General features: G+C 36.3%; 3 protein-coding genes across 3 annotated transcripts in view; 1 reads left to right on the plus strand and 2 right to left on the minus strand.

Annotated features, from left to right (window-relative positions):
• LOC104896338 (hypothetical protein) overlaps positions 1 to 80 on the plus strand; it is an 803-nt gene extending 723 nt beyond the window's left edge. The window contains exon 1 of the mRNA XM_010683085.3: positions 1 to 80. This exon is cut by the window's left edge and continues 723 nt beyond it. The gene's annotated coding sequence lies outside the window, so the exon portion shown is untranslated.
• Positions 81 to 5,194: 5,114 nt separating this feature from the next.
• LOC104896329 (LRR receptor-like serine/threonine-protein kinase RGI5) lies at positions 5,195 to 10,114 on the minus strand. Its single transcript, XM_010683073.4, has 2 exons — positions 6,530 to 10,114; positions 5,195 to 5,813 (listed from the first exon to the last, which is right to left on the minus strand). The coding sequence occupies exons 1-2, from the start codon at positions 9,384 to 9,386 to the stop codon at positions 5,428 to 5,430; spliced, it is 3,243 nt and encodes a 1,080-aa protein (XP_010681375.1). The 5' UTR covers positions 9,387 to 10,114; the 3' UTR covers positions 5,195 to 5,427.
• A 26,076-nt stretch (positions 10,115 to 36,190) lies between these two features.
• On the minus strand, positions 36,191 to 37,613 carry LOC130590660 (embryogenesis-like protein). The gene has a single exon (XM_057393174.1). It carries the CDS (start codon positions 37,433 to 37,435, stop codon positions 36,926 to 36,928), a length of 510 nt encoding a protein of 169 aa, XP_057249157.1. The 5' UTR covers positions 37,436 to 37,613; the 3' UTR covers positions 36,191 to 36,925.
• Positions 37,614 to 72,089: the final 34,476 nt, after the last annotated feature.

Raw genomic sequence — 72,089 nt, forward strand, 5'->3', positions numbered from 1 at the left:
GCTGATGAAATTGATGTAAGATGCTCATCCATCAAGTTTGAAGTTTTAATAAGGAATGTTGTGCTGTGTTTCTTTGAGTATGGATTGATGTTCAAATTGAAAATGTTTGACTTATATTTGGATTTTGTACTCGTAAGGGCAGGCTTGGATTAAGGGGTAATGAAAGTTAAACTAAGGAGAATTAAGGTGTTTAGTGCTGATTATTATGAGGATGAAGTAGTGATAAAGAGGATAAGCTTTTGTTGGGAAGGAGGAATGGATAGGGGAACTGTAACCCTCAATATGGGGTAATAGTTCCCCTAGGGTAATTGTTACCCTCATTTGTTGGGTAATAGCTTCTACTTCCATCCCTTCTCATCACAACAATACTATATCATCTCCATTACAATCATCTCAATTCACCTACATTTTCCCTTTATTAAGGTGGTTTTGACTTTTATTACTCCTCTAACTATTACCTCCAATCCAAGCATGCCTAAAATGATAGACAAATTAAAATGAGATTGTAGACCGTCCCACTATCTATTTTAGAGGGTCACCATTTGCTTACGCTACTTTTCAAACGACCCCTGTAGCTTGAATGTTGTTGTATTAATCGGAGGTAGAATTTTTGAGAGGTGATGTTTATTGATTAAAGTTGCCCTTAGCGGGGGGAGGTCTATGGATAGATAGTCTTCTGGGAGGACGGTAATTATGTTATGATTCAAGGTTGTGCTTGCTAAAAGTATGCTGTCTCTATGACATCTTAAGTTTATGAAAAAACCTTGCTTGATTATACAATCAATGGTTGTCTACGATTTAGATTGTGATAATCATGAAATCATATAGAATGAATAATGGCTCATAGTTCTCGCATAATTTTTATAGTAAAAGTTACTGCTTGGAGTTGGTCGTGTAGGTTTAGGGTAATCAATGTTCAAAGAATGTAACATTTGGGTAGTTATATGGACATGAAACATGTCCTTACGGTTTTTCAAATCATTGCATCATTTTAATTACTCTATAGTTGTTGCACGATGGTGGAATGAAATTATATGACCATGGGGCTGCACAATACGAGAGCAATGAAATGGGATTGCCCTACTATGCATGATTGTCAGCGGTGTGAGACAGGTGCAATGTATGTGGAAGAGAGCTGTCTGACCATGCATTAAGGCTTACTGGATGGCAAGCTTGTGCGCCGAAGCCAGGATCTCGTGTCATGTTGTCTTCCAGTGTTGAGTGCCAGCAGTACAAATCGTTGTGACTCTTTGTGTAACACGCCATTTAAGATTGGATGAGGTCCCAAAATTACTACAATGGTAAGTGGATATCTGCATCATCTATTGTCCCTTATATATAGGGAATAATCGCCTGTGTGAAGGTTAATGAAAATTTACATCCTTGTCTATTCCTTAGCATTGTTTCTGCATTACTTTGTTGAGAGAATGCAAGTTTTCACAATCACGTTAAAGACTCTTTCACATAAGCAACCTGAAACTATTATTCTTATCTTAGTATGCCAAAGGTCATTTCGTGAACCCTGTTGCTTGTAAAGCTTTTGTAGTTGTTCGATATGAGATTTTTAGGAAAGCGCATATCATATGCCTAAAAGGCTAAAAGTATTATCCAGTCACCGTATTTAAATTCCTTTGTCTACTGTATCAACACTATTTCGAATCCTTGGGAGCTCCTTCCTACTTCGCCTGGTCATCAAAGTTTCAAAGTTAACTTTAGAGATTGTATTCATACTGATAGAATTAGTTGCATTTACCACCTTAAGTATGATTCGAATTATTGTCATAACTCATAATCATGAACCATGTAACAAGTGCCATAGTATTCTGGTGGTACCCTATTAAGAATCATCTTCAATCAGTGATATGATGATATCTTTAAAGTTCTATCTCCGCTATCAACTTCATGTAACATTCAAAGACCTACTAGCTTGTGATTTGTACTCATCGCTATTTTTAGCTATGTGTTACATGAATTGATGGGCTGATGTGATCATTATTCTTTAACTGTTAAAGATTCAATAACTTACTCCATTTGAATGTCAACAATCTAATTTTGTTGTTAAAAGAATTGGAGTTTTCTATCTTCTCTAGGTAAAATATTCTTCTTCTGTCATATATTTAACTTCTTGATATGATTAAGGATTCAACGGTATATTGTATGACACTGATACCTCACTTACTCGACTATATGAACTGATTTTGGTGGGGAAAATATTTACTTTCTTGTGTGATTCACATCAGATGATTAAGAGAACAAATAAAATTGGTCGGATAGTTTAAGAGCATGTCCGGTTCTAACATTTTTAGACTCCGAGAAACGGAAATCAAATACTTGTTTCCTTTGTTTTTGTTTGGTTCAACCCCTCAATCTATTACTATTACTTGGTAGAAATGGACTCCCCTCGTATGTTACCTTCCTTTTCCCCTCAAGTAAGAAAATCTATTTATTGGTGGTGATGGTTACCATTCTCTTTCCATTCTTTGTCTTAAACCAAACGCCCAATAAAGGTAGTAATTTTTGTTATCATTCCCTTCTATTTGATTCCATTCTCTTTATATTTCATAGCTTGAACCAAACGAACACTGAAACTCTTAATGCTAAGATTTTTTTTTCCCCTGTGATGTGCCAAGAATATTCTTATCTCTTCCCTGATTCTCCACTGGCACTTTTTTGGATATTGTTTTCTTTTTTGTGTGATTTTAATACTCTGTCGTTCCAACACTATCCGTTATTATGTTTCCATTGGCTGCAATTTTTTGGGAGCTACCTCAGAGACCCGTTATTAGAAGACTTTGTTGCTATTCAAGAACTTGTGGCATCCGAATATTCTGATTTCTATTTCAGATACAGATAGAATTATTCTGACATTATGCTACTACGTCTCCAATTTCTTCCATCTAGACAATTCAGTTTATGAGTCAGAAACGGAAAATCTCTTGATATTTTTCAGGTCTTTCGTGAGTGTAGCAAACAGTTGAGAACTGTGCTCCATTTTTTATGAAAATCATCAAAGTTTGAACTTTAATGTATGCTACTTATCTACCCAGATTCCTAAATGAGAGAAAATAGAGCCTAGGCAACCCTATGATATGCCTCTTTGGCTCTTTTCCTGCAAGACCAAATTGTCTCTTTTGAAGATCACATACCCTGGATGAGCTAGAAGAGATTGCTCTTGTATCTCGAGCAAAATGCAGCATGTTTGAAGGAGTCAATATTCTGAATTCACCCTATCTCCCATTTCAGAATGTGGACCTAGGACTGTTGAACATTTTTTTGTTAAGGAAGATGTGTGGCAGCTTAATGTGCCTTTTTATTTAGTAAGTCTACAGTTTTGCAGTTTATCCGCCTTTCACAGCATATCTGTTGTTTTGGGTTTCTGGAGAAAAATTCTGATGATAGATTTGTACGAGCCGAGAGTTGCCTTTTAATTGGATTATTCTATGCAATTGATTGACAGATGACATGGTACTTCTGAATTTCGATGCATTAGACCCCCAAATCGATAAGCTGTTAGAGTTGTGATAACAGTTTTTGCTGAAAGTCCTGGACCCCTGGTTTCACGTTTCCTATCTTTTTCAGGATCTATCGTGTCAAAATAGACAGACCTTGTATTCATGTTCTGCTGTCTCAGTAGGAAAGCCATGTCTTCTGTCTGCACTCTAAGGGCTTAACAAAACGTTAGAGAACGAAGGTCTAATATAAGATAATTGGAATCTAGAATAGTTTCAATAAGCCACACTGAAGATATGGGTTCTCAAACGGCTGAGGATAAGAAAGTTTTGTTGGCTAGGAAGAATTTAGAATGAGACAATTCCTGGGAAAGTAGAAGGCCCCGCCCCCTTTCTAAAAGTTCTGTTTGTTTTGTGAATGATTGATTTTTGCATATTGTGATGGTCTAAAACAGACGCGACCAAGACACTTGCCATGTTTGTTAGTTGCTTGTCTTCCGCGCATTGGGTGCACAAGATATTATTAATTAAAATCAACAAGTGTTTGGATGAGTTGGTAAAGGGCTAATATGAAGGTTTCAGGTTTGAACTTTCAGGATACAGTAACACACTGACACTTGTTGGTGAGTTTTACCCCCAATTGGTCGTGTATCCATATTAGTCGGAGTTTGGTAGGCATCGAGTGCACACAAGATCTTGTGGTTTGCCTATATTGCTCGTCTCTCTCTCTATATATATTTGGATTGGCTAAAGATACATACATATGTTGCTTTTAACCATGATCAGTGTCGCAGACCTGCTCCAAGATTATACTGCTGCTTACGTTTGTATTTTGTTTATAACTCTCTATTAGAGTGGATGTTTTTTCATACAAAACATAGGTTCATGGTAGGACAGCTGTTCTTAGCCCCACAATATGAAAGAATGGTGAACATGGGCTGAGCATATCATGTAAATTTACATAGGATTTGGTTTGCTAGCTAGTTGGTAGTCCGCCCATGTCCCTTTGCCGGCAGGCATGTTGGACATGAAATCAAACTAAACCCAACCTTTCTTTTACCTTTGCTTTTCAGACTTGAGTACCTATTTTGGGCACATGCTCATGTCTAAGAGTCCAACTCATCTGTTTAATGAAAATATTTTATGGGTGTAGTTCAAAATGAAGTGTTAGGTTTTTATATCCATGTAGGAGTGTCGAGGATGCAACTTGGGTAAGTGGAGAAAAATAAGAGTATGAGTGATGTAGGTCACATACTCCCTCCGTACGAATTACTAGCAACAATTGAATATTTTCCTCTCATAAATAATGTCAAATATTGCTAGTAATTTGTTACGGAGGAAGTATTTGTGATCAAATTATTGATGTGTGGTTAATTTTGCAGTTATTATCAAATGAATTTATTATGGTGAATCATTCACTCTCATGTATTTTGATTATTAGATAATTGTTTTTATATATATGTAGTGATATAGATTAAATGGAGTCTTTTGAGAAAGGCAGTCAAATGGGGAATTGGAGCCAAGTGAAGCATAATAATGATAGTTTATTGGAAAGCCATGTGGACTATGAATTGCAGGCGTGGTTTGTTCTTGGTTGTCTCCCAGGCTGCACACACAATACCCTAATTTCACTAGATACGTTGTGTGCCTTTTGCTTTCCCTCTAATAAATAGTGAACGCATCCCGAACTTTTAAGTAACATATCTAAGATAGATGTCCAATTTCTAATAGTGTTAAGGTAAACATTGAGCAGTCAATAACTAGATGTTTATTGAGGAAATTCAAATGACAAAAAGAAAAGAATATAGAGCAGATGAACATGAAGGGATTAAACACATTAATGTTCCTACAAAGCTGTACAAGAAATTATCATTGACCAACCTTCTGAGTCAAAGGACCATCTCTTCCCCCTGCTTCCTACAATCCATAGCTAAAATGACTACATTTAAGTAGCAAAAGAAAAGAGGGATCAAATGAATTAGCTCTGTGTTGAAGGCTGTTTTATTAGAGGTTGAGAAGTTTTTCCTAATTCTTCAGGAGTTGTTTTCACCTCCATGAGAAGGGCTACTACTTCTTTCATGGTTGGTCTCTCTGACGGTGCTGAGTTCACACAAAACATCGCAATACCGAGTGTTTGAAGCATCTCTTGCACCATTTGATCTGGTAGTCCTTGAAGCTTTGTGTCTAATACTGATACTGCTGGTTCAAAGCTTCCCATTTTCTTCTTTACCCACTCAACTATGTGTTGTCCTTCTCCCATTACCTGGTTTCCAATGGCACTGCGGCCGCTTAGGATTTCCAGAAGGACTACTCCATAACTGTAAACGTCGCTCTTTTCTGTTATGTTCATGGAGTAACCGTACTCTGCACCATATGTAGACATTTTCAGAGTGCAAGTGTTATTTGAATGTAGGAAAACTGTAGCATACTTAATAATTGATCCAACCATGCCAAAGTTCCTTTTCCTTTATATTACAATAGCCTGAATTTAGTTGTCACATAGTCACAAATCACAAATCACAAATCACAAATCACGAATACATAGAAATAAGGATATGATAGGAATTTATGTAAAAACCCTATACACCAATTCTGTTTTTATCAATTTTCGATCAATTTGACATATTAGGAAATTTAATATTCTAATCACTAAAATTCGAAAGTACATGATAGGACTACTACTAGCAAGCTGTTAAAAGAAAAAAGGAGAACAGAAACTTGAATATTAAAGCTCAACAACCAAAAAAAGTCCAAGCTGAAGAAAGAATCTAGTTACACCATGACAAAAACCAAGAACAGTAGAAATTATTGCATTTTACTAAGTTGCAGTGTTTATTTCCTCAATATCTGCACCACATAATCCGTGGCATAGAAACATGGTCCCAAACAATGTGACAAGGATTTGTCATGTATTGAAACTTTGAACTTTGAAGAGAGTCATTAGCAAATAATTCTGTACAGTTATTGACAAGATTTGGCAAAGCGATGACACTTTTAAACGCAAACAAACAAACATGCACATGTTGGTTAACTGAATAAAAAAGATAACACAAGAGTAATTGAAGATGAAGAAAACTTGCCTGGAGCTATATATCCATAAGACCCAGCAACTCTGGAGATTGCATGATGATATGTTGTAGAATGCATGAGCTTAGCTAATCCAAAATCAGCAAGATAAGCTTCATACTTAGAATCAAGAAGTATGTTATTACACTTGACATCTCTGTGAATGATTGATGGGACGCAATCGTGATGAAGATAAGCAAGACCTTGTGCTGATCCAACAGCAATCTTGTACCTTATCTCCCAATCCAAGTTCCTGTTACTCTGTAACAGCTGCTGCAAATTCCCATTTGATACGTAATTGTAAAGCAGTAGCTTCACATTCTTATTTGAACAATAACCTAACAATTTGACAATATTCCGATGTCGAATATGCCCAAGAATCTGGATTTCTGCAGCAAAAGAATCTACTATTTCCTCTTCTTTCTTTGTTTTCCATAATTTTTTAACAGCAATGAGCTCCCCAGTAGGCATTTCTGCTTTATACACAACACCAGAACACCCTTTTCCAATGATATTTTCATCTTTCAAGCAGTCTAATATGTTGTCAATAGTAAAACTGAACTTTTTGAAAGGAATAAAAGTCCAAGGATAGGAGAAATCATCTGAATCTGCAATAGCACCCGAGTTTCCACCTGATTTGTTGAGTAAGTACTTCCGGTTTCGTGTAATAACCATCCATGAAACTACAAGTGCTATCGTAACAGAAGCTAGAATCACACATATCAGAGCAACAGTTTTGGCAGATTTTAACCTGTTTCTCCTGAATAAGTCTGAAGAACATGTAGTGCCATCAAGTGATTGGCAGAGATCTTTGTTCTCAATGAAGGAATTTGAGTTTAGGGTTTTGAAGAATGGAGTAACAGGAATCGGGCCTGAGAAATTGTTGCAGGATATATTCAATGAAGTGAGGCTTGTCAATGAACCAAGGACAACGATTTTTCCAGAAAATGTGTTGTGAGAAAGATCGAGAGACTGTAGTTGTGTTAGACTAGATAAAGGCTCGGGTATTTCACCACTCAAAGCATTATGGCTCAAGTCCAAGCTGATAGATAAGCTTGTCAAGAAGCCGAGTTCAGGGGGTATTGCTCCTGAGAGATTATTGGAGCTCAAGTCAAGTAGTGTAAGCTTCTGCAAGTTTTTGATGGATATTGGAATTTGCCCTGATAATAAATTGTTGTTGAGGATGAGTTTATCCAAGTAGCTGAAATTCCCAAAACTTGAAGGAATTTGACCGGTGAAGCTGTTTCGACTCAAATCAAGCTGCTCGAGATTCACTAGCTTTCCCAACTCAGCTGGGATTTCTCCTGTCAGATGATTATTGTGCAAATCAAGTAGCTCAAGCACAGTGATATTGCCAATCTCATGAGGGATCCCACCTGAGAAATGATTCATGAACAAGTCAAGAAACACAAGATTCTGCAACTGCCCTATCTCTTTCGGTATCTTCCCAGCAAGCTGATTTTCTCCAAGCCTCAATCTGACCAAAGACTGACAATTCGCAAGACCTGGAGACAACCCACCGCTCAACGAATTCCCCAGCAACAAAAGCTTGCTGAGCTTCTTCAACCTGAAGATCTCCTCGGGGATCGACCCAGTAAGCTTATTCCTCGAAAGATCAAGAGTGTAAAGTTCGGTGCAATTGCCAAACTCAGCAGGAATAGTCCCAGATACCGAGTTCCCCCACAAGAAGAAGCTCTGCAAGTACTTAAGATCACCAATCTGTGAAGGAATGGAACCTGAAAGTTGGTTCTTATCCAACTGCAGCGTAGTCAGACTTGTACAGTTGCTCAATTCCCAAGGAATTGAACCTGTGAGTGAATTATCAGACAGATGAATCTGCTGTAACAACACTAACTTTCCCAATTCACCCGGAATCTCTCCTGACAGATTATTAGCCGATAAATCAAGCACAACCAATGACGAGCAGTTAGAAAGCTCGGCAGGAATACTCCCTGTCAGAGAATTACCCCATAAGAGTAAGCTAGTGAGCTTCTGAAGCCTTCCCAACTGCGGGGGAATCTCCCCCGTCATCTTGTTCATGTGTAAGTATAAATTAGTCAGCTGGGAACACGAACCCAGCTCTGGAGGAATCGACCCCGAAACATCAGTTTCATAGACAGCAAGGGTCTCTAAATGAATAAGGTTCCCAAATGCAGAGGGCAACACACCAGATAACCCAGTTGCAGCAACACCAAATATGGTGAGATTGGTAAGTAAACCCAATTGATGAGGAATCTCCCCTGTTAAATAAGGATTACCCCCTAACCTGAACTGCTGAAGGGAGTGCAAAGATCCCAACTGTGATGGTATTGTGCTATTAAGTAAGTTATCTTGGAGACAGAGGACTTGTAAAGAAGTGAGGTTAGACAGCTGAGGTGGGATTTTTCCAGAGAGTTTATTAGAATTTAAGTAAAGAAATTGAAGGGAAGAGAGTTGTCCAAGTTCTTTAGGGATGGGTCCTGAGAGATTGTTGTCCGAGAGGTCGAGAAGGCGTAGATGAGAGAAAAGACCAAAAGAAGGCGGTATAGTTCCCGAGATGTTAGTGGTGGAGAGGTTAAGGAATTGAAGAGAAGATAGAGAAGAAAGTTGGGAAGGGAGTGAAGAGAGATTGAGGAAAATATTAGGAAGAGAAAGAGAAATGACTGTTTGTTGTGGTGAACAAGTTATACCTTGCCATGAACATGGAGTTGCAGAAGAAGGATTCCATGTTGAAAGTACTGAAGAGGATGATTTTGAAACTGGGTCTGCTCCTGATAACAGTGAAAGTAAGGCTTCACCATCTGATGATAATAAGCTTGAAACTGAGACTACCCAAATCATACAAATTAAGTTTATGATGATATAAAACAATGTAAGTTGAGAAGTCTCCATTATATATGTTGTCCTTAAAACCAAAACAGGAAATAATGTATTAGGCTAAAAATTTGTGAATGCCAAGTTTATGTAGTGGTGGCGGTGGTGGTGGTGGTGGTGAAGGTTAAATGCGGCCACTAACCAAGGAGGAGACTAAAGTTTATCTCTTTCATGCTTAAACTTCACATAAATGTACTGTTGAACTAAGTGCATGTGAAAATACTACTACTAGTACATACTAGTTAGTAGTCACCCACAAAAACTGAAAACAAATAAAAAGTTTGAGAATATTATCAAAGGGTGATTAGTTTCTTCCTATGAAGAGAAAATGCAGCTTTCTTACCGGGACCGGTACCGGTACCGCCGCAACGTTGTGGAAGCTATATGGTGTACTTGGTGCTGAAAATGGATATTGGATATAATAGAGAAAGTTTATTGGATTGAATAAGATAGATATTTCACATAAGTTTGGTTTGAACTACTAGTATTTGTTTTGTGTTGGATTTTTTCATGGGGGAGATAGAGAAAGAGAAAAAGGGGGTGTTTGGTTATGGAAGAGTAGGGTGGGTAGGGAGTAGTGACACTGGGTTCTGTGCTCAAGGCTGTTGAAGCTGGTGAGTGTATAGTATTATTGGGTGCCAAACAAGGAAGAAAGAGGTTGGAATTAGATATATTTAAATTGGGGGTTTTGTATATAAAAGTATTTTTTCAAGTGCCGTGAAATCGGCGCCACAAATGTGTTGCTTTTTTGGGTTTTTGTTTCTTCTTAATTGCATGCTAGTTGTAACTTGTAATAGTTAATAAACTGTGGGAGTATTAACAATATAGTACTTTTTAAAAAAAATCTTTTTTTTAGAAATTTTGGGGAATAAAACAAAACTGCCATTCTCATCAGAGTGTAAGATACGTTTTTATCCACTCTACATATTTCTCCATGAATCAGGCTGGTGAACAGTTCGCCAGTCACTTGAATTTTTCAATAATATCCATTTATTTAAATCATGATCATATGTTAATACATAAATATATTCCTGTAAAATAAGTGGATAGAGAAAATTATGTTGCCAAGACCTATCTAGTTCTATACCTTTTCAATTTAGACAATACACAAACTTTTGAGAATCAGTAAAAGATAAGAACTTTATCATTTTGGTTAAATTATATAAAAAAAAAACCTCATTTTTTACTTTGTTAACTTCCTCCATAATATTTTGTAAATTCAAAATCTAGTTTGTACACCAATATGATTTTTTTTTTGTACATCCAAAAATATATATGCACACCAATAATGGTTTTTGTATTGTAAATGAATTACATCCACAAAAATTATGTTAATACATCCTTATTATATTTTCTGCATCCAAAAACTATATGATTTTTTAACTGAAATAATATAAACTTTTGCCCGTTCTCTCACAATATATAAACTTTTGGTTATTTTTTAATAATACAAACTTTTGACCAAAATTCCTCCAATTGGTCATGATCGGTTTAGTCACTTGTTGGTGTAGGTAAACTAGTAACCGATGCTTTTTTTTCGTTATTTTCCCTTCTTCTTTGTTTGCTCTGGTTCTTCTTCCTCCATTTTTTTTCCTTTTATTCTTCTCTCTTTTCCGCCATTAAAGTTTCTCTCTTTTCTTGTGCAATTGGTCGACCAACACCTCCTAATCCTTTCCTCCACAATCGCTATAAACTAACACTGAATTTCAAAACCTCCACAACCCAGATCTTTTCAAGTTTTGTGCTCGCGGTGGTGACTGTTTCGAATTCGGTGGAGGTGCTCTAGTGGTTTCGATTGCGTAAAAGTCAGTTTCTATCTACTTATTTCCTCCCTTTTTGCTCCGACGATCACCTGTGGGTTACTTGTCTTTATCTCATTTATTAACGATTTGCGTATTTTAGTTGCTTAGATTTCCGATTTTCTGGAATTTTTTGCATGTTCTTTTACGGATTTCTGTTGATTTTTGGATGTTATAGTGAATTTTTGTCTCTTTGATTGATTGTTGCATTAAACAAATGTGTACAAATTTTTTTTTAATTGAAGTTTGTTGTTAATATTAATTTTTCATCCTGCATCAAATTTTGATTGATAGTTTATTGAAATATATGATATGACATGGCGATTATCTGTCGCAATATTTTTTTGGTTATTTTGATGGTGGTGGGGTGATTCTGCCCAGCTTTGGAAGTGTGGAGGGAGGATTTGTGGTTGGAAGGGTGGTTTCATGGTGAGGCTAGGGTGGTTCTGTGGGGAGGGTGGTTCCGCGGGGAAGGGTGGGGGTGAGGGTGGGGCTGGGGTAGGGGGGGAGAGAAAGAAATTTTGTTTTGTTAATTTTTTTTTTTTACACGTTTTAAGGGTCACATGTCAACTTGACCTACTGTAAAAAATTTTATTGTGAAGTTTGTATTATTTTAAAACAATCAAAAGTTTGTATTATTGTGAGAGAACGTGCAAAAATTTGTATTATTCTAGTTAAAAAATCCAAAACAATATTTGTACATTCATAATGGTTTTTGTCTCTTACATCCATTAATATATCCATATTATATTTTGTACATCCATGATTTCATTTGTTCTTCTAAGAACTACATCTTCACATCCATAATAGTTTTAGCGTTACATCCATTAGATTTTATGTACATACAAAATTTATGTTTACGTATCCATAATATTGTTGTTGAACATCCAAAAACATATAGTTGTACATCGAAAGATGGATAAAACATAATTAAGGAAATTTTCTAAAAAAATATATCGAGTAACCATAGTTACTAAATCGAGGGTCACGTAGTTATCAAAAGCAATGTTCATCGTCGAACTGTTCGCTAGTAACTATTTCTCCTATTCCATCTCATTTGCACCTTGTTTTTAGGGAAACCCTCTACGATTTGGTACCCAACAGGTTTATACAATAACATTTGCGGAAGGCGTCACGTGCCTTAAGGTTCAACCTTTGGGGCAATGCGCTATTCGATTTCCTTTATGAGTCATTGGAGGATAAAAAAAGATGTACTAGAAAGCAAGTGGCTACTCAGATTGTTTATGGAGGTTCGAGATGTAAACAGCTCGTCGACAACAACATGGTGTGAAACATGGGTATGGAGTGCCTTTGTCATCTTGGAAGTATGACATTTTCTATAAAAATTGGATGTATCTACATGAAGGTTCAATCAGTTGAATACTCTAGATTTAACGTTGCAAGAATTAATCATGTTAATTACTAACTGTTTTCAAAATTAATGATCAAGTTCTACTTAACATTGAGGAAAAAAGGTTCAAAATCTCAGTTATGGAAGAATCAAAGCCAATCATCATTCTTGCCCATACAAGTACAATAAACTCTCAGCTGACAAATCATCAGAATTCACTAATCTCAGGTGACGTTGGTGGTTATTTGCATGAGGATGACATGGAGTCAAAAGGTAATATGAAAGTGACTAGTGATGATGAGTCTCGAATGGATGATGATGTCATGAATGAAAAGTTGCTCCCCCATAAAAGGTTCCCCTTCAAATTCTTTCTCAATGTCCCCCCATAATAATAATAATCATTTCTCTCCCACCCAATGATTGCAATAATCATTCCTCTCTCACCCCTTCACCTGCCCAAAAAATATCACTCATGGATCCCACCACCCATCCAATCGCAATAATGATGTCCCCCCACTTACTGTCAGGCCAATTAATATTGTCACCAATGAAAAACCTCATCCATTCAAGCCCCTAAAAAAGCTCTCTGATTAGGTCCATCACTCCTCCTAGTCAAATCTAAAAGCTAAACTCAGTGGTCCTTTTATTTTTGGACCTTCTCCTTCACACTTCAAAAATTTCAACCCTCTCCAGAATCAAAATTTATCCAATTTCATGGACCCCTCTTACTCTCTTTCTGGGCCTTCCTTGCCTCCGAGCTTTGAAGATTTTATCCCATCTCCCATCAAAATTCAACATGCCCAAAAGAGAAGCTGAAAACTCCCGAAGAAAAAAGAAAAAGCCTATTGTCTGCCAAAATGACAAAACCTCACTCACTCAAATCTCCCTCTCCCTCCTCTCCCCTCAAAAAGAAAAATTTCTCCATTGCCTCTGATATCTTGGACCTTAGTTTAAGATTGGGTTTGACATTCTCTGACCCCCTGCTCTAATTCAAAATAAAATTGCAGACATTATCTCTCGCCAATTAGCAGAATGGTAGGAAAATCAATAAATCCCTCTTTCCCCTTTCTTTTCAAAAATAACAACTTTCTCATGATAATGCTTTCCTGGAATATTCATGGATTGGGTACAAAAATCAAAAGAAGCATTCTTAGAGAACTTGTCGCTTCTAATGATCCATGGTTTACCTTCATTCAAGAATCAAAACTTTACTTTTTACCCCCCCTGTAATGCGTTCCTTCTAGAACACTGATGATGCTACTTGGTGCATTACTCCTTCAATTAGACTTTCAGGTGGTTTGATATATTTTCCTTTGAAGGAAAAGTAAGTTTGAATTGGGATCTTGTAAAATTGAGAGGTTTTGGATCGCAATCTCAGGCACCATTTTATCAACTAACTTCAGATGTGTGCTGGTGAACATTTATCCCTGTTGCACAGCCCAAAGAGCTTTAATTGGGAGAGAAGGTGTCGAATTTTGCTCACATTCCCAGTTACCTTGCTTGATTCTTGGTGACTTCAATGAAGTCTTATGCCAAGAAGATAGATAAAGTCACTTGATAGATCCTACAAGGTCTTCGGATTTCATTTCTTTCATCCTAGATCTCCAGTTAGTTGAAATTCCAGCCTCGGATGACTCGTTTACTTGGTTTTGGGGAGCCTCCAAAAGCAAACTAGATCGGCTCCTTGTCCAGCCTGAATGGAACGACCAAACCTTCCCAGTCTTTAAGGTCTCTATCGTTCAACGTAGTATTTCTGACCATTGTCCATCATTGATTTTAACCCATAAAATCAACTGGGGGCCGAAACCATTTCGGTTGCATGACACTTGGCTTTTGCATAAAGGATGTCTTGAGGTGATTAAGAAAGCCTGGATCAATTCCCATGATAAATCTCTTATGGGGAAACTGAAGTTAGTAAAAAATGACCTGAAAGTGTGGAATGTAAGTGAGTTCGGGAACTTTCATGATAACATAAAAAAGCTAGAACGGGAAATTCATAAATGGGATGGTCTGGCAAACCAAAGAAATTTAGATGAGAATGAGTTTAAGGCAAGGAGAGATGCACAATTTGCCTTCTGGGCATGGTTGAAAAAGAAGGAAATGTTTTCGGCCCAAAATTCTCGGGCCCAATGGCTGAAATATGGGGATTGAAACTCAAAGTTTTTCCATACTTATGCATCTATAAGGAGAAGGAAAAATAATATTGCATCTCTAATATGCAATAACTGTGATGTTTATGACCCGGAAAAAATTAAATCTGAAGTTGTCAGTTACTTCGCTACTTTGTTCAAAGAAGATTGCAAAAAAAAAGGCCCACTTTTAGTGAATTCGATTTCAAAAAAAAATATGCCCTTCAAGCTGAATTGTTAACCTTTCCCTTCTCTGACTTTGAGATAAATGTTGTTGATTCATGCAACCCATCTAAGGCCCCTGGCCCAGATTCGATTCAACTTTAAATTCATCATGCTAGCTTGTAACTTGAAAGGAGGATGTATATTCGATTGTTGAAGAAACCTGGCAATCTTCCTAATGGGAGTAGTAATGCTGCCTTGATTGCCATTAATACAAAAATTGAAAACCCGCGAGAATTCAAGGATTACCGACCCATAAGCTAAGCATGGTCGGTTGCATTTATAAAATAATTGTTAAACTACTTGTTGACAAGTTAGAGGAGGTAATGAACGATATATTTGATCAACCCTTTTCAATCGGCCTTCCTTGAAGGTCGTCAAATCCTTGACTGGGCTCTAGTGGCGGGTGGACTCTTAGACTCTTGCAAAAAATAAAAATCTCAAGATGTGACCTTAAAATTGGATTTCCATAAAGCCTTCGGTTGTATATCGTGGGACTTCTTGGATTGGATTCTATTAAAAATGGGATTTCCAATCACTTGGTGTATGTGGATCACCCCCTGTATTTCCTCAGCAGTTGCGTCGGTCCTATTGAACGGTACACCAACAGACTCTTTTAAACTGCATCGGGGTCTCCCGCAAGGAGACCCCTTCTCACCCTTCCTCTTTGTTCTTATTGTTGAGGCTCTTAATTTGTTGATCAAAAGAGCCACATACTTGAATCTATGATCTGGAGTGGCAATATGTAAGGATGGCCCTATTCTCACACACCTCCAATATGCAGATGATACCATAACTTTTTGTGATCCTTCCCCCCAATCTCTCGTAGACATTCTTGCCTCCGCCCTAAAAGTTAATTTCCACAAAACTACCCTTTATGGAGTTAATTTTGATGATGAATGGATTAAAGGAACTGCAATATTAATTCATTGCAAAGTAGGTCAATTCTCATTTACATGTCTAGTAATACCCATTGGAGGCAATTATTAAAGACTTAGTTTATGGGATAGTGTCATTAGCCGAATGGAAAAAAATTGGCAACATGGCAAAGCAAACTCCTCTCTTTGGAGGGGGAGACTTACTCTCATAAGGGCCTCTATTTCCAACCTCCTCATGTTTTTTATGTCGCTATTTCTAATCCCCCAAGGAGTAGTGAAATAAAATCATAAAAATACAAAGAAATTTCTTATGAAGTGGAGTGGTAGACAAAAAAGCTTCCCCCTTGTTAAATGGGATATTATTCAGCTTACCAAAATTACAGGGAGGTTTGAATGTGAGTAATCTCCAGCTTCGAAACCAAGGATTACTTTTCAAGTGGTTGAGTAGATTTTTTGTTGAACCATCTGCCTTGTGGAGGAAAGTAATTCAGGAAAAGTACAATTACCCCCCTTATATAACCATGGTTGGAATTTTAGATGTTAATAAAGGTGGCTTGTGGAAAAATATTTGTAATTCCCTAGCCCGTAATACAAATGCTAGAAACATTATCAGAAACTGCATAAGAAGACAATTGGGAAATGGGGTTGGCACCCTCTTTTGGTTTGATATTTGGGCCTCAGATATGGCTCTAAAAGACAATTTCCCAAGATTATTCTCTATTTCCCCTTCTCATATGGCCACAACAAATTAGACGGGCTCGTGCACTGATTGTCTTTGGGCTTGGAATCTCAACTGGAAACAGGGTTTTAGGCCCGTGATTTGGAGGAGTGGGAAAAACTCTCTTATCTTCTTAATCAGGTCCATATTGACCCTAAAAATGAGGATAAGTTGATATGGCTACCAGATAAGTCAGGATTTTTTCCGTGAAATCATTATACTTAAAACTTGCAAAATCGAAAGCATCCTATCTCTCTAATGTTGAGAAAAAGCTATGGCATGGCTTGGTCCCCCACATAATAGAAATCTTTTTATGGCTCGTCTTAATGGAAAAGCTAAACACTCGGGAAAAAATGGCTCGCCTCAATATTATACTTGAATCTGAAAATGTATGTATATTATGCAAATAGGCCTTGGAATCATCTTTTCACTTATTTCTCCATTATTTGATTTCAAGGCTAATCTGGGCCTGGTGGTGCAATTATGAAAGCTATCTTTGGTATGTCCTTCTCTTGAAGGTGCTTTTGTCCAGTAGTTTTACCCTTGCAAAATAGTTTTGTCAAAAAGGTGTGACAATCAAGCTTCTTTGTGATTGTATTGTCTCTTTGGAAGGAACGTAAGGCCAAAATTTTCAATGCAAATCTAAGCAACTTGTTCGAAATTCAAGACTAGAATCTTTTGAGAATAGGTTGGTGGACAAAAGTCTATGATATCTCCTTCCCATTCTCACCCGAGGAAGTTGTGAGAAATCCAATTTGTCTCAAATGGAGCCACTCTTTCTCAATCACTGCCCCCCCCCCCCGAAGAAGGCCTTGGACTGGTCTGCTTAGACTCTTTCCACGCTCAAGTGGAACGTGGATGATTCTTTCAATTCTCTCCTCTCCATGTGTGCCATTGGTGGTGTATTAAGGAATTGTAAAGGAGAATTTGTACGTGTGTTTTATTATCCAATACCACCAATGGAAATTAATAAAGCGGAAGTGTTAGCAATTCATCATGCAATTCAGATCTCTCTCAACAGTGAAAGATTCAAGTCTCATGAGATTGAAATTGAATATAACTCTCATAATGCGGTGCAATGGTGCTCTCAACCTAAACGTGGCTCCTGGCATCTAACTTTCATTCTCAACTTCATCAAATCTGCCTAAAAATGAGGATTGTAGCTTTTCATCCATCACCAAACCCGAAGCTCTAACATTGTGGCGGATGCTTTAGCCAAACAAGGACTCCATAGAAACTCAGATTTTGTTGCTTGGCTATAGAAGTTCCATTATGTGTTAAAAGGCTTTGAAGGAGCCTCGATTTTGCAAACATTACTCTATTTCAATTATGATGTATGGTATTTAGAGCAATCTATTCAGGCCACCCCTCTTAACTTATTGTTAATGAGTGGCTTTGGCTACGATGTATTGCTGATTTGAAAATAATGATATCAAGCCCATTTATCGTAAAGAAATTCTCTTCAATAGGTACCAAATGCAAGTGCATTTAGTACAAACAAAATAGGTTTTAAAATCAGAACAAACAAACTTTTTATTTGTTTGCAAATGATACTTCATTCGTTCTTATTTACTTGCAACACTTATCATTTTTGTTTGCTTCAATTTACTTGCAGCATTATCTTTTATGGCTATTCTTTCTCTCTAACTCACTCCTCATCATATGATTTACCTTTTATTCTCACTATTTCCTCGCCTAAAATATCATGCCAGTATTATTTTAGCACCAGTGTCATTTAGGAAAGGTTAGGATGCCATTGATTTTTTTTTTCTACTTTGTCTTTTTTACCAAATACAAAAGCATATGGTACCAATATGAGGAATCTTGGTACCAAGTAGTTTGTTTATAATCGTATAACATTGTTGATGCCTATCCAATCTCCTCTTCTTAGGGGGTTTCAAGGTTGAATGTGATTGTGCCATTGTCAATTGGTGGCCTTGAAAATCATGGATCAGGATGAGTTTTGTCCCCAAAAAGGGGGCTTATTTCGGGCCAGAGTCAACGACCAACTTTTCTGCTCCTAAATCCGTTAAGTAGGGTCACGCTTAAATAATCAAATTTTGGTTGTCATCCCTATTCCTCCAAAAATCGGGTCAAACGGGGCCCGAGGCGCATGCCAAAATATCATGCGTAAAACCCACTAATTTTCTGATTGGACAGGGTCAATGTTGATTTTTATATATTACTTAATTAACCATGTATGGAGTCTCCTTGACATTTGATAGACCCAGCGGAGGAGAAAAATCGGTCCCCTAATTAGGGAAAATTTTAGCGAAATTTTTTAGAATATACATGTATATGGCAATTTGAGAAAAAATGGGTTCACCTATTAGGAAAAAGAATTACTTCCTCTGATCGAATTTTTCAACTGAGTATATACAACAAATCAAAATGTAAGATGGTGTTGGATTTCTATTAATTCAAGTTTAGAAAATATCAACTTTATAAAATTTACATTATTAGATACTCCTTTCGATCTTTATTAGTTTACCCGTTTCTTTTGTACAAAGTTTAGGAGAAACAATGTTGTGGGACATAGAAGGAAAGAGAAACTATTATTTTATGTCAAAGTTGAATCTATGTATGATGGAAAGTTAGTGGTCTCATTCCAAAAATAGAAACAAAAGAAAAGGGTAAACTAATAAGGGGCATCCCAAAACGGAATACAGGTAAACTAATAAAGACTGAGTAAACTAACTAGACCAAACTTAGCCTAATATAAGTTTATATATTGAGTCATTTACTTAGGTCCCCTTTTTAATATGGGACTAAGATGGTAGACCCTCTTATACCCTGGCCATGAGGTATACACGGTCTTGATCATGTCAACGCTTGAGAGGAAGGTGACATGTAAAATTTTACATGTATTCCCCATAAGTTGACAATAATGGTTATTACATTTGCACTATGAACCGTCAAGTAAATATAGTAATATATATCTAAAACTCAAAGCAAATAATTGTCATGCTGCCACATGTTCTCCCCCCTCCTAAGCAATTGACACAAATTAACAATAAAAATGTGGGTGTTAAGACTCAAACCCACAACCTCTCCTTTGAGATGTAAATGCACTAACCAACTCATCTACAAGCTAATATTGATTTCCAATTGTAAGTAGAAGTAATTATGCTTATTAAGTTGATACACCAATTCAACTCCTACATTAATTGACTAATTAAGTAAATGATTAAATGAGTAATATACTAATATACCCCCATGTTACCAATCAAGTTTTCGTTTGTCATAATAGTGATAATGAAACATCAAATCAACTTTGCTGCATTAGATAAATCTCTAATGAGCCCACCAAACCTTAATTTATGCTTAGCCTTTTAGACGATAGAAACAGACAAACATTAACTATTTGAAGGAGAAATTTGAGAAAAATATATTGTAGTTAAATCCAATCAATGTATAAATAGGAACGAAAATGTAACGTGTCTTATAACCTGAAAAATGATATTACAAACTTTGTTGTGTCGAATCAACTAATTTAACGGATCGATAAGTTGTATGATATTAATTTGTGAGATCGACATGGGTAACTATTTGTGTTAAATAGACACTTATAGATTTATATATATGAGTGATCTATTAAGATAAAAATTAAAGCTACCTTTTACACCAGATAACATTTTGTTCTAAATGGGGTCACTTTCACTTATATTCAAGTGACTCATTTAAGGTAAGCAATTTTTTTTTAGTTATATATGACTCATTTTGATTTAAAAGAGTGACCCATTTTGCGTAAAGTGAATAATATCACAAATAATTTATTATACACCTGATACTCAATACTAATTGAAAGTTACGAAGCATTGGAGGTCATTACGTGTTGCATCTAAATACATAAGCTGATATGGAGGCACAAGTTTCATTTAATTTCATAAAAAATAATAAATAAATTATACGTAATGACCCGAGGCTTCCTCGAAAGCAACAACCAGTTGCTTTCTAAAACTGTAGCTTTTGCTTTTTTTTTTTTGACAACGAGAAAACGTGCATTAATTTGAAAAAGAAAGTACAACCTAATGCTAATACAACCATACATACAACAAGCAAACAAAACTAAAGGAGCTGCATTTGCTCTTACAGACACTATGAAACAAAACCAAGCTACTACAAGTCTGTCCAATATAATCTTGAAGAAGGATGGGTTGGAAGTCTTGAAAAAGACCCGATATGAGAGGAAACTTGATGAAAGACAAAATCGAGACGATATGTTGAAAAGGAGTGCCACAACTCATCTAGTAGACGTAGATGCCTTCTAGACGATAAATCCCAAGGCCCTTGAACGAAAATAGCTTCCTGGGATTCTACTGATTGAAGTAACAATGAAGTCATGTCCATTGGTGACTTTTGGCCCTTCTGAGAGGGTTTCCAGAGTTTAGTCTCACGAGACTGAAACTCAAAATGCGTGGAGGTCGTAACTTGCCCCAAGATAAATTGGAGAGCCTCCCACAAGATGCATTTTTGAATTGTGATGACTCTGAAAGTCAGCACATGAACCGAGGACGAATTCCAACAAAGAAATTCACCCAAAATACAGATCCTAAGATCCAAACTAGCAATCTGTAAGCCAACAGATCGAACCACAACACTTTTAATACGACAATCTCCTCTCGTCAAACCCAACCGTGGAACCATTACATGAGCATAATTGAAACAACAATCGATTAAAACTAAACTACAGCTAAAACAGATAATATAAACGAAACAGCCTAACAGACTCATAAACCACGCCGGTAAGGACACCGTCCAACCTTCAAAAACTACACGTCGATTCACACTTCACGTACCAAAAAAATGCTTCCTTGACAACCTAACCAAGCAGATAACAACAAACACAAGGGGGAACGGGGAAGGGGATACTATGACTGATTGTACTTCAAAACAAGGGGGATAGGGAAGGGAAACTAACAGCTAACTAACTGGACACTAGCTAGAACAGGGGAACGGGGGAGGGGATAGTAGGACCTAACACACGACGAAAGTCGAGAACCGGGGAACGAGGAGGGGAAGCCCAAACCAAAACCACCTAAAACTAAACCAGGGGAACGGGGAGGGGAGGACTGGACGACAGGAAGCAAGGGGGGGGGGTGAAGAAAACCTATGAAAAGGTCGACAAACCTGGAAGGAGGACGAAACAGGGGTGGGGGATCAGACACGGCAAACGCCGGCGACGTTAGACCACTGCGCCACCACCAAAGAAACCAGAGGACGAACACAAAACTTCAACTAAGTCCGCTTCAATACACCGCCAAACTAGAGTGAGCAAAAAGGGGAAAAAAGAGGGGAGGGGCTCGACGGCCACCGTGCCAAAGCGGCGCAGGCGGTCGTCGAGCCCCTGTTGGGTTACTGCGCCGCTAGGTTTCGCGAGAGTGAGGGGTCGAGAGAAAAAAAACGGCTAGGGTTTTTTTCCTGTTCCACACTGTAGCTTTTGTGATAATATGTTATAACATAGTCTGTATTTGACTTCGTTCCTACCTAATTAAGTAATAATATCGAATATGAAAAAAAAATTCTGAATTTGAATTCAATTTAAAAAAATATAACTAAGATACAAAAAATTTTAATATATAGTTTTATAACATCCATCCCAACCTGAATATGACCACTTCTTGTGTATATGTATCACCAATAGGGGTGTGCACTGGTCCAGGACCAGACCGAAACCATCTAGACCGGTGGTCCGGAATCTACCTATTTCTTGGACCGGGACCGGTTGCACCGAAATATATATTTTTATATTAAAAAAAATCTTTCTTATTTTATTTAAATATATTTTATAATTTTGATATATTAAAAATTAATATTTTTAATAACAATAATCCTAATGTAATAAATAGTAGGTTTTTAAATTTCTAACTTTCTACCTTTTTAAAAAAATTTTAACACAAACTTTTTTTTCCACTAAAGTAATAGAAATTCCGTTCCAATCGGTCCGGACCGGAATTTTCCGAGTTTGGACCGGACCGGACCGTAAACATGGAATCGGGAGTTTTGTGGACTAAGAACTAGACCGGAATCCGGACCGGTTCGTACACACCCCTTATCACCAATATCAATGAGAATTCCTCCTACTATCTAGCAAATAAGAGGCAACAAAATAAACATTTAGAAACTAGGCTAAGTTTGGTCTAGTGGAAGAAAGTACCTTATGACCTTAAAGTTGGGGTTTCAATTCCCACAGTGCTTTAGAACTTGACATCCCCTTACCTTTTATCACCACTCCAAAAATATATGCCCGCTAACTCATACCAAGTTAATCAGTTTGGGGCGTTTGGTTCATTTAGTGGTATGGGTTTGGAATCAGGAATAAAATCAAGGGAATATAGGTTTGGAACTTGATACCTAATACTATGTGTTTGGTTTTATTTGAGAATGAAATTTTATCTTCTATGTAATACCGAGAGGTATTTTTTTTTTTTTTTTTTGATAGCTTTGTTTTATTTATTCTCGGAGGAGGCTACTGTTAATGAAGTAGAACTCCTTTTTGGGACGTACATCGATTCCACAAAAGCATATGAAGTACAGAGCTATGGTATAACATGGAATGAAAGATAGTAGGATTAAGCTGTTTAAGAGAGATGAGAGATTCTAGAGAGAGAAAGAGCGTCTTCCAACTTGAACAGCCATGGACCATTGTCAATCGCCGGAAATCCCCAGTCAAATCTACCCCAGCCTCCAAAACTTGCTTCATTGATTTCCTTCCTTCTAACATTTGCCATTACGACCTAGCCAAAACCTTCGGAATCTATGGAGCTATCACCAATATCCATATCCCAGAAAAGCTCAGACCAAATTGCCAACACCGCTTCGCTTTCATCCGCTTTTCAACGTCGGAATCTTTAGAGAGAGCCATTCATGGAGAAAATGGAAGAAAACTCAAAAATGGTAGCCTCAGGGTATTTGCAGCTAAGTATGACTCTCGTCCCCCAAAGACCAGCCTGAAACAAAAAACTTTCACAAAACCATCTCATACCAACCCCATGCCAACCAACAAAAAACCATATCAAAGGCCATCATACAACCAATTCTCGCCTCTTGTTGATAACAGATCTTATAAAGATGCCACCATCACTCCAAATCCTAATCCTCCAAACCCTAATCCTCAATGTACTCCAACTGGTAACCCCCAACCTGGACCCTCTGTACCCTCACATGTATCGAAGCGCCAACCAATCCCTCTCCAAGACCCTGAGCCTGCTCCGGACTGTTTTCACTTTGAACCATGCTCAGCTAAGAGATTATCTTCTCGGTTGTTGGGGGAGAGTGTGGAAAAAATTAGGGATGAACTTGAAGTAGATAAATTTGAAGGGGAAGACTTGATAGCCATTAAAGGGTCGAGATTTCATGGAAATGATGAATTATTCAGTAGGAGCATTGTAGCTGTATCTTCGTCATCACAATCCTCTACTCAAATCCATGATCATATTCTTGCTGAAGGTGTCACTTGTATCACCATTAAACCAATTGGGGGCCTTCAACATCTGGTCACATTCTCGTCAATGGAGGACAAATTAGCTATTATGGAAAGCAAATGGCTCGAAAATTGGTTTGATGACATGAGAGAGGTATACGACTCCTGTGCAGCAAAATGGAAGGAAACTTGGGTTAAAGTTTACGGAGTTCCCATTAAAAGTTGGTCATATGAAAATTTTTTCAATATCGGGAATGTGTTCGGAAGAGTCTTGTCAATCGAATATTCTGGGTTTGAATATGCCAGGATACTTCTCCTCACGGATTGCCTTTTCAATATTAACTGTAAGATGATTTTTCAGCTTGAAGGGAAAAATTCGAGAATTTTTGTTGCAGAAGATGTCAGGCACCATGTGCAACCTGTCATCTCTGTTCCTCACAAGTCCCCGCCGCCATCAGTTGAAGAATCTAAAGGGTCGGATGAAGATGACATCAACATACCCTCTTTCTCCACTCTCAAGGTCAGCAAATGCAACCTTTCCTCTCCCCATGACAAGAATTTAATTGAAGTAACACAACCTAGTCAAAACACTGGTTACAACATTAATGCGGCTGATGACTGTGAAAAAGGTGCGCCAATCATTAATGCAATCATCACCTCTGTCCCATCTGCCCCCTCAGCTACTAGATTCTCTCCTTTGGGCCATAAGCCAAATAACGACCTTCACCACCAAGCCCAAATTATTTCCCCACCTCATGACCAAAAGCCCCCCTTTGGGCCCATACCCATCTCTCTTAGCTCCTCTCCTATCACTACTCAAAATAGATTTGGGCCTTTATTGCCAAACACTAAACCACAGCTAAATTCTCAAACCTCCTCTACATCCTCCCTTTCATCAGGGCCAATGTTTCCCCCTGGTTTCGAAAATTCTATCCCAACAGCGGCCAAAAGACGTCATGCCCAAAAAAGAATCCGAAAACTACAGAAAAAAATCAAGAAAAAAACAAAAACAATCACTTCTTCTTCCTCCCAACCTTCTCAGCCTTCCCCCTCAATCATTACATCCCAAGACGTTCTAAAACTTGCCTCTGAACTCGGACTTCGTGTTGAAGGTCCACTCTCGTGTATTGAAAACCTTATCACTGCTATACTAAAACGTCAAAAAGAAGACTGGGACGCATCTCTCCAGTAACTTTTTGCTTCTTCCACCCTCCAAAAAATAGTAACCATGTCTTTGTTATCCTGGAATTGCCGAGGAATTGGCGCACGTGAAAAGCGCTCTCAAACCAGAAAATTAATCAATACACACAAACCTTCCTTCCTCTTCATCCAAGAATCAAAGTCCGAAAATATAAACCCCAAAATCATAAAAACCATTTGGCATAATGACGATATCGAATGGCTTTTCAGCCCATCTGTTGGTAACTCGGGGGGACTTATATCCATCTGGGAAAAATCGGCCTTCCAAATGGAATCATCCCACATCCAGAGAAATTGGATTGCCATTCAAGGAAGTATAGTACATCCCCGCTTCCGATGCCTTCTCATTAACATCTATAATCCCTGCAACATTGAAGGGAGGGCGGTGGTCTGGAATGACATCTCGGAATTCTGTAGAATCAACATCTTTCCCACCCTTATTATGGGGGATTTTAACGAAGTCCTTTCATCCTCTGAAAGAGGCAGTGGGCTCTCATCTCAAGAAGGTGTGGAGGATTTCAGGAACTTTATCCAATCTTTGGGCCTAATTGATATCTCATCAGCAAATGGGCGCTTCACATGGTTCCATGGTAACCGTAAAAGTAGGCTGGATCGCTGTTTAGTTACATCTGATTGGATCCAACAGTATCCAAATCTATCACTCCAAATTCTCAACCGGACAGTCTCGGACCATTGTCCTATCCTAGCCCACTCCCCAGCTACCAATTGGGGCCCAAAACCTTTTCGGTTCTTGAACTGCTGGGTCTCTCATCCGAATTTCCTGCCTACGATCTCATTAGCCTGGGCTAATGCCCAAAACCTCCCATTACCCGATAAACTCAAGCAATTAAAACTGAAGCTGAAAGAGTGGAATAAATCGGAATTTGGAGCAATTGATACCAAGATAAAAGAACTCGAAGACCTTATCCAACACTTTGATGATATTGCAAATGATCGTACCCTTTCAGATTCTGAATTGGACTCGAGGAAATCTGTGCAGATGGATTTATGGTCCTGGCTGAAAAAGAGGGAAGCCTATTGGGCTCAAGTCTCACGCTCAAAATGGCTTAAAGAGGGGGACAGGAATACCAAATTTTTTCATACACTAGCCTCAATCCGAAGGCAAAAAAACTCAATCTCTTCAATACTTATTGATAATACTAACCTTGTTGATTGTGCAGGAATAAAGTCTGAAGCAGTTTCATATTTCCAGAAAATCTTTCAAGAGGACATTAAGAACAGGCCTAAATTTGAAAACCTTGAGTTCAAAAAGCTGATTCCTTCTCAAACCAATATGCTGTGTGAGCCCTTTTCACTTGATGAAATTGATGCGGCTGTCGCATCTTGTGATGGCAATAAAGCTCCCGGGCCTGACGGATTTAATTTTAATTTTATAAAATCTGCATGGGAAGTGATCAAGCAGGATGTGTATGACATGGTTCGAAGATTTTGGAATACAGGCTACCTTCCAAAAGGTTGCAACACTGCCTTCATTGCTCTAATTCCGAAAGTTGAGTCTCCTATGAGTTTCAAGGATTACAGACCTATTAGTATGGTTGGATGTGTCTATAAAATTGTCTCGAAAATACTTGCAAGGCGATTACAAAGGGTGATGGATCATTTGGTGGGAACCCTTCAATCGTCCTTTATTGGGGGCCGTCAAATCCTTGACGGAGCTTTAGTAGCCGGAGAGATTATTGATTCCTGTAAAAGACTCAAAACCGAAGCAGTTCTTCTAAAACTTGACTTTCATAAGGCATTCGACAGCATTTCATGGGATTATCTGGATTGGGTTCTTGAACAGATGGGGTTTCCCGATCTTTGGCGCGCATGGATGAAGTCATGTGTTATGTCAGCCTCAGCTTCCATCCTGATTAATGGATCACCAACTCAACCCATTAAGTTACAGCGAGGTCTTCGCCAAGGAGACCCTTTGTCCCCTTTTCTCTTTAACTTGGCTGTTGAACCTCTGAATCTCCTCATGAAGAAAGGGCTAAATATGCGATTATGGGAAGGGATTGCCTCTCGACCTAATGGATACATTATATCGCATCTTCAGTATGCTGACGATACGATTATATTTTGCCCTCCTTCTATGGAATACTTATGCAACATCAAGAAAACCTTGATTGCTTTCCAATTAGCATCGGGTTTGAGTGTCAACTTTCACAAAAGTGCTTTGTATGGTATTAACGTTGACCATCTATGGCTCGAAACCGCAGCTAAGACACTACTTTGCAGAACGGGCTCGCTTCCCTTCAAGTATCTTGGGCTTCCAATTGGGGGCAATCTATCTAGAATCGACACTTGGGATCCTATTGTGGATAGGATGGGAAAAAGGTTAGCAACTTGGAAGGGTAAAATGCTCTCTATCGGGGGGCGTATTACCCTAATAAAAGCCTCTCTTTCAAGCCTTCCTTTATATTTTATGTCCCTCTTCCCCATCCCTAAAGGGGTCATTGATAAACTTGTTAGAATTCAAAGGAACTTTCTTTGGAGTGGAGTGGAAGGAAAACGGGCTCTTCCTCTAGTTGCATGGGAAAAGTTGGAGTTGCCCAAAATTCTTGGGGGTCTTGGAATTGGAAACTTATTACAAAAAAATGTGGCATTGCTCTTTAAGTGGATTTGGAGACTCTTTAATGAGCCCAATGCATTTTGGAGAGGTTTCATTTGGGATAAATATGAATATCCTCAATCCCTCTCTTTCCATGATCTTAAAATCCCATGTAATGGTGGGCCTTGGAGGTCCATTTGTAACTCGGTGCTCAAACATCCCACTGCCAGCTTATTTGGGCTGCAGAAGATACGAAAAAATGTGGGAAAAGGCACCCAAACTGCCTTTTGGCAGGAGATATGGATTGGTGAGCTCCCATTAAAAACCCTCTTCCCCAGGTTATACCGGCTCACAATAAATCCTCTGGCTACAATATCGTCTCTGGGGATCTGGGATGGCCATGAATGGCACTGGGTCTTGCCATGGCAAAGAGCCCTTAGGCCGCGGGACATTGAAGAACGTGATGCTCTTCATGAGCTATTAAAAGACGTGGTTCTTGATCTCACAAATGATGACTATTTAGTGTGGACTCCAAATAAATCTGGAGTGTTCTCTGTCAAATCCGCAACTCTAGAATTGGCTAAGTGCTCCAAATTTTCATCTCATGAAATTATCAAGGGGATATGGAGGGGTTTAGTACCCCATAGAGTCGAAATATTCTGCTGGCTCGCTCTTTTGGAAAAAATAAACACAAAATCGAAACTGGGGCGAATTGGAATTATTCCAATTGAAGATGCTGTATGTGTATTCTGCAACATTGGTCTTGAGACAACCAATCATCTCCTCCTTCACTGTGAGTTTTCTTGGAAGCTTTGGACTTGGTGGCTGAACATTTGGGGATACTCTTGGGCTTTTCCGAAATCCATAAAAAATGCCTTTGCTCAATGGCAAATCTATGGTAGAGGAGCATTTTTCAAAAAAATTTGGCATGCAATTTTTTTCATCATCATTTGGTCCCTTTGGAAAGAAAGAAATTCCAGGATTTTCAATAATTCTAATTCTTCTTTGGAGGAAATTCAAGATCTAATTCTAACAAGATTATGTTGGTGGGTTAAAGCTTGGGATGATGGCTTCCCATTCGCATGTTCGGAAGTAATCCGCAATCCAGCCTGTCTCAAGTGGACACAATCCAAAGGATGCAACTTTGGAACCATTGGGCCAACAAATTTATTAAAAGCAGCATGGTCTCCTCCTCCCTCAAACCACCTCCAGTGGAATGTAGATGCGTCCTTCAAACCGGGGCTTGAGCACGCAGCTGTAGGTGGAGTATTGAGGGATGAAAACGGTTGCTTTGTTTGTCTATTTTCAAGCCCCATTCCGAGATTAGAGATCAACTCCGCTGAGATCTACGCTATTTTCAGAGCTCTCAAAATCTCCCTCAGCTCAGACCGAATCAAGGCCCAACATCTTATAATAGTCTCGGATTCTGCCAATGCAGTGAGATGGTGTAATCAAGATGAAGGAGGGCCTTGGAACCTCAATTTCATGATCAATTATATTCGTAATGCAAGGAAAGCATGGTTAGCATTAACCATAATCCACAAAGGCAGAGAGACGAATGGAGTTGCAGATACCTTAGCAAAACAAGGGTTGAGTAGATCTGATGAGTTTTTAGCTTGGTTATAACTTCTCTCATGTACTCTCTCTCTATATTCTGCTCTAGAGTTTTCTGGGTTCTCTCCAATGCTTTCATAGGCGGATGATGTATTACTGATGTATCGAGTTTCATAAGCCAGTAGGCACTTAAATAAAAAATCTCCAACAAATTATCAAAAAAAAAAACATGGAATGAAAAGCATTACAACCAAGCCAAGAAATCATTTTCCCTTCTAAGCCCACGCTTTGCTAAAGCATCTGCTACTGCATTTGAACTACGTCCTCTATGAACCACCTGAGCATGGAGTTGCGAGTGAAGAGCCGATCTTATAAAGTTGAGCATGAAATTTAAGTTCCATGGCCCGCCTTCCTTGTCATTGCACCATTTAACTGCGTTAGCGGAATCTGACTCAAAAATTATATGACAGGTATGAGAGGTATTGTTATGAGCCAAATCCACCTCCCCCTTTGGGATTCTAAACACCATAGCTTATGGGTTTGAGGTATGAGTTTTGAAGTCTATCAAATTATTAAACAAACACTAGGTATGAATTTTGCTCCTTCTAAACCCATACTTCATACTATAATCATATAAACCAAAGCTCCTTGATAGGATTCGACTCGATAATGCCCTATTCATTTAAGTAGAATTTCAGTTTAATTCAACTATTTTGCTCTTATAGTTTTACTTCAGTTCAAATCAACTCATTTTAATACCTTTATCTCAACTACCTAAACAAAATAACTACTTCCTCCGTCCCAAAATATAGTTCCCATTTCCCTTTTTTCACGGTAATTTATGCAAGTAGAATATATGAGGGATAGTAAAGAGTTTTTGTTTACTTAAATAAATGTATGGGAAAAAGATGATTTTAGGAGAGAGAGTGGAAAATAATTGGTGAAAGAACATTAATTGTATCATTTTGGTTGAATAAACACAGGAAAAAACAAAATTCAAGAAACAAATAAATGATGGGACACGATTTTTTTAGACAAATTACGAAAAAATGTGAAACTAAATATGGAAATGAAAACTATATTTTGGAACACCCAAAATGAAAATGGGAACTATATTTTGGGACGGAAGGAGTACGTAATATATTAAAAGATGTTGTTGCAAATAGTTGAATTAAAATATAAAAAGAAAATATTACTTCAATTCAATTCAATTCAAAAGAATAGGACGTACTCATACTTACCTTTATCTTAGCTACCTAAACAAAACAACTAGTCCTAGTAAAATCAAGGTTTTGGTTTTCAAAGTCCAGGAGTTATTTAGATTGAAATTAAAAGATGTTACGTTGGGAATTTTAAGATTGAAATTAATGACAAATACAGGAGTTATTTAGAGGGCAACTTAGGAGAATGTGAAAGGTGAAGTTAAAAGGATTGGAGCAAGCAATCCATTAAATGTCTTTTCCTTCGTATGGGAGTAACATAATCCGAACCTTTTGTGAGCAAAACACAATAGGATGTGTCAGAAATTGAATAAATTAAGTAGGCATTAAACAAGATAAAAAGCCTCGTTAAAGCTTCTGGAGCTAGTCCATATTTAATTGCCTTAATGGGTTAATTAATCCCTTGGCAATTAGTGGTAAAGGTAAAATCAGCTGTAAAAAGTTTGTACTATTCCCAATTTTACTGAGACAAATGTGGTAAATTTACAAGAAAAGAAAAAGAGGGGGAGGAGGATTAAATTACCGAGGAGAAATTGGTGGGTTTGTCTTGGGAGTAGAGCAAAGAAAATTGAGTGAAGTGTAACGTGAGAAAGAGAAAATAGTAATGGCACATGTTACGACTTAACGATTGAGGAAGTATTACAAATTTACAAGTGATTTTATGAATTATGAGTGCGCTAAGTTCAAATTTACAAAATCACTTGTCTATTTTACAGCTGAAACAGCAGAACATGAAGACAAGGTCTGTCTATTTTGGCCTGGGAGATCCTGAAAAAGATAGGAAACGTCCAAACCAGAGGTCCATAACTTTTAGCAAAAACTGTTATCACAACTCTAACAGCTTATCATTTTGGGGGTCAAATGCACCGAACTTCAGAAATACCGTGTCATCTGTCAGTCAATTGCATAGAATAATCCAATTGACAAAAGGCAACTCTCAGCTCGTACAAATCTATCATCCGAATTTTTCTCCAGAAACCAAAAAGAACAAATATACTGTGAAAGGTGGATAAACTACAAAAGTGTAGACTTACTAAATAAGAAGGCACATTAACCTTCCACACATCTTCCTTGACAAAAAAATGTTCAACAATCCTAGGTCCACATTCTGAAATGGGAGGAGATAGGGTGAATTCAGAATATTGACTCCTTCAAACAAGCTGCATTTTGCTCAAGATACAAAAGCAGTCTCTTCTAGCTATCCAGGGTATGTGATCTTCAAAAGAGACAATTTGCAGGCAAAGAGGCAAAGAGCCAAAGAGGCATATCAAAGGGTTGCCAAGGCTCTATTTTCTCTCATTTTAGGAATCTGGGTACATAAGTAGCATACATTAAAGTTCAAACTTTGATGATTTTCATAAAAAAGGAGCACAGTTCTCAACTGTTTGCTATACTCACGAAAGACCTGAAAAATATCAAGAGATTTTCCGTTTTCTGACTCATAAACTGAATTGTCTAGATGGAAGAACTTGGAGACGTAGTAGCATAATGTCAGAAGGAGTAATATTAGCAGACTAGTAATTCTATCTTTATCTGAAGTAGAAATCAGAATATTCGGATGCCACAAGTTCTTGAATAGCAACAAAGTCTTCTAACAATGGGTCTCTGTCTCTCTGAGCTAGCTCCCAAAAAACTGCAGCCAACGGAAACATAATAATGGATAGTGTTGCAGCGACACAGTACTAAAATCACACAAAAAAAACAATATCCAAAAAAGTGCCAGTGGAGGATCAGGGAAGACATAAGAATATTCTTGGCACATCAAAGGGAAAAAAAGAACAACAATCTTAGCATTAGAGTTTCAGTGTTTCGTTTAGCTCAAGCTATGAAATATAGAGAATGGAATCAAATAGACGGCAACGGTAACAATAATTTATCACCTTTATTGGGCGTTTAGTTTGAGACATGGAATGGAAAGGGAATGGTAACCATCACCACCAATAAATAACAAACTTGAGGGGAAAAGGAAGGTAACATATGAGGGAGTCCATTTCCACCAAGTAATAGTAATAGATTGAGGGGCTGAACCAAACAAAAAGAAAGGGAACATGTATATGATTCCGTTTCTCGGAGTCTAAAAATGTTGAACCGAACATGCACTTAAACTATTCGACCCATTTTATTTGTTCTCCTAATCATTTGATGTGAATCACACAAGAAAGTAAATATTTCCCCCCACCCAAATCAGTTCATATAGACAAGTAAGTGAGGTAGCAGTGTCATCCAATATACTGTTGAATCCTTAATCTTATCAAGAAGTTACATACATGACAGAAGAAGAATATTTTACCTAGAGAAGATAGAAAACTCCAATTCTATTAACAACAAAATTAGATCTTTCACATTCAAATGTTGGAGTAAGTTATTGAATCTTAAACAGTAAAAGATTAATGATCACATCAGCCCATCAATTCATATAACACATAGCTAAAGATAGCGATGAGTACAAATCACAGGCTGGTAGGGCTTTGAATGTTACATGAAGTTGATAGCGGAGATAGAACTTTAAAGATATCATCATATAACTGACTAAAGATGATTCTTAATAGGGTACCACAGAATACAATGGCACTTGCTACATGGTTAATGATTATGACAATAATTTGGATCATACTTAAGGTGGTAAATGCAACTAATTCATCAGTATGAAAATCTCTAAAGTTAACTTTGAAACTTTGATAACCAGGTGAAGTAGGAGGGAGCTCCCGAAGATTCAATATAGCGTTGAGACAATACACAAAGGAATTTAAATACAGTGACCGGATAATACTTGTAGGCACATGATATGCGCTTTCCTAAACGTCTCATATCGAACAACTACAAAAGCTCAACAAGCAACAGGGTTCGAAATGACCTTTGGCATACTAAGATAAGAATAATAGTTTCAGGTTGGTTATGTGAAAGAGTCTTTAACGAAATTGTGAAAACTTGAATTCTCTCTACAATGTAATGCAGAAACAATGCTATAGACAAGGATGTAAATTTTCAATAATCTTCACACAGGCGAATAGCCCCTATATATAAGGGACAATAGATGATGCAGATATCCAATTACCATTGCAGTAATTTTGGTATCTCATCCAATCTGAAATGGCATGTTACACAAAGAGTCATATCGATTTGTACTGCTGGCACTCAACGCTGGAAGACAACATGGCACGAGATCCTGGCTTCGGCGCACAAGCTTGCCGTCTAGTAAGCCTTAATGCATGGTCACACAGCTCTCTTCCACATACATTGCGCCTGTCTCACACCGTTGACAATCATCCATAGTAGGGCAATCCCATTTCATTGCTCTCGTATTGTGCAGCCCCATGGTCATATATCCACCATCGTGCAACAACTATAGAAACCTTGAAATGATGCAATGATTTGAAAAAACCGTAAGGACATGTTACATGTCCATATAACTACCCAAATCTTACATTCTTTGAACATTGATTCCCTAAACCTACACTACCAAGTAATAACTTTTACTACAAAAGTTATGCGACATATATGAGCCATTATTTATTCTATATGATTTCATGATTATCACAATTTTATAGGTAGTCAACCATTGATTGTATAATTAAGTAAGGTTCTTTCATAAACTTAAGATGTCATAGAAACACCATACTTTAAGCAAGCACAACCTTGAATCATAATATAGTTACCTTCCTCCCATAAGACTATCTATCCATAGCCCCCCCCCCCACCCAACTAAGGGCTAACTTTAATCAATAAACACAGGGCCGTCTTAAACATTTTAGAGGCCCTGTTCTAATCTTAAAAATTAGGCCCCTAATATAAAAAATGCAATTTTCATAACAAAAAGTATGCATTAAATATATTACCAAATTATGATTATATCTTACAAATTAAATCCCCAAAACTTAAAATACTTTATCTAAATGGTAAATAAAATCTCATTGCAACTCAAAGCTATTATTAACCTTCTACTTTAGTCAATTACTAACCAATAATTTCAACCTAAAAAATTAAAGAAAAAATCTCTTTGATTTAATAAATTCAATTAACACAAATGCCACTAAGCCTTCAAATATTACATTACAGGCTTACATCAGTACATATTGCAAGTTAGTACCTGTCATCGTCTTCGTCATAGTGGAGCAATTAGAGCACCCTTAACCATGAGTAGAAATTAAGATTGTGGAGGTGATTGAAAAAAAATGGCTCTTAACCATGAGTGAAATAAAGATTGAGGAGTGATTGAAGGTGAGTGGGGGAAAAAAATGGCATGGAGTGATTGAATTGATGATCAGCCGTGGGGTTGGGACCCACAGCCAGATCATCAATTCCCAAATTTTTTTTGCCTGAACTCAACGCAAAACGCAGCGTTTTGCGTTGAGTTCAGGCAAAAAAAATTTGCCTTTGCTGACGCTGCAGCTGGCAGCTGACACGCGTGTCAGCGCCAGTTGCAGCACGCCACTTGTCAGCTTATTATTGGTTTTAAAAATATAACCGTTGTAATTTTTACAACGGTTATATTTTAAAAAATATAAATCAAAAAAAAAAAAAAAATACCAACGGCTCTATTTTTTCGAGATCTATAAATAGAGACCCATTTTGCTATATTTTGGACACACTTAATTTTCTCCCTCTTCACTAATTTCTTCTATTTGTTCTAACTCTTCTTCCATTGCTCTTTATTTTCAAATTCTTATAATTATGGATCCTAATCATCCTAATTATATAAGAAATCAACCCCAAAATCGCTCAAAAAACCAAATGCCTAGGCAACAAAATCGTTTAATTAGCTCTCAAAATCCGTCAAATTATCGCCAACCTTCTCAAAATCAATCAAAATTTCGTCAACCATCTCAGATAAATACCAATCAAAGAGGAGAAAATTCTCAAAATTATTCTCCTCAATATGATAACCTCTACCATGAATCCCCATCTGATGATTGAAAAGTAGTTGGGATGATTGAAAAATGGTTCATGGTTAAGGAGATGAGTGGGAAAAGATTGTGGGATGTAATTTTTTAGAGAGAGAAAGTTAGAAAGAGAGTGGGATGATCTTTTTTTCCAATCATGAGTAATGGTGCTCTTAGGCTACTGCCAACCTCTAACAATTGCAAACCATAAAATGAAAGAAAAAACTTGATAAATTAATAAACCCTAATCTCTTACTCTCTGTTTTCTTCGACCTTCGTCACTCAAATTGTCAATTCCCCTGACTCCCCCTAAGTGAATGAGTGAGAATGAAGAAACAAAATACGCATGCCGAGATTGACAACGAAGAAACAAAAGGTATCTTCAGTCTTCTCGTTTCTTCTTCCCCAAATTCCCAGATCCAAAATATAATAGAACTTGAAGGTATGAATCTTAAATTTTTTGTCTCAGAATCAGTTGGTAATTGATGAAAAAATAGATTGGGTAGAAATATATAAAGAGTAAAAAAAAAAAATATCAGTTAACTGAAGATTGAATGGGGAAATCATAATTGATTTTTCCATATTATGCATAATTGTTGATAGTGAATAAGTAAGAAAATTTTGGAAAGTTGTAGAAATTGAGAAATTAAGAATATGGAAAATTTTCAAAAGATAACAAATTTTGGAAAATTGGACCGACAAATTAGGGGAAGTTAGAGTGTTATGCTGAATTACTGAAGACTGGAGTGGTGCGCTGAATATGGAAGATATCAGTTGAGATTTTGAGAAGAAGACTTTTTTTTTAAGGCTGGGCTTCAATATTTGGGCCCTTAATATTTCGGGGCCCTGTGCTGATGGTCTGTTTGCACAGGCCATTAGCCGGCCCTGAATAAACATCACCTCGCAAAAATTCTACCTCCGATTAATACAACAACATTCAAGCTACAGGCATCGTTTGAAAAGTAGCGTAAACAATGATGACCCTCTAAAATAAATAGTGAGACGGTCTACAATCTCATTCTAATTTTCCTATCATTTAGGGCATGCTTGGATTAGAGTTAACAGATTAGAGGAGTAATAAAAGTCAAAACCACCTTAATAAAGGGAAAAGTAAGTGAATTGAGATGATTGTAATGGAGATGATATAGTATTGTTGTGATGAGAAAGGAGGGAAGTAGAAGCTTACCAATTACCCTAGGGGAAGGTGGGTAACTATTACCCCATAAGGCCATAATGAGGGTTACAGTTCCCCTATCCATTCCTCCTTCTTCCCGACACAAGCTTATCCTCTTTATCACTACATCATCATCATAATAATCAGCACTAAACACCTTAATTCTCCTTAGTTTGATTTTTATTACCCCTTAATGCATTACCCTTAATCCAAGCATGCCCTTACGGGTACAAAATCTAAATATAAGTAACATTTTCAATTTGGACATCAATTCATACTCAAATACAGCACAACATTCCTTATGAAAACTTCAAACTTGATGGATGAGCATCTTACATCAATTTCACCAGCTACACATATTACTAATTGCAGTATAATCCATGTAACTAGCACTAAAATCAAAACTATCATCATTGAAATGAAAAAACTCGAACCTCGAAGAAAGAATCAAATCATTAATCTTCCAATTGTTGAAGTTCAGCTTTAAGTTGCTCAATCTTGAGTCCCATAGACCTCTGCAAAGCATCTCTGTCCTCAACCTTCAACGTCTCCAACAAACCATAAAACATGTCCAACACTTCCTTAACAGCAACTCTAGCACACTCAGCTTCTTCATTGAAGTAAACAGTCTCTTTTGACTCCATAGCTGTCTCAATCTCCTCCCTTGCTTCAGCAAACTTGAGATTAATCTCATCAACTATCTTGTTCTTGTCAAGTTCTTCAATTGAATCCCCACTATATTTCCTCGAATGCGAGATTGAGCTTGCTGGGTCGTTGAAATGGGATAAATTTGAAGTGGGTTTGGAAGAAATTGGTAGGTTTGAGAGTTGCCATTTGTGAGGGAAAGTGTGGGTGGAAATTGGTGCGAGTGATTTGAAGAGAAAGGAAGATGTGGGTTTTGTAGAGTATAGAAAAGGGTATCTGCGAAGTAAGGATAAGAGTGAAAGTGATGATCTTTGATGCATTGTTTTAGTTTCTGACTCCAAAATCTGCGGAGGAAGGAGAATGGGAGAGGAGAGGAAGGGTTTACGAAGGTATCTACTTTCTACAGGTTTCCCTTGAGGTTTTTCAATGTTACGTGATGCCCCCAATATTGGAATTTTTTTTTTATCAACGCAACCCAATTAAATTACCAAATTGAAAATATCCTTAATATTTGAAATACCCCTAAGAGCTTGATTGTGGTATTTTCCCTCCTTTACGGTACACCAAGAGTCCGAGTATTTGACTCTGAAAACTTTGCTCACAAGAAGAGATTGGTTGCTTTGCATTCGTCATGCTTGCTTAAAAAGAATGGCCGTGTTGACTGCCGGTAGATTTCCAAGGCCTAAGCCTCCATTATGCTTGTGTTCCTCTAGAAGCCTACTTTTTTTCCAGTATATGGGCTTTTTTCCATACTTGAACTCCACCAAAACTTCAAAATTACAGAGGTGGCTTGGCGTAAGATATTCTTAGGAAGCATATAAGTGGCCATAACATGTGAGGCATAAGCAATAAGAATGTTATTTATGAGTAAAAGCTTACCTGCTTGGCTGAGGGTTGTGAATTGCCAAGAGGAAATTGATTTCCCTATATTCTCTGGTAATCCCTGGAATGTATTTGAGGTGTGGCCCGAAACATCCATCGAGCAGCCCAAGTATTTTCCCAATATGTCCTTGTTAGCGACTTTGAAACCCTTATTCGGTAATCTTACAAATTTCTTTGGTGTGTTCTTACTGAAAACCGTGTATGATTTCTGCATGTTGATCATTTCTCCTGATAGTTTGCAGAACTTTTCAAGGGTGTTTTTTAGGTTTCTAACATTGTCCATCGTTCCTTTTATAAAAAAAGCGCATCATCAGCAAAAAAAAAGGTGGGAAATTTCCGGTGCTTTGCGGTTTAATTTCAGCCCTTTGATGAGTCGTTGACTTTGTTGCTGGACCAGTTTCCTAGATAGTACTTCCATACAAAGAATAAATAGGTATGGGGATAGTGGGTCTCCTTGTCTCAATCCTGCCTTAGGTTTTATAAGCCCTACAGCTTCACCATTAACCATGAATGAATAAGTAATTGAGGTAATACATTCCATGATTAGATGGATCCAAAGGTCAGGTAGCTCAATCGCTTTAAGCACTTCCTTAACAAAGCTCCAGCTAACTCTATCATAGGCTTTGTTTAGATCGAGGTTTAGAATCATAGAGTAATTAGCACCTTTCTTATTCAATTTTACCAGGTTGAGCATTTCATGAGCTATGACACAATTGTCATTTATGGACCTCCCAGGCATAAAAGCATTTTGGTTTTCCCCTATTAGTTCTTGCATTAATGGTTGTAGTCTTCTAACCAAGCATTTGGCAATGAGTTTGTAAGTTGAGTTGCACATACAAGCTAATAGGACAAAATTGGTTCACTCGTTCTGGTTTATTCACCTTTGGAATAAGGGCTATGAAAGTGTGATTTGTTTCTTTTAGCATCAATCGCCCCTCCAAGAAATTCTTTGCAGCCTGCCCTATATCACCTCCAACTGTTTCCCAATTTTTTTGGAGGAAGACTGAAGGTATACCATTAGGGCCTGGTGACTTAATGTGCTTCATACTGAACATAGCTTCTTTTATTTCAGTGAGTGTAAATGGTTCCATTAGGCTTTCATTTTGCGCTAACATGATTTGTTTCATAGGCCCAACCCAATCCTTGAAAGCCTCTGGTGTACACTTTGAGTCCAGTTTAGCAGAAAAAAGGTCCGTGAAGTAATCCACAAATTCTTTCTTAATGTCCCCGGATTTTGAAATCCATATTCCTTCTTGGTTCTGCACACAGCACAGATTTCATTCCTCCATTGTCTTGATCTGGTACATTTGTAGAAAAAACTTGTAGGTTGATCCCCAAGTTCATCCCATTTAATCTAGCTCTTTGTTTCCAGTACTCTAACTTAGTATCTGTGGAGGCTCTTAGTTTTTTCTTTGTTTTGTCATTCTGATTGGTTTTCTCCGGGGAATCTAGACAATCTTGAGCATCACTAAGTTCATGGATAATATGATCCCATTGAATATTATTTGAAGATTTGAACTTAAGACACCAATCTTTACAGCTTTGTTTTGCTAGAGTAAGTTTTCTTTGCACTTTGAACAGGGATGAGCCTGTAAGAGAGCTCTTCCAAGCAGTTTGGATCAGGTGTTCAATTTCCACAAAGTCAAGGCACAAGCTTCTATCCCATATGGTCTTTTTTCTTTTCCTTTGTTGGCCTACAGTCCATAATTATTGGCCCATGATCCTATATAAAATGGGAAAATTGGTCACATGTGCATCTGGAAAGAAGAGTTTCCAGGCATCATAACAGTAGGCTCTATCCAGTTGTTCGAAAATTCCCTGGCTTCGTAGTCTGTTATTTTTCTAGGTAAATTGGACCCCTTGAGTAGATAATTCTATGAGTGAGCAGTCCGTTTTCCAGTTGCTAAAATTGGAACTACCGTTAATCACATTGTTCCCTCCTAGTTTTTGGTGGCTAAATTTGACCTGGTTGAAATCTCCCAAAACCAAGTGTTTCCCTGGGACCAGAGGAAGGCTCTAATGAGGGACCAGAGGAAGGCTCTAATGGTGTTCCAAACATCCAATCTAAAAGTTTTCGTATCGCCAGCCCATAAGAGGGACACCATAGACACTAAGCCATGCTTTTTTCCATAATGATGAAAAGGAGTTATCCACGTCTCTGACATCTTCAAACCACTTATCAAGCCATTTGCTAGCAATCATTACTTGTTTATCCTCCAGTGTTTCAAAGGAGATTAGATGTGCAAGACCTCCTAAAGGCTTTATGGTTAGATTAATAACCCCTTCCGCGAGAATTCTGTTCATGATCTGACTGGAGGATAGTGAAGATGCCGAGGTTGCAAATACACTTCTGAGGAACATTTCATCATTTTCTACACATTTAACCCCTTTTATTCTTCCCACACAGTCTCCATCATCTGTTTCTCCCACTACAATGGAGTCCCTAATTTGCTCAACTTTCTCCCCGAGAATTCTGGAACTCATCCTTCTTTTCTTAGTTGGTTCATAGACTAAGACCTCTGGAACTGGATCATGCTCCTGGAATGGTGTTTCAGTAAAAGGTTCAGGTTGTCGGTTCGGTTGGTCTAGGTTAGTGTTTTGGTTTTTTTGTGGTGGTAGGTTTAGGTGTGGTTGTGCAGGTAATTGGTTTCGGTTTTCACAGACTTCTTTGTACGAACGTGTCTTATTGCAACATACTTTCTCAATTTTTTAAGCCACATCTATACTAATATATTAAAAGATGTTGTTTAATAAGAAAGCGTGTCATGTAGTCATTTTTTTTTTTTTTGATAATTTGTCTTTTATTAGGCCAAATCAAGCAGAGCCAAAGAGGCTATTACAATCAAAATCCACTAGATAAGCAGATACATTGGCATTTAGTGATAAACTTACATATTGAGCGAATGAGAGTCTAACCCAACATATATATTATACCCAAGCAAGGAATTCTGATTGCCTATTGAGGCCTTGCTTCGCAAGTGCATCCGCAACATGATTTGAGTCTCGAGTTTTGTGAATGATTGAGATTGAAGGCTCCTTGCAAAGTATGTTCCTTATGAAATTCAGATGAAAAGACAAATTCCACGGACCTCCTTCCTTTGAATTAAACCATTTGACCGCATTGAGAGAGTCGGATTCTATGGTGATGTTTTTCATCTCTAAACGGTGGGAGCTGGCAGCCGTGATTTAAAAGGCACGAAATATTGCTTTTATTTCAGCATTATTTATCTCCATTGGAGGTATGGGGGTTGAGAACATACATATAAAATCTCAATTGGACTTTCTCAAAACGCCGCCTATAGCGGAGCGATTTATGAGTTGATTAAAAGAGGCATCCACGTTCCATTTGAGGGAACCAATCTGTGGGGGATTCCATAGTGCCTTTGTGCTTTGAACGCTTGCCTTTACCTTTATCGTCTCACACCATTGGAGGCTTTGCGGGTTTCCAATGATGTCTTCTATTGGGTATAGGAGGGATTCACCCCAGCCTTTGATCCACCAGCCGAGACGGATAATAATGAGATCACAAATTTGACCAAACGAGCACCGAGAATTAGAAAAGATTCTTTCATTCCTCTCTTTCCAAATGGACCATATGATAATATAGAAGATTACCCACCAAATTTTTTTAAAGAGAGGTTGAGATGGGGGAGGGTGCCATGAGTTGAAAATTTCCTTTAGGGAAGAGGGGGTTGCCCATTTAAAATCCCATATGTTCATCCACCATCCCCAAATTCTCCACGAGAAGTCACAATGTATTAAAAGATGATCCACGGTTTCTAATGATTTATTGCAAAGCGGACAAAGAGCTTGGCTGGGATCAATTACGTTGAGTTTAGCCAGTTTTGCTCGGGTGTTTAACTTGCCAAGACATGCAAGCCATGCGAATATCTCAATGCGATGAGGTACCAAGCCCTTCCAAATATTCATTCGAATATCCTAGTTGTTTGTGGCAGCATTTTTTGAGATCTCATGGGAGAATGACTCACCTGAAAAATGACCTGACTTGCAAAAGGACCAAATAAATTCATCATTGTTATCGAAGGACAAACATACCTCCTCCAGTAAAGTTTGAAGCGAATATCTTTCTAGGGCATCTCGAATTCTTAAGTTTTGGATCCAAGCGAATGACCATACCCATACCCAGCCATCCCATGCTCCCATTGATTCGATTGATGCATCTTTGATGGATGCAATCGAATAAACCCTCGGAAAAATCATTTTAGAGGGCGATCACCAACCCATGTATCATGCCAAAATAGTGCCTTTCCTCCATTACAACCTTGCATCTAATCCCTTGAATTGCCATTTTTTTGCTTCCTAGTTTTTTAGAATGGAAGCACATATACCCTTCCAGGGCCCACCATGTTGAGGAGCTTGAAGATCTGCTATTCGAAAGTTCGGTGGGTACTTGTATTTACTTTGTATCACTTTTCTCCACAATGAGTCAGTGAAATAGCGCCAGACCCATTTAAACATTAATGAGAGGTTACGGTGGAGAAGGTTTCCCACTGAGAGGCCACCAAGATTTCGTGGCAGTTGGAGTAGAACCCATTTGACTAGAGATATTGCCCGTTTTTTCATGTCGCCACTCCATAAGAATTACCGCTGGATTGAAATGATTCTATTGATGACCCTCTGGGGGACCAGATAGAGTGACATATAATATAGTGGGAGGTTAGACAAAGAGGACTTTATGAGTGTCAACCTCCCCCCAATGGATAAAAGTTTCCCTCTCCAAGAAGCTAGTTTTTTTTTTCCATTTTAGTGATGATGGGCTCCCATGCCATGACGCCATGCGAGAAGATAGTCCACCAATTGGCAGACCTAAATAGATGATGGGCAAAGTTCCCTTCTTGCATAAAAGCTGTTTCGCTGCATAATCAATCCACGTGTTAGAAACATTTATGCCCGTTATTGAGCTTTTATAAAAATTTACCTTCAAACCGGAAGCAAGGTGAAATACAATGAGAGCTTTTTTAATGTTTTCCAAGAAATCCATGTTTGGGGGGCAAAAAATGATAGTATCATCTGCATATTGCAGATGAGATATCATTAAACCCCCCGGCGAGGCTTCGATGCCCTCCCATAAGTTCATTGATGTTGCTTTTGAGATCACAAGATGGAGCACCTCAACAACAATATTGAAGAGGAAGAGCAATAGTGGGTCGCCCTGCCTCAACCCTTTTTGCAATTTTATTGGCCTGGTTGGTATTCCATTAACCAAAATTGAAACTGCTGTAGAAGACACACATGAATGTATCCAGTTTAACCACTCTTTTGGGAAGCCCATTTGAGAGGGAGACCATTCAAGAAAATTCCATGAAACTGAATCAAAGGCTTTGTGAAAATCTAGTTTGAGCAAGGTAGCGGGTATATTTCTTTTTTTACACGAAGCAATAGTTTCAGATGCAATAAGCGCGCCATCTAAAATTTGGCGCCCCTTGATGAAGGATGTTTGAAAAGGGCTAATCACAGAATCAATGACCATTTGAAGCCTTCTAGCAAGGATTTTTGAAATGATTTTGTACAGGTTGCCGACCATACTAATCGGCCTATAATCATTGAAATTTTCTGGACAATCTTTTTTGGAATCAAAGCAAAAAAGCAATGTTGCAACCAAGGGGGATTGGCCGAAGGCCAGAATTCTTCTACAATTTTGTAGACATCTAGTCTTATAGTTTCCCAGACACTTTTGATGAATTGGAAATTAAATCCGTCGGGCCTCGGACCCTTATCCGATGCACAAGAGTTTACTGCTTCGTCGATTTATAATTCAGTGAATGGGGGATATGAGGGATTTTTTTTTTGCTCAGGATTTAAGGTTTGAAATTGAGGTTTTCAAAGGAAGATCGAGAGGGAAATTTTTCTGTGAAGATGGCTTTGAAGTGAGCTATGGCGGCTTTTTGGATTTGGTTGGGTTTTTCCAAAATTGATCCATTTATTTTGATGGAATCAATGCAGTTACGGTTTTTCCGGATTGAGGCAGTGGTGTGGAAGAAACTCGTATTTTTACCCCCCTCCTTAAGCCATTGGGCCCGAGATTTTTGAGCCCAGAAAACTTCTTTTCTTTTGAGCCATTCCCAGAGATCTAGTTGGGCTTTTTCCTGTCATTAAGTTCCGTCTCATCCAGATTTCGATGATTTGCAATTTCATCGAGTTGTTCAATAGTGGATTCATATTGTGCGATTCTTTTTTCAATTATGCCAAATTCATTCAAGTTCCACTTTTTCAAGGCATTTTTCACTGTTTTGAGTTTTTCTGGGACAGTGAGTGACGGGGATGCGGACCAAGATTCTAGGATGATTTTTTTGCAGGAGGGATGAGAAAGCCAGCAATTCAAAAAATGGAATGGTTTGGGACCCCAATTCCAATCAGAGGTAGAGGCTAGAAGGGGGCAATAATCTGATATGGATCTATTTAGGAGGGAGGATGTGAGGTTTTGGAATATGGTTAGCCATTCGGGATTGATTAGAATTCGGTCCAGACGACTTTTTGAATTGCTGCGGAACCATGAAAATTTCTCGTTTGATGGTGGGATGTCCAGGTGCTGGGTTTTTTGAATGAAATAATTGAAGGCAGATATTCCTATATTAGCTGATTGTTGGCTTCCTCTTTCTAGGGCTGAAGTGACTTCATTAAAGTCGCCCATCATAAGACAGGGAATGCTCATTTCATTCCAAAATTTTTCGATTTCAATCCATACTTCCATCCGAAGTTCAACTTGGCAGGGATTGTACACATTGATTAGCATACATTTGAAGTTTTTTGAGGGAATTCCCCCGCATATTGCAATCCAATTCCTCTCGATTTTTATTGAGTCTTTGATGAAGAATTTCGGATCCCATGATGATAGGATGCCACAAGATTTTCCAATTGAGGGGGAGAAAATCCATTCAAATGAATTTTGTGGCCAGCAAGTTCGGATAGTTCTATGATCAATGGTTTCTAATTTTGCTTCTTCGATAAAAAAATGAAGTTTGGTTTTTTTGAGTTTACGATTTTTCGGAGGGAGCTTCTTTTGATTTTTGCTCCCATGCCTCTGACATTCCAGGAAGCAATGATCATCATAAAGAGAGGGGGTGTGATAATGGGGTGGAGGCACTATTGGTTTGATAACCAATCTTCTTTCTGTTTGTCAAGGATGTTTTGTATTCTGTTGCGCAAGTCTTCATGTGAGCCATTGAATATCAAGCCAATTTTTTTCCCAAAATCAAGAATGTCTTCAGGAGTGATAGAGGATAGACTAGTTTTTTTGCTTGTGGTGGATGTTGTAGGAGATGACATGTGGTTTGATAAAGACTGTTTTAGGGATTTTTGTCTTCTCATTTGCTTTTTCTTTGATTTCTTTTGTCTTCTTTTTTCGTGGGCTGATTTTACCTGATTTGGTATTTTTTCCTCAAAACCAGGAGGGAAAAGTGGGCCCAAGTCAAAAGAGGAGAGTGGAGATGGTAATTTGGTCCAAGAAAGAGGCCCAAAATTGTTAGCAATGGGGATCTGAGGGAGGTTGGTTGCTTTTTTTTGGGGAGACTAGGGTAATTCTTTTTGGGCTTAAAGGAGGTTTTTTTTTGGCTTGGGCTTTTTATGGGAGGTTTTTGTGTTGGGCTAGGGAACTTGATAGGTGGATTTATTTTGTATTGGGGGTTTTTATTTGGTGTCAGATGGTTTTGTTGATTTGTTAGGACGCAAGTATTGTGGTTTGACGTATCTTGCTGTTCCAAATGCATGGGAGAGGGAAGGTTTTCTGAGTTATTAAGGTTACCTCGTTTGATGTGTTGTATTGGAATTACAACGGGCTCTTTTTCTGTGGTTGACTTGAGAAACGAAACATCACTTTCCATATTATGCTTTTTTGCGTCATTCATGATGTCATCTTCAGAATGTTCTGAGTCCTCCATGCAAGGGTTGTCAGCCCATGGAGGAGGTGCTTGAGGTGGCACTACTTTATTGTCTTTCAGTATTTGAGATGGTGAAATTGCTCCTTTTTATGATTCGAGGACAAATACTGGATATCTTTATTTGTCCCCCAATGTCAAGTCTTATTTTACAAGTTATTCTGAATAGGCAATCAGTAATCATCCAAATCTTGGTTTTGTCGAAATTTGAATAATCAATAGATAGCACTCTACCAAAGACACTTCCAATTTCATGGAAATTATCATAGTTCCAAGCAGTGAGTGGAACACCATAGATGTTTAAAGAGATTTCACGCCATTGGGTTAAAATGGAATCAGTAATTTGTCTAAATTCCACAAACCAGTTTTCAAGCCACCTACTTTCCATCATTGCAATTTTCTCTTCCATTGTTTCGAGGATTATCATTGTCATAAAAGCCCCCAAGGGTTTGATTGTGAGTTGAAAATTCCTTTGCATGATGCATTGAAGAATTTATTGGAAGAAAAGAGATAATGCCACCGCTACTAGACTTCTGTTGAATAATTCTAAATTATCCAAATATCTTGAACCACTTATCACAAGGCAGATTTCATCATCAATGTTCTCAGCTTTTATGTGTTCACGAGCCTCTTCCGTGGCTTCTCCTAGAATTTTTGTGCTAGCAATCCTTGCTTTTGATGGGTTTTTGAGGAATTGTTCTGGTGATGGGTCAAGTTCTTGGAGTTGCGATAAAGAGATTTTGGGTGGGGGTTTTTCTGGTGTTTGAGTCTGGGTAATTATTTCCGGGTTAGGTCGAGGAAAGGGTTGAGTTTGGTGTTTGGATGTAGAGACTTCCACGTATAATTTGTGGTCTCTAAGGGAGGATTTTGGATGGTGGATATTAATCTTGCTGGGTGGGGGTTTGTGGTTGGAGATTTTGGTGAGAGGACTAGAGGGTTTGTCAAATTTGGCAGGTTGGACTTTCAGAATCCTACCTTCTAGTTTCAATCCATCCATGGCAGCAATTGCATTAGTTTGGGATTGATGTGTTTTATACTTGATAAAAGCATATCTGTATTTGTGGTTGGCTTTTTGTATGGGAGGGATTATAATGTCGGAGATTTCTCTGAATTTGATGAACAAATTTTTTATGTCCGAAACTAGGGTGTCTATGGGTAGGAGGGATATGAAGATAGTTTTCGATGCTAATGGGGGTGGAGGAGGGAGATGGTTTCTGGGTTTCCTTCTTGATACCTTGATCCATGTTTCATATTCTGATTTCTTGAATGGTTTCTCTCTCTCGCACGCTCTCTCTCTCTAAACATTCTCTCTCTTACGTGGCGCTATCACTTAGAGTGTTGACTTCATGTACTATATACATAATAAAATAAATTAGAAAATGCATGGTATAAGATTTGAACTCATGATCTCAAGCTTGTATACTAAAGTCCTAACTACTAAACTAAGTAATGTTTGGTTTTATAATTTTCAAGTGAAATACTATTAAGTGAAAATTTTGATTATCCGGGATATAACCCGAGCTTAAAACTAGTAATAATTTTAAAATGTGAACCAAAATAAAAAGAACAGAGAGATAGAGTAAGCATAAAAGAATCTTTATGTGTTATGAGAGTGAAAGACATAATATATTCCCCTAAGTTCCTATGTTAACTGGCTCGTGCTTACTGACATACCTATGTTTTTATTCCTTAATGAAACAAAAATGAAGTTTATGGATGTCTTAGCTAGTTGTAAATTTCAGCGCCTCCCTCTTTTGTTGTAGGTTGTGATGCCCTAGGGACTAAAGGAGGCTTCTTAGTAGTTAGTTGGAGTTCCCTTCCTATCAATTGCACTTTTGTCTCGGAAAATATTATAGGTTGTAAGGTTTTTGATGTCTATAACTCAGAATGGAATGTTCTGTTTGTGTACGGTGCTCCTCGTCCTTTTCAGCGTCCTTTAGTCTGGAATAAGTTCAAGTCTTTACTTTCTTCCCTGTCGATTTTTTTTGGGTATTGGTGATTTTAACCAACTTGATGTGTTTGATAACAAACTGGGGGGTGCGAGTTGTATTAGGGGTTGGCAAGAATTTATAAACTGGAAGATAGATTCACAACTTTTGGATATTCCTTTCTTAGGTTCCCCTTACACTTGGACAAGTAAAAGTCTCCTTCCATTCGCCATCTTTGAAAGACTAGATCGAGGTTACATGTCTTCCTCTTGGTTGTTACAATTTCCTTTTAGTATAATCTCAAATCAGTCAATACTATGTTCTAATGACTCGGCCATCATCTACTCTAATATTTCCCACACTGTCTTAATGAGAAGGCCTTACCAGCTCGATTACTGGTGTTTGAATTTTACTGAAGTTTCCACCATCATTAAAAATATTTGGACTCCTCCTCTTATGGGTTCTTCTAGTTTAGTTCTTTCTCCTAAATAAGCAAAAACAATATATATACATGAACTTCAAAAATGGTGTTTATCACATAAAAGATTCAATGGAATTGACTGGAAATGGATCATTGATTCTCTTTCAAATGAAGCCTCCTTCTCGGACATTAATCTTATTGGCTGGTTCCTCTATCTCTCCCATTCCGTGCTAGACATTGTTAATACTACCTTCACTTATTGGAAACAAAGAGTAAAAGACGTTTGGCTTAAGTCGGCTGATACCTCTGCCAAAGTTGGTTACACCAGAGTGAAAATACGAAGCAAGGGTAATCTAATTTTGGCTCTAAAAGATAATATGGACATTTGGGTTTCTACTCAAGAAGATTTGTTGTCTCTAGTTGTTTCTAATTTACAATCTATTTACTCTCCGGATCCTAGTCAAGCCTTAATTAGAGATATAAATAGTGTTCTCAATAAGATGGACCTTCCTCGTCTCTTTGAGGAACAATGCTCCAAACTTTTGTCTGTTCCTTTTAGAAATCAAATCTCACATGTTTGCCATGGATTCTGACTCCTCTCGTGGTCCTGATGGTATCACTTCAGCGTTCTTCAAAATTCATTGGAATACTGTTGGCAAGCAAACTATTGATGGAATTCATAATTTCTTCGTTCCTGGAATATTCCATCTTAGTTATGCTTCCAAAAAAATCAGCTCCTTAAAGTTCAAATGATCTTAATCCTATTGGATTGTGTAATACTATTTACAAATGTGTCTCAAAGTGCATTATGAAAAGGCTTCGCTCCACTCTTCCCGTTATAATTTCAGACTTTCAACATGCTTTTGTCCTTAAAAGGCAAATGAGTGACAACATAATTTTGAGTCATGAGCTTAGTCACAAGATTGTCTCCATGAAAAAAGGCTCGAATGCTCTTGTGGCCTTAAAAATGGACCTTTCCATGGCTTTTGATAAGCTGAGCTGGACCTCTATCTTCTATGTTCCTAAAGCTTATGGGTTTCCCGACTCTTTGATAAATTTGATGAACTGTTTGACTTCAGTTTCTTATAAGGTTCTTCTTAATGGGATGCTTTCTGAGAAGTTTCTTCCAAAATGAGGTCTTCGCTAGGGAGATCCTTTATCCCCGTTTCTATATATAATTGGGAAGGATGTTTTTTCGAGAATGCTCTCTGTTGCTCAAGATATTGGTTCCTTTAAAGGCATTAATCTCTCGTTTCGTAGTCCTCCTATTACACATCTATTTTTTGCAGATGATTTAATGATCTTTTTCAAAGCCTCCTTGACTTCATTGCAGGGCAAGTTATTAACACTGCTAAATCCTCCACTAAATTCTCGCCTAATATCTCATCTTCTACCTGTTACGTAGCGCTAAACTCGCAAACTAATACTACAATCCCCAAAAGTAGGTTCTCAATTTGGAGACTTGTGCAACAACGCCTGCACTCGAATCTCGAGCCTGAGCTCTGCCTTGAAACCTGCAAAAAGGGACACACCCTAGAGGTTTGGGTGGTATTTCCCCCTCCGAAGCTTAAGTTAGATATCATGGATATGAAGGAACTTTTAGAGAGAGAAAGTAGAGAGAGACTGAGAGAGAGAATTTGTGGCAGAATAACAGTACTATGCTCTGAAAAAACGTACCTTTCCCCTGATTTCAAGGACTATTTATACTGTTTGAAACGACTACTGTACCTTGATGTCACCCTAATTTGGGAGAGCATCTGATTGGCTTAAATAATAATGCTGTGATACGTGGCAACTGCTGATTGGATAGTATACCTCACTCTTTTACAGAATTAGGCTTTATCTTTACTGGGCCTAGGTACTATTTTGGGCCACAAGAAAGATTTTTATTACACCTTTTCCTCAGAACCCCAGAAAAGTGTACTTTAGCCCATACAAACTCATGACCCATGTAGTTTACCAGTGTAAGTACGCGCCACTTGTAAGGCTGCGATGGTGCCACATGTCACCTCTATAGGCGTTGATTTTGAGGCTACAACATTTGCCCCTTAAAAGAGGAAGTATTATTTGGGCGCCAAGACGGTTGGTTTCCTCTTTTAACCGACCACAAATGCCCTTCTTTTTCAAAAAAGAGGCGCCATTTAGCCGGTCTTATTAGGTCAACCCTTAAGGGTGTTTTGGCAGGCAACGGTTATTTTTACCGGATGAGGGGGTCACTTTCACCCCTCTATAAATATGTCCCTTTGTCGTTTCTGGAATCATTTTAACATTCTTGAGTGATTTTCTAGAGAGAGAGACTCTGCTCATTTTTACGCAGCGCTAAACTCGCAAACTAATACTACAATCCCCAAAAGTAGGTTCTCAATTTGGAGACTTGTGCAACAACGCCTGAACTCGAATCCCGGACCTGAGCTCTGCCTTGAAACCTGCAAAAAGGGACCCACCCTGGAGGTTTGGGTGGTATTTCCCCCTCCGAAGCTTAAGTCAGGTATCAGGGATATGAAGGAACTTTTAGAGAGAGAAAGTAGAGAGAGACTGAGAGAGAGAATTTATGACAAAATAACAGTACTATGCTCTGAAAAAACGTACCTTTCCCCTGATTTCAAGGACTATTTATACTGTTTGGAATGACTGCTGTACTTTAATATCACCCTAATTTGGGAGCATCTGATTGGCTTAAACAATAATGTTGTGACACGCGGAAGGTGCTGATTGGATAGTACATCTCACTCTTTTACATAATTAGGCTTTATCTTTACTGGGCCTAAGTACAATTTTGGGCCACAAGAAAGGTCTTTAGTACACCTTTTCCTCAGAAAAGTGTACTTTAGCCCATACAAACTCATAACCCATGTAGTTTACCAGTGCAAGTACGCGCCACTTGTAAGGCTCCGATGGTGCCACGTGTCACCTCTATAGCCGTTGATTTTCAGGCTACAACACTACCCATCTCCAAATTACGGACGTCTTCAGGTATCCTGAGGTTGACTGTAACAGCCCGTTTTCCCGAGCTGCTAGGTAAGCACACTTAAGATTTACTAATCACAATCAATGCTTAATAAGCCTCGAATTGAACATTTACTCGCAGTGGAAACATAACCTATAAACGATCCTGAAACCTGTGGGTTATTGGCCCACAAAACAAAATCCTTTGTATAAGACTTCAATTACACCGATATCTCGACTAATATTCCCAAATATTGTATACAACGAAATATAAATATCTAATCTCAAATACACTATCTAGATACAAACTCAATCCATAAGCTACGACGACATCTTTATCTTGCTTCACTTCAGAATCCTGAGCTCACAACACCAAACCTGCAACAATATTTCACTCAGCCACCCACCAAGTGACAGGCCACATAAATGACAATACTATCAGCAAAGCTGAGTACACACTGTGTAATAGAATATACAAGTTTAGGTGTATTTTGAAAACTAACACATAGTTATTATAATAGATAATCACATTCGACTCAGTTATTATAGTTTCACAAAATCAAATCGGTTGGCATGAACGCGAGTGGAGAGGGGTACCACGCAGTACCAACTGTCTCCAAACTATTGAGGGTCGTCACCCAGCCTTTTATTGTTATGCTTGCAAGACTTAACCAGACATGTCCTATAACGCCAGGAATTCGCCCTTCTTGGAAGGCAATAGCTAGGGACTCTACCCGCCCTAACTCGGGGTGCCTATTCATGCCTCACTTTCATATTTATAAAATAAGATATTTAATGATTCATACTTGAATCCTCAATACTCATAACATAACACCATATTCGTCCTTATCTGGTCTTAACTCATATTTGAATCATTTCCTCATTATCATACCAAATCATATTTTGAGAAATATAGTATTTTCGAACGATTTCGATAATTGAACAAAATGATACTTTTATAACAATCCAATAGAAATTCACAACTAACTCATAGAGATGTATCTATAATCATGACCATAACTATAAACGATATATGATATCCAAAATTCAATATAAGCCCACGGGAGCATTTAAATATATTTTGCTGAACCTAAAGGTTACCTCAACTCTATAACAATTATACGAAACCTCCAATCATCATAACTTGATTTCCATATCATCTTCAATTCTATAAGTCTACATAGCCATCCTCCAACAACCACCTCACAGTAACATCAATAATCAATAACCAAACTTAACTATTCTAATTATCTTCTTCTAACGCAACCATTATGCTAATCAAACTGAATCCCGTAAATAGAAATTAACGAAGTCATTCCATAACTCATAACTCGACTTCATGCATATCAACTCCAACTAAAATAATTATAACAGTCTCCCAATTCTAAGATTATGACTTCCCTTGCATCATCAACGACTATCCAATAAGAACGATACAACAACAACATAATAACAACAACACACACAACAATAATACCACCTCCACCACCAACAATAACTCCAACACCAATAACACAACATTAAGCACAATAACAGAACAACACAACCACAATACAACAACACAACCAACAACAAAAACCACCACCTACTATGTTCATAACAAACCTAAGTAAATCATATTCCCAAATTTATCACTCCAACTTCTTGAATCATAATAACAAGATGAACCATATTGTTCTACTGAATACTTTGGATATATAATACTTAAACTATAAACCACATGATACTAGCTCTGGACACATCATCGTAACCTTTTTAATCATATCCAAACTAATTCATCTTCAAACTAGTAAACTATTTTAACTATAACCACCACAACATCACCACAACAACAGAACAACAACATAATAAATCACCACAACCATCACAACTACTCCATAATAGCCACCACAACTACAACAACAACCATAACAACGGCGCAACAACAACAATAGGCAACAACTTTACAGCAACTCCACCACAACCACAATGACAGAACAACAATAACCCAACAACACTACTACAACAGAGCAACAACAACAATAGCAACTCCACAACAACTTCACCACAACCACCACAACAACTCCACAACAACAATAACATAACAATTCCACCTCAATCATCACAATCACTCCACAAGTCCATGTACTAAACACATTCCATTAAGAAGCATAATCGTATTACTTTAGTGTATAAGTGTTGTTTAGGTCAAATGAAACATCTTTAATGAATCTTAGCATGTTATATCCATGTTACTACTCAATATACACATAATAAAATATATAGTAAATTCATTTCATAGACATGCTTTACACTAGAAAGAAACAATCACCTAACTATAGGTATGGAAATCTCTAGGGTAAAACCAAACTAAGTGTGTACCTTTACTAAGGATGCTTAAAGCCACGAAACTCCTTAATCCAATTGGTTAACTACTCCTACAGCTTCCCCTGAATGTATAAATGCTAAAGATTAGTTTCAACAAGCTTATAGAAAAAACTAAGCTTAAATACAAGAGGTGTAATCTGTTGAACTTACAACAACTTATGTGATCTTTCAGCAAGGTTTTCTATATGATTTTGGTCTAAAGTTGGAACCAAAGCTTATACTACTTTGTATGGATGTTTAGAAGAGTTATATGTAGAGAAAAGTGTGTAAGAGAATAAGAGAAAAGGAACGAAAACCCATAACAGTCTTTTATAGGCTGTTCTGGCGGTACCCTAGGAGGAGGGAAATGAATTCTGGGAAGGTCGGTTTCTTTGAGTTTCTGGGTGATTCTTGCTTGAGGTGTTAGCCTAAGGTGTTGGCTTTCATGAATAAAAAGGTCTTTGAGAGATCGACACTTGAGTAGCTGCTAAGCAGCTTTCTTCGAGGATAGGTCTGAGCTGTAATTTCAGCTGGCCAGGTTTTACTATGTAAGCAATTTACCTTATTAATCCACGTAATTCTTGGGCTTAAATGACCATTTTAACCTTAAGACATCCCAAGCATATCATTAAGTTTGGTTAGGTTCGAGTCGGATTCAATCCCGAAAGTTCTTTAACTGGAAGTCATCGTTACCCGATAAAACAATCTCCAAACGATTTTCATAATCTTAATGTTTAAGGCTCTCAAGGATTTCTATTTTATTGGTTTCCAAAGCCTTCTTAGCCAATAAGAATGATGGTTCTTATCCTCTTCGACCTTTCTTAACCATTAAGAAAGATAGTGCCTTATCCACAAGCTTTCTTAACCACTAAGAATGTTAGTGCTTATCCACAACCTTTCTTAACCACTGAGAATGATAGTACTTATCCACAACCTTTCTTAACCACTAAGAATGATAGTACTTATCTCTAACCTTTTTTAACCACTAAGAATGATATCACAAGCTTTCTTAACGATTAAGAATGATAATGCTTATCCACAAGCTTTCTTAACGATTAAGAATGATGGTCTTATCCACTTTTAGCTTTCATCACTATGGGGGTGCCTATAGATCTAGATGGTTCCAAAAAAACTAATTTCAATTTTCTTATTGAAAAGATTGCAACTAGAATTGCTCAATGAAACTCTCCGAAACTTTCCCAAGCCACAAAGTTGGTTTTCATAAACACCATTCTAATTGCCATGATTTCCCATGTTTTAGCTTGCTATAAACTTCCTATGTTAATCTCTTTGAAGTTGGACGCCATGATCACTAGGTTTTGGTGGGCTGTCTCTTCCTCTTCGGGAATTCATTGGGTTAAACAGTCCATTCTCCACCTTCCGAAGGGTATGGGAAGGCTTGCAATTTGTTCAATTTCCCTTGTCAATAAAGGGTTCCTGATGAAAAAAGCCTAGTCTTTGTTTGCTAATCATAATTCTCTTCTCAGTAAAACTTTTACTTCCATTTCTCCCTCTCCTATTCTCTCCGGGGTCTCTCACTCAAAATGTCGAACCTCTTCTTGGGCTTCTAGAAGCTTGATGCATGCTGAAGAATTGTTACTAAAAGTGTGCTCATGGAAAATTGGAAATGGTTATAGAGTCAAGACCTTTGGTGTTCCTTAGTTTTATAATAGTACTCCCAAGGCTTATTATTCTCTCACTCTTCGTCAAGCTCAGATTTCTAAGGTCAATAATCTTATTTGTTCTTCGCCTAATCCTCATTAGAATACTCCAATGTTAGACAAGTCTACAGTAATGAAGATGTTACTTCCATTCTTTCTATGGACCTTCCTATGTGTGACTCCCCGGACTTATTGGTTTGGGCTCATCATCGTTCAGGTTCATTCACAATGAAAAGCGTGAATGCATTTTTGAATGCTATCTCTTCTCAATGACCTTTGGATCCCATGAATTCTCGTGATCTTCTCATGTTCCTTTGGCATTTTAATGTTCAACCAAAATGGAAGCCTTGTTTATGGAAATTGTGTTAGAATATTCTGCCACATAAAATCAACTTAGCAAAAATAGGTATCGTTTCTCCCTTTGTTTGTGGTTTCTGTAACAATGCTAATGAAGATGATTTCCATCTGTTTCATGCCTATCCCTTAATCCAACGCTTATGGAGCAATAATTGGTTAGCTACTCATCCAAACATAGACAAGTCCATTACTATAAAATAATGGATTTCTTCCTATATCCTACTTTATATTAGTCAGGATGGTCTTTGCAGTAAGAAACTTGCTAAATTTATTGCAATTTTGTGGGGGATCTGGATTGCTCGTAACAATCACTTATTAAGAGGGACAGTTCCACTCAAAAGAAAATCCAAGCTCATACTGTTGTTGCTCTGGCTCAACATGATAGATTTATCATTCTCTTGATAATAATCTACGTTTTCTGCATCCTCTTGAAAAGGATCCTATGATTCCTTATGGGTTTTTATGCTCCATCTTAGTAATCGTTCTCCTAGTCAAGCTAATGTCTGCATCAAACTGATGGATCTTGGGATAAAAATACCCAAAGAGATGGTGCTAGGTGGTTCGCTAATACTCAGCCACTTTTTTCTCCAACTTGGAGTTGTGCTCATTTCAAAGCGAAATGTGCTTTGCAAGCGAAACTTCTTGTTATCTTGCACTGTCTCCAACGGACTCAACATTCTGGCCTATTTTCTATTGAATTACAATCTGATTCTCTTACTAGTATCCAAATTATTCAGCAACAAGGGAATAATAACTTCAACCTCAGATGAAAAACCCAACACATTTATCATTTGGGATCATCCTTCTCTCAGTGTTCCATTCATCAAGTTTCCCGAGCTCAAATTCAGCAAGGCCATGACATTGCAAACTTTTATCGTCGTGCAATTTAGTTTTTAATTGTTTTGAATTTTAGCTACAACTTTTGTCAAAAATAAACTTTTTTCAACATTGCAACATCACATGTAAAAGATGAGATATTCCTAAAATAGAAAACCTTGCAAATATTATAAAACGAAGAAAGTATGAAGTTTCATACATGCAATTGTATAACTTAAAATATTAATATCTTTAATTATATTTTAGTAAAGAATATATCTTGGGCATAACATGTTACACTATAACTTATGGTGTAACAAAGACTCACACGTGTGAACAAACTGACAAAACATGCGCTTCATTTACTACAAATTCATTCAAAAACTGGAAGAACCTAAACCTAGCTATATAATGGTGGAAAATCCTGCATTTGACATCGGATATGAGAGTTTCTTATCACTCCATGAACAAAGGAACATCTTTAGCAAACTCCATACATCAAACAATAATTCCATTGAACATAGAATACGAAGATTTGACACATTTCATACAAAAGCAAGAATTTCTGGTCTCAAAAGGTTAGATTCAATCCACATTGCTTAATCGAATGAAAAAACAAAATAATAATAAGTCTATAACCAGTTCAAAGAAAATTTTACTAGAGGTATGTCATTTCAAAGTTAATTTATGTCATTTAATGTTATTTTGTTTTTTTCTATGTTATACCTTTGTGTTTTTTTAGTTCCCAGGTTATATCCCAACCTTTTTAGAATTTTATGCAGTACCCTTAAACTTACATTTCCTAATGCATGATTCCCCTATTGCTATTTATATGTCGTTAATTTTTTTTAATTTTTTAATTTGGTGGAAGTAATTATACTTATACATAGTTTAACCCTTATAGGGAATCTTTAAAAATTAGATTAGTTCCACTGCATTATAAAAAGTGAACGAAATTAATAACGTATAATTAGTGTTAGGGGAATTGGGCATTAAAAAAAAAGGTAAGTCGAGGGTACCATGTGGAATTTAAAAAGATTAATTGGGGTACAACTTATAAACTAAAGAAACACAAGGATATAATCTAGAAAAATCCTTTTATTTTAATATACAATTTATAAGTTGTAATCAGTAACTTAAGTTAAAAGACATGCATGATAAGAACTAAAAATTACATAGACTAGAAAATAATGACATATAATGGAGATCTAGTGACATTACATGTTATTGAAAAAACATTAATAATATAGTAAAAATGTGAAGAGACTAACTCAAATCATATAGAGTTAACTAAAAATGAAATGAGTTACATTTGAAATGACACAATATTAAACACTATACAAATAATGACATAAAACACACAATAAGTACCATAAATGATATATACTACATACAAAATGACATGTAATAAAAAAAATAATGACACGAACTTTACTAAAATTGTCATAAATTACATTTAAAATGACATAATGTTAAACACGAATAACATAAAAAATAATGACATTGTATGCCAAAGAAACAACATAAATGACATAAACTACGTATAAAACGACGTGTAATAAAGAAATAATGACATACATCTAAGTCAAAATAATACATGATATGCTAAAAATGACAGAAAATTTAACATAAATGACACAGAAAATTATGTTAATGTATGCAAAATAAGCACAAAATAAATGATATAAACTATATACATAATGATATACACTTCAGTAAAAATGAAACGCAAAATATTAAAAATGAAACAACATTTAACATAAATCAAGGTTAATATTGTTTTTCTTGCTCAGCATGATAGATTTATCGTTCTCTTGATAATGATCTACGTTTTCTGCATCCTCCTGAAAAGGATCCTATGATTCCTTCTGGGTTTTTATGCTTCACCTTAGTAATCATTCTCCTAGTCAAGCTAATGTCTGCATTCAAATTGATGGATCTTGGAATAAAAATACCTTAAGAGGTTGAGCTGGGTGGTTTGCTAATACTTAGCCACTTTTTTCTCCAACTTGGAGTGGTGCTCATTTCAAAGCAAAATGTGCTTTGCAAGCAGAACTTCTTGCTATCTTGCATTGTCTCCAACGGGCTAAACATTCGGGTCTACTATCTATTGAATCACAATCTGATTCCCTTAATAGTTAGTATCCAAACTATTCAGGATCAAGGGAAAAACAACTTAAACCTCAAATGGACAACCCAACACATTTTTCATTTGGATCATCCTTCTCTAAGTGTTCCAATTTCCAAGTTTTCCGTGTTCAAGTTCAGCATTCCATGACATCACAAACTTTTATCGTCATGTAATTTAGTTATTTGTTTTGGTTTTTAGCTACAGCTTTTGTCAAAAAGAAAACTTTTGTCAACATTGCAACATCGAAAGTAAATGATGAGAAATTCCTAAAATAGAAAAATTGCAAATATTATAAAAACAAAGTATGATTTTACATACATGCGAACATAAAACATTAAACATTAATATCTTTAATTATATTTTAGTAAAGAATATATCTTGCGCATAACATGTTGCACTATAAATTATGGTGTAACAAAGAATCACACGTGCGAACAAACTGACAAAACACACGCTTCATGTAGTACAAATTCATGCAAAAACACGAAGAACCTAAACCTAGCTCAATAATGGTGGAAAAACCTGCATTGAACATCAGATCTGAAAGTTTCTTAACACTCCATGAACGAAGGAACATGTTTAGCAAACTCTATACATCGAACAATTATTCCATTGAACATAGAATACGAAGATTTGACATATTTCATATAAAAGCAAGAATTTATGGTCTCAAAAGGTTATATTCAATCCACATTGCTTAATCATATGAAAAAACAGGTTAATAATAAGTCTATTACCAGTTCAAAGAAAATCTTACTAGACGTATGTCATTTTAAAGTTAATTTATGTCATTTAATGTTGTTTTGGTTTTTTCTATGTTATACCTTTGTGTTTTTTTAGTTTCCAAGTTATATCCCAAACTTTTTAGAATTTTATATAATACCCTTAAACTTACACTTTACAATGCATAATTCCCCTATTGCTATTTATACGTCGGTAATTTTGTTTAGTTTTTTTAATTTAGTGGAAGTAATTATACTCATACATAGTTTAACCCTTATAGGAAATATTTACAAATTAGATTAATTCCTACATTACAAAAAGTGAATGAAATTAATAACGTATAATTAGTGTTAGGGGAATTGGGCATTAAAAAAGGATAAGTCGAGGGTATCGTGTGGAATTTGAAAAGATTGGGGTACAACATATAAATTAAAGAAACACAAGGATTTTAATATACAATTTATTAGTTGTAATCATCAACTTAAGATAAATGACATGATATGAACTAAAACTTACATACAGTAGAAAATAATGACATATAATGAAGATCTAGTGATATTACATGTTATTGAAGAAACATTGACAATATAGTAATAATGTGAACAAACTAACTCAAATTATATAGAGTTAGCTAAAAATGATATGAGTTACATTTCAAATGACACAATATTAAACACTAATGCCATACATATAATGACATAGTACACACAATAAGTACCATAAATGATATAGACTACATACAAACTGACATGTAATAAAATAATGACACAAACTTAACTAAAATTGACATGAATTATACTTAAATGACATAATGTTAAACATGAATAACATAAAAAATAATGACATTGTACGCCAAAGAAGCAGCAGAAATGACATAAACGACGTATAAAACGACATGTAATACAGAAATAATGACATACATCTAAGTCAAAATGATACATGATATGTTAAAAATGACAGAAAATTTAACATAAATGACACAAAAAATTACGATAATGTATGCAAAAAAAAGCACAAAATAAATTGTAACGCCCCGAAAATTCATAAACTTAATAAAACACAATTGCTCATACTTAGCAACGGAAATGGAATTTAAGCCAGTGGGATATGGCCCACTAATACAATGCAACCCCGAAATAGTCCTTGATAATTATACATAAATACTTGACTCAAATAATAATAATTTCTCTAACACAAGATACCGCACACTTTTCCTTGAACACGTTCCTTATTAACAACGCTCTTGCAATGGCTATGCTCATACCTAAAACAGAAAACAAAACATCATGAGCCGAAGCTCAGTAACATACTACCCTAACAGCGTAAGTTCATTTCAATTCATTTTATTTGCAAACAGGGAGAAGAGAATATGGTAAAACATATTTCAAATGCGTAATGAAATAATAGCAAAGTAAACATTTATGAATAGCATCTCGATACTTCATAAGTTCCCATTATCTTTTCATCTTTTAGCTTGGTAACTGGCGAGTATAGACATGTGATGACCCTCAAGGAGCCCAGCTCCCTTTTTGGTACACCACCATGTGATGATCCTCAAGGAGCGCAGCTCCCTTTTTGGACACACCACCATGCGATGATCCTCAAGGAGCCCCGCTCCCTTTTTGGATACACCGCTCGCACCAAAATAGCATGCGGTACCCCTCAAGGAGCCCAGCTCCCTTTTCGGGTGTACAGCGGGTGCGAAGGTACGTGCACGACCATAAAGTAGATAAGCGTAACATTATACTGCCAGAACCTCTTTCACTTTTATTTATCATGTTTCGTTTGTTTTGCATTCATCGGCATAAGCCATAGATCTTTCATGAATCATACTTGAGCATCAATAACTCATAAGATCATCATTTACGAAAATCATTCGAAACAATTTAATTATCCCACAATCCATATAAATAATCACATCAGAAAATCATAATAATTATAAACAACATTTCACAAACACCTTTCGAAGGGGATCGTGGGTGTTAGCAATAGATGTTACCTGGATTCCTGCTTAATAACCTTGAAAGCCGGGGGAGGATGTAATATCCTTTCCATTTAATCTAACCATAAAACGACGCAACAAAAACGTAAATATTCGATTTCTTTTAACAATTGACCTTTAGTTATTGGTGTTACTTTTTATTATCGAAGATCGTTGTTGACGCTACATATATTCATTATTTAAGCTTACGTTACTTTAATTAATAGAATTATAATTTAACTTATCATTTGTTTATACTACTAGGTACCTTATTCAATTTAATAAGTAAATTAGTTTCAACAAGTTTTGTAATAATTAAAGTTATCGTAGCTCAACTAATCATAAATTAGTAATATTCATTTATTAATTTCAGATTACAAGAGTAAATTGATAATTAATAAGTGACGTTAGTGCTAAGTTTTCTTGTCAATTCGTAATATTATACGTTTATCATCATTAATAGTTGTCGTAAATTTATAATTTAATATACTAACTTAAGTAAGTCTAACAATTTCATATTATTGATGATAACTGACCAAATTAGTTTAATTCTTATTATTACTTGATTAGAAAAATTAAATAAACATGTAACCTAACTAATTAGTTCATTAAGCCTAATAAATTGATGAGTATTGTAGATTAGTTTTAATTGAAAACAAAAACTCAGATTATTAGCCCACTAAGTTGAGTAGTAATATGGCCCATGTTGGGCTTAACACATTTAAACAAAATAAATAGAAGGAAAACAAAGTTAGAGAGGTATGAATACCTCTGCTCAGACACGAAAACAGGGGAGGGAGGAAAGAGGTTGGCTGCGGCGTGGGGTCCTGCGGCAGCGGCGAGGCTTCGCGGTGGGAGGCGCGGAAACCGGCGGTTCTGGGTGGCTTGTCGGCGCAAGGAGGAGAGAGAGGGAAACACGAGAGAGAGAGAGTTGGGGCGATAGAGAGAGAGAGAAGGGGGGGATGAGCGAGTGGCGGTGAGGTGTTGTCGTGGTGGCGCATAGGAGGCGCGGCAGAGCTTCGGTGGTGCGTGGGTGGTGGTCGCCGGAAGAAATCAAAACAGAGGAAAGAGAGTGAAGGTTGCGAAAAACATGGGTTTTGTTGGTGGTTTTTGGTGACGTTTTTCCGGCGATGGTTGGTAGTTTTCCGGCGAGTGTTTAGGATTGTGAATGGGTGATAATGGTGAAGCAACCATGGGTATTTATAGCCACTATTGGGGTTGAATTTTCTGAATTTGATGGGTGGATTTGATGAAGAAAACTGAAATTTGAGTGGGTTTGTTTTGATAAAAATTAGATTTTAGAATGGGTTTGATTTGGATTGAGGTTTTTAATTGAAGAAGAGTTTGTTTGTGAATAACAATTCATGGGTGGAGTTAAAACTCCATTGTCGGGTACTTGGGTGAAGAAAATAGGAAGATGGGTTGAAAAGTTTGATGAAACAATATTCTGTTGTTGAGTTTTTTTTTTTTTTTTTTTCTCTTTTCCTTTTCTTTTCTCCTTTTTATTTCTAATACTAACAAATTTGTTCCAACATTATTGGATTAGTAGTGCTCGTAAAGTTTATTGGTTAATTTGATTATTATTCTTTCCTTGCATTAATTAATATAATTATTTAGACTAACATAACTTGTTATTATTTGCAGCATATATTTATTTAACGAATTAATTATTACTTTACTCGGATAGAGAGTAAGAAAATTTAGTTATACCTTATAATTAAAGGAACAATTTAATCACTAATTATTATTAATTAATTTAGGAAGGTTTAAATTTTCGGGATATTACATAAATGACATAAACTATATACAAATCGACATACACTTCAGTAAAGATGATACGCAAAATATTAATAATTAAACAACATTTAACATAAATCAAGGTTAATATTGTTTTTCTTGCTCAGCATGATAGATTTATCGTTCTCTTGATAATGATCTACGTTTTCTGCAACTTCCTGAAAAGGATCTTATGATTCCTTCTGTGTTTTTATGCTCCATCATAGTAATCATTGTCCTAGTCAAGCTAATGTCTGCATTCAAATTGATGGATCTTGGAATAAAAATACCTTAAGAGGTTGTGCTCGGTGGTTTGCTAATACTCAGCCACTTTTTTCTCCAACTTGGAGTAGCGCTCATTTCAAAGCAAAATGTGCTTTGCAAGCAGAACTTCTTTGCTATCTTGCACTGTCTCCAAACATTCTGGTCTACTATCTATTGAATTACAATCTGATTCCCTTAATAGTTAGTATCCAAACTATTGAGGAACAAGGGAAAAATAACTTAAACCTCAAATGGACAACCCAACACGTTTTTCATTTGGATCATCCTTCTCTAAGTGTTCCAATTGTCAAGTTTTCCGTGCTCAAGTTCAGCATCCCATGACATCACAAACTTTTATCGTCATGTAATTTAGTTATTTGTTTTGGTTTTTAGCTGCAGCTTTTGTCAAAAAAAAAAAAAAAAACTTTTGTCAACATTGCAAGATCGCAAGCAAATGATGAGAAATTCCTAAAATAGAAAAATCGCAAATATTATAAAACAAAGTATGAATTTACATACATGCGAACATAAAACATAAAACATTAATATCTTTAATTATATTTTAGTAAAGAATATATCTGGGGCATAACATGTTGCACTATAAATTTTGGTGTAACAAAGAATCACATGTGCAAACAAACTGACAAAACACACGCTTCATGTAGTACAAATTCATGCAAAAACTCGAAGAAACTAAACCTAGCTCAATAACGGTGGAAAAACCTACATTCAACATCAGATGTGAGAGTTTCTTAACACTCCATGAACGAAGGAAAATCTTTAGCAAACTCTATACATCGAACAAAAATTCCATTGAACATATAATATGAAGATTTGACATATTTCATAGAAAAGCAAGAATTTATGGTCTCAAAAGGTTAGATTCAATCCACATTGCTTAATTGTATGAAAAAAACTGGTTAATAATAAGTCTATTACCAGTTCAAAGAAAATCTTACTAGACGTATTTTACTTTAAAGTTCATTTATGTCATTTAATATTGTTTTGGTTTTTTCTATGTTATACCTTTGTGTTTTTTTAGTTTCCAAGTTATATCCCAATCTTTTTAGAATTTTATATAATACCCTTAAACTTACACTTGACACTGCATAATTCCCCTATTGCTATTTATACCTCGGTAATTTTGTTTAGTTTTTTAATTTAGTGGAAGTAATTATAGTCATACATAGCTTAATCCTTATAGGGAATATTTACAAATTAGATAAGTTTCTACATTATAAAAAGTGAACAAAATTAATAACGTATAATTAGTGTTAGGGAATTAGGCATTAAAAAAGGATAAGTCGAGGGTATCGTGTGGAATTTGAAAAGATTGGGGTACAACATATAAATTAAAGAAACACAAGGATTTTAATATACAACTTATTAGTTGTAATCATTAACTTAAGATAAAATACATGATATGAACTAAAAATTACATAGACTAGAAAATAATGACATATAATGGAAATCTAGTGATAATACATGTTATTGAAAAAACATTAATGATATAGTAAAAATATGAACAAACTAACTCAAATAATATAGATTTAGCTAAAAATGATATGAGTTACATTTCAAATCACACAATATTAAACACTAATGCCATAAATATAATAACATAGTACACACAATAAGTACCATAAATGATATAGACTACATACAAACTGACATGTAATAAAAAAATAATGACACAAACTTAACTAAAATTGACATGAATTATACTTAAAATGACATAATGTTAAACATGAATAACATAAAAAATAATGACATTGTACGCCAAAGAAGCAGCAGAAATGACGTAAACTACGTATAAAATGACATGTAATAAAGAAATAATGACATACATCAAAGTCAAAACGATACATGATAGGTTAAAAATGACAGAAAATTTAAAATAAATGACACAAAAAATTACAATAATGTATGCAAAATAAGCACAAAATAAATGACATAAACTATATACATATCGACATACACTTCAGTAAAGATGATACAAAAAATATTAAAAATGAAAAAACATTAACATAAATCAAGGTTAATATTGTTTTTCTTGCTCAGCATGATAGATTTATCGTTCTCTTGATAATGATCTACGTTTTCTGCATCCTGCTGAAAAGGATCCTATGATTCCTTCTAGGTTTTTATGCTCCATCTTAATAATCGTTCCCCTAATCAAGCTAATGTCTGCATTCAAATTGATGGATCTTGGAATAAAAATACCTTAAGAGGTGGTGCTGGGTGGTTTGCTAATACTCGGCCACTTTTTCTCCAACTTGGAGTGGTGCTCATTTCAAAGCAAAATGTGCTTTCAAGCGGAACTTCTTGCTATCTTGCACTGTCTCCAATGGGCTCAACATTCTTGCCTACTATGTATTGAATTACAATGTGATTTCCTTACTAGTTAGTATCCAAACTATTCAGCAGCCAGGGAAAAACAACTTCAACCTCAAATGGACAACCCATCACATTCTTCATTTGGATCATACTTCTCTAAGTGTTCTATTCGCTAAGTTTCCCCTGCTCAAGTTCAGCAAGCCCATGACATCACAAACGTTTATTGTAATGTAATTTAGTTATTTGTTTTGGTTTTTATCTGCAGCTTTTGTCAAAAAAAAAAAACTTTTGTCAACATTGCAACATCGCAAGTAAATGATGAGAAATTCCTAAAATAGAAAAATTGCAAATATTATAAAACAAAGTATGAATTTTCTTACATACAATGTAAAACTTTAAACATTAATATCATTAATTACATTTTAGTAAAGAATATATATATCTTGGGCATAACATGTTGCACTATAAATTATGGTGTAACAAAGAATCACACGTGCGAACAAATTGACAAAACACACGCTTCATGTAGTACAAATTCATGCAAAAACTCGAATAACCTAAACCTAGCTCAATAATGGTGGAAAAACCTGCATTGAACATCAGATCTGAAAGTTTCTTAACACTCCATGAACGAAGGAACATCTTTAGCAAACTCTATACATCGAACAATTATTCCATTGAACATAGAATACGAAGATTTGACATATTTCATATAAAAGCAAGAATTTATGGTCTCAAAAGGTTATATTCAATCCACATTGCTTAATCATATGAAAAAACAGGTTAATAATAAGTCTATTACCAGTTCAAAGAAAATCTTTCTAGACGTATGTCATTTTAAAGTTAATTTATGTCATTTAATGTTGTTTTGGTTTTTTCTATGGTATACCTTTGTGTTTTTTTAGTTTTCAAGTTATATCCCAAACTTTTTAGAATTTTATATAATACCCTTAAACTTACACTTTACAATGCATAATTCCCCTATTGCTATTTATACGTCGGTAATTTTGTTTAGTTTTTTAATTTAGTGGAAGTAATTATACTCATACATAGTTTAACCCTTATAGGAAATATTTACAAATTAAATTAGTTCCTACATTACAAAAAGTGAACGAAATTAATAACGTATAATTAGTGTTAGGGGAAATGGGCATTAAAAAAGGATAAGTCGAGGGTATTGTGTGGAATTTGAAAAGATTGGGGTACAACATATAAATTAAAGAAACACTAGGATTTGAATATACAATTTATTAGTTGTAATCATTAACTTTAGATAAAAGACATGTATTGTACTAAAAGTTACATAGACTAGAAAATAATGACATATAATGGAGATCTAGTGATATTACATGTTATTGAAAAACATTAATAATATAGTAAAAATGTGAACAAACTAACTCAATTCATATAGAGTTAGCTAAAAATGATATGAGTTACATTTCAAATGACACAATATTAAACAGTAATGCCATACATATAATGACATAGTACACACAATAAGTACCATAAATGCTATAGACTACATACAAACTGACATGTAATAAAAAAATAATGACACAAACTTAACTTAAATTGACATGAATTATACTTAAAATGACATAATGTTAAACATGAATTACATAAAAAATAATGACATTGTACGCCAAAGAAGCAGCCGAAATGACGTAATCTACGTATAAACCGACATGTAATAAAGAAATAATGACATACATCTAAGTCAAAATGATACATGATATGTTAAAAATGATAGAAAATTTAACATAAATGACACAAAAAATTACGATAATGTATGCAAAATAAGCACAAAATAATTGACATAAACTATATACATATCGATATACACTTCAGTAAAGATGATACGCAAAATATTAAAAATGAAACAACATTTAACATAAATCAAGGTTAATATTATTTTTCTTGCTCAGCATGATAGATTTATCGTTCTATTGATAATGATCTATGTTTTCTGCATCCTCCTGAAAAGGATCCTATGATTCCTTCTGGGTTTTTATGCTCCATCTTAGTAATCATTCTCCCAGTCAAGCTAATGTCTGCATTCAAATTGATGGATCTTGGAATAAAAATACCTTAAGTGGTTGTGCTGGGTGGTTTGCTAATACTCAGCCACTTTTTCTCCAACATGGAGTGGTGCTCATTTGAAAGCAAAATGTGCTTTGCAAGCAGAACTTCTTGTTATATTGCACTGTCTCCAACGGGCTCAACATTCTGGTCTATTATCTATTGAATTACAATATGATTCCCTTAATAGTTAGTATCCAAACTATTCAGAAACAAGGGAAAAATAACTTAAACCTCAAATGGACAACCAACACATTTTTCATTTTGATCATCCTTCTCTAAGTGTTCCAATTGCCTAGTTTTCCGTGCTCAAGTTCAGCATCCCATGCCATCATAAACTGTTATCATCATGTAATTTAATTATTTGTTTTGGTTTTTAGCTACAACTTTTGTCAAAAAGAAAACTTTTGTCAACATTGCAACCTCGCAAGTAAATGATGAGAAATTTCTAAAATCGAAAAATTGCGAATATTATAAAACAAAGTATGAATTTATATACATGCCAACATAAAACATTAAACATTAATATCTTTAATTATATTTTAGTAAAGAATATATCTTGGGCATAACATGTTGCACTATAAATTATGGTGTAACAAAGAATCACACGTGCGAACAAACTGGCAAAACACACGCTTCATGTAGTACAAATACATGCAAAAACTCGAAGAACCTAAACCTTGCTCAATAATGGTGGAAAAACCTACATTCAACATCAGATGTGAGAGTTTCTTAACACTCCATGAAGGAAGGAAAATCTTTAGCAAACTCCATACATCGAACTATTATTCCATTGAACATAGAATACGAACAATTGACAGATTTCATACAAAAGCAAGAAGTTCTAGTCTCAAAAGGTTAGATTCAATCCACATTGCTCAATCGTATGAAAAAAACTGGTTAATAATAAGTCTATGACTAGGTCAAAGAAAATCTTACTAGACGTATTTTACTTTAAAGTTCAATTATGTCATTTAATGTTGTTTTGGTTTTTTCTATGTTATACCTTTGTGTTTTTTTAGTTTCCAGGTTATATCCCAACATTTTTAGAATTTTATATAATACCCTTAAATTTACATTTTCTAATGCATGATTCCCCTATTGTTATATTATACGTCGTTAATTTTGTTTAGTTTTTTAATTTAGTGAAAGTAATTATACTTATACATAGTTTAACCCTTATCGGAAATCTTTACAAATTAGATTAGTTCCTTTGCATTATAAAAAGTGAACGAAATTAATAAAGGCATAATTACTGTTAGGGGAATTGGGCATTAAAAAAAGGTAAGTCGAGGGTATCGTGCGGAATTTTAAAAGATTGGGGTACAATGTATAAACTAAAGAAACACAAGGATATAATGTAGACAAATCCTTTTGTTTTAATATATAATTTATCAGTTGTAATGATTAACTTAAGTTCAAAGACATGATATGAACTAAAATTACATAGACTAGAAAATAATGATATATAATGGAGATCTAGTGACATTACATGTTATTGATTAAAAAACATTAATAATGTATTAAAAATGTGAACAAACTAACTCAAATCATATAGAGTTAGCTAAAAATGATATGAGTTACATTTGAAATGACACAATATTAAGCACAAATGCCATACAAATAATGACATAGTACACACAATAAGTACCATAAATGATAAAGACTACATACAAAATGACATGTAATAAAAAAAATGATGACACAAACTTAGCTAAAATTGACATGAATTATATTTAAAATGACATAATGTTAAACATGAATAACATAAAAAATAATGACATTGTACGCCAAAGAATTAGCAGCACAAATGACATAAACTATGTATAAAACGACATGTAATAAAGAAATAATGACACACATCTAAGTCAAAATGATACATGATATGTTAAAAGTGACAGAAAATTTAACATAAATGACACAAAAAATTACAATAATGTATGCAAAATAAGCACAAAATAAAAGACATAAACTATATACATATCGACATACACTTCAGTTAAGATGATACAAAAAATATGAAAAATGAAGCAACATTTAACATAAATCAAGGTTAATATTTTTTTTCTTGCTCAATGATCTACGTTTTCTGCATCCTCCTGAATAGGATCCTATGATTCCTTCTGGGTTTTTATGCTCCATCTTAATAATCGTTCTCCTAATCAAGCTAATATCTGCATTCAAATTGATGGATCTTGGAATAAAAATACCTTAAGAGGTTGAGCTGGGTGGTTTGCTAATACTTAGCCACTTTTTTCTCCAACTTGGAGTGGTGCTCATTTCAAAGCAAAATGTGCTTTGCAAGCACAATAGATAACATTGTTGTATTTCATATTTTGATGATGCAAAATACTTAGGTTAATTTTACTATATAGTATTTATTTATTTAAGCAAAATTTATAAAAACCAATGTAATGTCCCAATTTTAATTTATATCTTGTTGAGAAAGATTGATTATTTAATCTAAGTCAAGATATTTATCTTATACTCTTTGATTCTTTATCATATGGTATGATTAATGTTCAAGTAACTCGAAAATCTTTGGGTAAAAGATTCTTTAAGTTAGTAGATATATTGTGGCTGTGATTATGCAAGGAAATTGATGGAAATAAATAGCGTGGAGAATAACGTGGAGAATATCGTGGAGATGCTCCCTGGTTTCTCTCCAACGAATCTCATGGAGTGGCAAAAATTGAGGAGCTGATCCCTTCAAGCTCTCGAACCACTTCGCCACTAACGGCTAGTGTAAGAAGTTTATTTCCGTTGCAAAAAACGTGGAAGAAGTGCAGCGAAAGCAAAGGCCATGATCTCCATTATTCCACTTGCGCAAGTTGAGGAGAATTTGGAGCACACCATGTCCCAATGAAGGAAGTACTTTGACATCTATTTAAGGAAGAAATTATTTGAAGAAAAACTTAAATACTTTCATGTGACATCAAGTGAATTATTACTTAGAAAGTTTTTCTTGTAATTGCTTCGTCTTTTAACATACACATTTGTAATATTCTTAGAGTGTGGGTTGAGAGAACAAAATCTTGTAAGCAAGAGAGAGAAAAGAGAAAGAGAAAGAGAAGATAGAAAGAGAAGACTTCTAGTGAAGTCGAGTGAGGAATGTCACGTGTTCAGGGGGAACAAGGTGACTGGAAACTGGTTCCTAGAGGAACTAAGTGAGGATTGATGTATAATAAGTTGTAAGAAGTATTATAAATAAGAGCAAGGTTTCTTCCTAAAGAATTGAGGAAGAGAACCTTGTTAAAAGGATCTTCGTGTGTTCTTCCTTATTACTACTTCTCTTTATTAGATTTCATTTTAGTTTATCCGCAAAAGGTTTAAAAATCTCACTAACTACAATTCACACCCCTCTTTTAGTTGACCTAGTATTTGTACTAGACTAACAATTGGTATCAGAGCTCGGTTCCTCCAAAAATCAGCTAACACCGAGGAGCTAGTTCCTGGCAAGCATGAATAATACAGGAGAAAGATTGGAAGAAGGTTACTCAACCCAACGTCCGCCTATGTTTAATGGCAAGCACTATCTATACTGGAAGAGTCGCATGGAAATCTTTATCAAGGCTGAAAACTATCAAGTTTGGAGAGTCATTGAAATCGGTGACTTTGAAGTCACTGAGAAGGATAAAAAAGGCGAGTTAGTTCTTAAGCCTCTCTTAAAGTATGACAAGGAGGACTTTGATAAAATGGATGTGAACAATTTAGCCAATAAGATTCTCCACTGTGGCCTTGGTCCCCATGAACACAATAGAATCATGGGATGCAAATCAGCCAAGCAAATGTGGGAAATTCTACAAGTTACTCATGAAGGAACAAGCGAAGTCAAGAGATCAAAGATAGACATGCTCATGCACATGTATGAATTGTTCCAAATAAAACCTAAAGAGTCAGTTCAAGAAATGCTCACTTGATTCTTTAATATCATCAATGAGCTTGAATCTCTAGGAAAGACTATCACTCTAGAGGAACAGGTTCGAAAAGTCCTAAGGAGTCTCCCACCGGTTGACAAATGGATGGCGAAAGTCACAACTTTGCAAGAAACGAAGGACTTCACCACATTTAATATCGAGCAACTTGCAGGTTCCTTGTTGACTCATGAGTTGCACCTAGGAAGTCATGAGGCTGATCCTAGTAGACCTAAAGCATTGGCACTCAAATATGAAGAACAAGATGACTCAAAATGGATGATGAGGAAGCATCATTGATCGTAAAAAAAATTCAAGAAGTTCTTTAATAGGAGCTATATAGGAAAGAACACGAGAAAGCCGACAAAGTTAAGCTGCCATAAATGTGGAAGTCCTGACTACTTTATTAAAGAATGTCCGCTTTGGAAAACTGACAAGGGTAAAGGAAAATACAAGGAGAAAGGGAAGGAACTGCAAAAGCCTTTCTCAAAAATAGAAATGAGAAGGGCCATGGTTG

The sequence above is a fragment of the Beta vulgaris genome, chromosome 1, assembly GCF_026745355.1.
Source record: "Beta vulgaris subsp. vulgaris cultivar EL10 chromosome 1, EL10.2, whole genome shotgun sequence".
NCBI lineage: Eukaryota > Viridiplantae > Streptophyta > Magnoliopsida > Caryophyllales > Amaranthaceae > Beta > Beta vulgaris.

Coding starts and splice junctions, on each gene's coding strand:
- LOC104896329 (XM_010683073.4), bottom strand. CDS start 9,386: ATGGAGACTTCTCAACTTACATTGTTTTATATCATCATAAACTTAATT. Junction 5,814..6,529: donor TTATGGATATATAGCTCCAG/GCAAGTTTTCTT, acceptor CATATGGTGCAG/AGTACGGTTACTCCATGAAC.
- LOC130590660 (XM_057393174.1), bottom strand. CDS start 37,435: ATGCATCAAAGATCATCACTTTCACTCTTATCCTTACTTCGCAGATAC.